The sequence below is a fragment of the Salvia splendens genome, chromosome 14 (genome assembly GCF_004379255.2).
Source record: "Salvia splendens isolate huo1 chromosome 14, SspV2, whole genome shotgun sequence".
Taxonomy (NCBI): domain Eukaryota; kingdom Viridiplantae; phylum Streptophyta; class Magnoliopsida; order Lamiales; family Lamiaceae; genus Salvia; species Salvia splendens.
This window is the reverse complement of record NC_056045.1, coordinates 26,825,166-26,885,606: the sequence shown is the minus strand read 5'-3', so window position 1 is coordinate 26,885,606 and position 60,441 is coordinate 26,825,166. Positions and strand designations below refer to the sequence as shown.

The window sequence follows — 60,441 nt, the reverse complement described above, 5'->3', positions numbered from 1 at the left end:
AGACTTCAGAGACGGTAAAAGTTTGTGAAATTGTGTAACTATGAGAAAAAAAGATGAAAATAAGATTGAAATAATATTAGTGGTTAGAGAGGTCCACATTATTAGTAGTGTAGTAATGAGTAATGAAAAAGTTTTCAAAAATAAAAGTAGGCTAACTTTGATGGACAAACCAAAATAGCGAAAGAATAATAGTATTCTCTCGGTCTCTGAAAAGTATGAACATTTGGTTCGGCAATGATGTTAATGTATAATTGGGGAAATAAAGGGTAGTGGAAGTGGAGAGTGGGCTCTACATGATTAGTAGTGTATGCAATGATATAAGTTGTAAATGAAGTGATGTGTAAGGGTAATGAGTTGTTTAACTATTCTCATATTAATAATTTAATATACTACTATGTTTCTAGAATAGGCTAATAAGGAAATACAATTCATAATTTTCAGGGACGAATGGAGTAAAAATTTGAGACAAAAAATATGAAAAGGCAATGATATGTGGATGTGGGCATGAGAATATGGAGAAAAAAGAGTAGCATGAAAGAGAAGAGGCGGTGATGTAACCAAGAAGATTGCCCGGAGCCCGAAAATATAAGGGTTCCAGGCAAACCATTCTTGGCTACTAAACCATCAAAACCCTCTTCTCTTCATGCAACCCCTTTCCTCTCTTCTCCACCTCAATCTTCATATGTGCATTCCTATGTCCAATTTTCACCTCTATTTATACACCAAAATTTGCTCGAATTTATTCTCTATTGCATCAGGATGGATTGTCAACCTTCAATTTAATTTCATAATTACAACTTTTTCCACCAATCGTTGAGCTGGAACAAATAGGATCCAGTCCAGTAGGGAGAGGGAATACCACATTCCTTTTTTAGTTTTTTCTTTTCGAGATTTTATATCGTTATATTAATGTGCACAATCCGATTTATAAACATAGAAAATATGTATTATTAAAATACTTTAGTTTATGAATTGACAAATTGTTTAAAGGCACTCATTTGTTTATTCCTTTAAATTTCTGTAGGCTGATAGATTGACCCCATTTAAGATTTTAAGAAAATTTACTTAAATTGGACTATAATTGAATAAAACTCTAGATTAATATTGTGTCATATTTAAAGAAAATTAAAAATATAGAGTGATACTACTAATATTTAGGTTGGTTCCCTTTATTCATAAGATTATATAGTCAATGGCAATAACTTTTCTCATCCTCTTCTTTTTTGTGTCAACTAATTGATTCTAGAGGGATATATTCCTGCAAAATATGCTACTTGGATTTTGGAATGTCAACAACTCAGCATTGAATTGAAACAAATTAAAATCAGAACAATTAATTTCCATCTATCTACAAGAATCGGGACTCATCTAATCATAAATCGAAGATTGATAAAATAAGAAAATCGTGAATATTGAATGATTTGTGGTGAGCCACATGCTAGCAACTGAATTTGCTTTTTATAATGTTAAATCATAAACATACAAATTGTCGACGACAGAAAAGAACCTAATAAGAAGCATGCTCGCTCCTAAAAGAGACGATGACGAAGGGCTTCTTCAAATCAAAATGAAAGCTTAGACTAAATCTCACTGCTGAAGACGCTTCATGATTATGAGACTCATATCCATGTAACGTTGAGCACAGTTGGTGAGGCAATTAGCTTCGCTGGAACTGAACTTGCTTCCGGGAGAGCCTGTGATGCATTTGTCCCAGCAAGCAGATGTAAGCTTTGAGATCATTTCACTAATCATGGCCTTTTGTTTTTCTTGCTGAAAATATTCAATAACAGAGGTTAGATATCTGAAAGAAACAAAATTGTTCAAAATCAAAGCAGGATTGCCCTTATGCTAAGTCTGGGATGCTTACTAAATAAATCAATTGCATAAATATTCGACATAACTGTGAAAATAATTACAGAAATGGGTGTTTTGCAATAGTTCGTATAAATGCTAATGCAGACAAGTGTTGCCACAATAAGGCTAATTGACGAAGTGGGTTTGTTCACCCAAATCGGATGAAGTTTCAAAGAGAAGTCACAGGTAATGTTAATTAGCATTGAAAACCTGTTGCTATCGCTCAAAATTCATAAAACAAATGAATAAGCAGCAAAGCATCTTCAATTATTGTTAAGCCTGCAGTTCGAATTTTAATTACAAACCATATGCATGATCAGGATTGAGGCATTGAGTGGTGATTGAGAAACTATCAAAGAAACAAAAACAGGGGAAACAAAAAGGCAGGGTTGATACCAGATTTTATATAAAGTCTATAATGTTATTGTTTCCATGAGATAGTCTTGAATGAATAACAGAGCAAGGCCTAGCTTGTATGTACAAGCAATAAAATTTACACACTGCTTTAAGGATGTTGCAACCTTCCCACCAGCATCAAGAAACTTGCAAACAGCCTATCTAGAATCGAAGAATCATAAGGCTGAATTGATTTTCAGGCTGCAAAGGCTAGAACAATATTGGTAGTGAAATAGGTTGAATTTTGATCAAAGGAGAGGAAAAAACTTTTAACACCTTTGCATTCAACATTAAAACACAGGTAATAATTCAACTAAAAACTAACACATAGACTGTAAACTCAAACATTCAAAATCATTAAAATCTAATCAAGCCTTCCAAAATTAAATTCTTCTCGTATCAAGCCGGCAGCCAATTATTCCCTAAAATTCATTACTGATGAAGTGGAACAGCCTCACCGAATTCAAAATTTAACCAAAGTAATGTCGTTTACGAATAAGATATTCCAAAAAACAAACGATCCTGATATTACTCCTAAGAACGGCCAAATCTATAACATTGAATTTTACCATTTGCGATACAAAAAGCGCACAAAAATTATTCGATAAATTTAAGGACTTACGGCTAGAAGGTTCTGCAGCTCTGGGGAGTTCATTGACGAAGGATCCATCGAAGAATGGCTGGAGATTTGCTGTGGTAGAAGATGTTATCGTTGAAAATCTAAACCCTAGCAGAGGTTCTTCAACAACAAGAAAAGTAGAAAACTAAAAATTGGGAATAAGTAATGTATGGGCTTGGGCCCATATGTTGAAGGGTTAGACTCGGCCCTTAGGGAGGAACTCAAGTGTTGGACATAACCTGGTCATGAATCAATTGAGCTCCGAAAACATGATCAAAGACAAGTGCAAAGGTGGTATGAAGATGGAACGACGGATCGAGTCGAGGAGGGGCGTCCGTCAAGCATAAAGATAATCCACTCAACAGGGTGGTTCGAGCAGCCCAAGGCATCTGACCGGGTGCTTTCTGCTAGATAACCGAGAGAAAAACTCAATGATTCCACCCACCCTGATGATGGCCAAGAGCATCAACCGACAAGGTGCTATTGTACACTTTGGCCTACCCATCCGGGTGAAACACGAGTGAAGTCTGAAACTTTGATCCTACCAGGTGGATTAAGGATAATAATCATTCGACCAGGTAGTATTCTACAAAATGTATTTCGTCTATTTTTAGCATTTTTTTTGTCTCAAGTATAAATAGTCACTTAGAGACTCATTTGTCATAAGTTTTAAATTAAATTTACATATATTTTACTATAACATTTTACGGTTGTTTATTTAATTTTCAGTTTATTAGATATGTTATCTACAATGTACGTGGCCTACCACCCTTTGAAATATATACTACTACTATAGTAAATACTATGTAGTAACTATATATGTAATTTCAATCTTTCACCATGGTAGCATTCATTTCAAATCATTGGATGAAAATTATATAGTATACATAAAACAGAGATTGCCCTTAAAAATAGCTCAATCAGTTAATTGGCTTCCATTTTGTGGGCGTTTTCCGTGAGAGTTGATTTGACACCCCATCATTCGAAGATACGAAGCAAGCTCGTGACGTAGCAACGATGGTGGGGTGCAAAATTTCCAAGATTAGCACCGACAGAGCCATGTTCCGACGAATTAGGCTCCGTCCGCTCGTCCTCCAGCAGATAGCCGCAATGAGGACGTGGCGGTTGCCCGCCCGCTCCCCCAAGGACGCCTCTTCCAAAAAGAGACTCCTTTTGGAAGAAAAGCATTTGGAAAACAATAGCGTTGTCGTGGCCACCGTCATCGGCAACACCTACGGCCTTAAAGTCTCCACCAAACCCAAACTCCATCCGCAACTTGAAGATGGACATGACGACGACCAACACAGAATGATCGCTCGGGGATCACCTAGTTTTCGAATTTTTTTCGAGGATGCCGCACGAGATGTCCATCTACATCAATTTGGTACATACTCTTTTTTTGTCCCAAGTTACTTAAATCATATTCATTTCGAATTGTTGACTGATCGTTGCAATCGAAAATGTAGGTCAAGATGAGGGTTCGAAAGAGACATATTCCAAGGTAAACAATTTTATTGTGCATAATTAATGTATGTTGGTAATGGATGAAAAGTCGAAAAGTACATAATAAAAATGTCCATGAAAGTATAAATTATAAAATGAATCTTTTATGTGATTTGTACAGGAGGAGGAGGGAAGTGTGCAGAAGAAAGTGAGGAGGGAGAGAAATATGAAGAGACACATTAAAAATGTGATATTGAGAAAGAGATTTGTGAAGAATCTAAACGTGAAAGGCCGTACATATAATCACCCATCTCAATGATCATTTTAATTACATCATGCCCTGAAATTTTCCTATTCGACCTTTTTCTCTCTCTATTACTATGTATATACACTGTACAATTTAATTAAACTCTTTACTATGCAAGTGTACTATGTTGGATAAGGGAGAATCTCTTCAAAAATTAATATTGACACCATTTTTTTGCCACATACGTATATAATCCATAGATTTATATGACTAGCGAATAGAAGTCACCAATTAGTTTTCTTATAGTTAGTTTTCAATAATAAACAATTGACTTTACAAATTTTGATTTGCCAATAAGTCAATGACCATACACAAGAAATAAAACTCGTCAGGAAATATGCGAATATAACAAATGTTTTTATTCGTGTTAAACAATGTTAAACTCGTTAAGCCATAATAAATGTTATGAGGATTGGGGCAAAACTGCACAATCAGTTCAGTTCGGCGATTAGGGACCGATATGCTGTTCGGCGATTAGGGACCGATATGCTGTTCGGTGATCTGACGAACTGCAATCATGCTCGGTGATTGGTCGAGTTTGTAGTCGTGCTCAGGGATTAACCGAGCTCAATGTTCGGTGTTGAGCTCGGTGCTCAGTGCTCGGTGCTCAGTGCTCGGTGTTGGTGCTCGGTGTTGGTGTTCGGTGTTGGCCGAACTTAAACGAGTTCGGAGTTGACAGTTGTTATTAACTGATGCACGTCGTCGGATGCGACTAGTTAGTTAGCTTTAAATGAAAGCCGTTAGGTTTGAACTAGTTGTTAGATAAGTGTTAGTTAAATAGAGCCGAGCTGTGGAAAAAGAAGAGAATTTTTCATCCATGAGTTTTGTAATCTTCCACACAAATAAAACACAAGATTTCCATTGACTCTCCAAGAATTGTTTTTTTTGCTTATTCATTTTCATATCAAGTATTCGTTCTTCTCGTTCCGGAATCGATCTCGTTGTGATAACAAGATTGAGTCGCGTATCTGGTAGCATTACAAATTGGCGCCGTCTGTGGGAATCGAAGAAGGACGACGAATTCAACAATGTCTACTGCAAAGTTCGACGTTGAGAAATTCACCGGCGAAAATGATTTCGGCCTGTGGAGATTGAAGATGAGAGCTGTTCTGATGCAGCAAGGCGTCTGGGATTATGTGAAATCCAAGACGGACAAGAAAGAGATTCAAGGGATGGATGCGGCGAAATGTCAAGAACTGGAATACAAGGCGTATAGCTCGATTGTCTTGTGCCTCAGCGATAGAGTCTTGAGGGAGGTTCAGAAAGAGGATGATGCCGCGGGAGTGTGGGAGAAATTGGAGAAAATATATATGGAGAAGTCAATCTCAAATAGGTTGCATCTCAAGCAAAGATTGTTCAACTTTAGATTTTCTGACTCCAAGAATCTGGCGGATCAGCTGGAAGATTTTCGAAAGTATATAGATGATCTTGAGGGTGTGGATGATCCCATGAAAGATGAGGATAAAGCTTTGATGTTATTGAATGCTCTGCCTCAGAGTTTTGAGCAATTCAAAGACTCAATACTTCTTGGAAGGGATTCGAAAGTGACTTTGGAGGAGGTATTTTCTGCATTAAAGCTGAAGGCAATGCAGAAATGTGTCAGCAAGCCAATCGATCAAGCTGCTGAAAGCCTCAATGTGAAGGCAACTTCAAAGAAACAATTCAAATTCAAGAAACCCCCATCTGACAAGTGGAAGCCAAGATCATCTAAGGAAGGAGATCAAAAGGAATCTAGAAGCTGCTTCTGGTGTAAGAAACCAGGACACATCAAGCAAAATTGTTTTGCTTGGAAGAAAAAGCAATCTGAAAATCACAAAGGAGATGGTACAGCAGCTATCACTGAGGAAATTGAAGAGGCAAGAGCTCTCAATGTGGTGGAGGATAGCCCATTATCAAGGCTATGGATCATGGACTCAGGCTGCAGTTTCCATATGTCCTCCAATCTCGACTGGTTCCAAGATTTAAAGGAATCTGAAGGCTCGGTGTTGATGGGAGATGACCATGTGTGTGATGTAAGGGGTGTTGGGAGCATATGTTTGAGGATGGACAATGGAATTTTCAGAACTCTCACTGATGTGAGATACATCCCATCCATTAAAAGGAATCTTATATCCTTGGGTCTTCTTGAGAAGAATGGCTACGAATTGACTCTCTTTGGTGGAGAGATGCTTGTCAAAAAGGATGGCCAAATGGTCATGAAGGCTGTCAGAAACAATGTGCTCTATTATCTGAAAGCTGAGGCAGTTGCTGGAACAGCTAACAACACACAAAAGACCATCAATTGGCATGCTAGGCTGGGCCATGTGGGGGACACTGGGCTGATGCAGCTGGTAAAGCAAGGCATTATTCAGATGGCTGATTCAGAGATACAAAGAGCCATTGGATCTTGTGAAGAATGCATTCTTGGCAAAAACAAGAAGCTGCCATATGGAGTGGGCAAACATAACTCAACACAACCTCTCCAATATGTTCACAGTGACATATGGGGCCCTGCACCAGTAAATAGCATTGGAGGAGGCAGGTATTTCTTATCATTTGTTGATGATTTTTCAAGAAAGGTTTGGATAATGATCATGAAAGAAAAGTCAGAGACCTTCAAGAAATTTCAGGAGTGGTGTACTGCAGTTGAGCTAGAAAAGGGGAAGCCTTTGAGATGCCTAAGAACTGACAATGGGCTGGAATTTTTGTCCCATGAGTTTGATGAGTTTTGCAAGAGAAAAGGAATTAAAAGGCATAGAACGGTGCCTCACAACCCACAACAAAATGGGGTCGCCGAGAGAATAAATAGAACCATTCTTGAAAGGGTAAGATGCATGTTGATAGCATCTGGAATGTCAAAACCATTTTGGGCAGAAGCAGCCTCCACAGCTGTTGTTTTAATCAACAAATGCCCCTCTGCTGCCATTGAAAATCAGACTCCGGATAGTAGATGGTATGGATCTTATGGAGACTATTCAAAATTAAGACCATTTGGGTGTAGAGCATATGCTCACATCAAACAAGGAAAGCTGGAACCAAGGGCTCTCAGATGTGTGATGATAGGCTATCAGGTTGGAGTTAAAGGTTACAGATTATGGTGCTGTGAGGAAGGGAATAAGAAGGTTGTCATCAGTAGGGATGTTATTTTCAGGGAATCTGAAATGCCTTTCTTCATGAAGCAAGTTCAGACTGTTGAGTTTGAGGTGGAGGGTCAGAGGGAATCCTCATCTGATGCTGTAAGAAGTCCACCAGATACTGTGAGAAATTCACAAGAAACCAGTGTTGGTGGATCCTCTGAACATGAAAGTAACATCAAGACTCCACAGAGACTGGTTGCAAGAGACAGAACCAGAAGAAGGATCAAGCTCCCTTCCAGATTTCAGGATTTTGATATGATGCACTATGCACTGGCCATAGCTGAGGAGATGGACTATCATGAACCTTCAAATTACAAGGAAGCAATAAGGAGTCCGGAGAAGGATCAGTGGCTATTAGCCATGCAGGAGGAGATTGATAGCTTGTACAAAAATCACACATGGATTTTGGTGTTGAGGCCAACTGATCAGAAAACAGTTGGTTGTAAATGGATTTTTAAGAAGAAAATTGAGGCCTTCAACAACAATCAAATCAGATTTAAAGCCAGGTTGGTGGCCAAAGGCTTTACACAAAAGGAGGGAGTAGATTATAATGAAATATTCTCCCCTGTGGTAAAGCATAGCTCCATCAGGATTCTACTTGCCATTGTTGCTCAGAGAAATTGGGAATTGCAGCAACTCGATGTCAAAACAGCCTTTCTTCATGGAGAGCTCGAAGAGAAAATTTACATGGAGCAACCTCCTGGTTTTGTCCAACCAGGAAATGAAGGAAAGGTGTGTTTGCTGAAAAGAAGCTTGTATGGTCTAAAACAAAGTTCAAGACAGTGGTATCTCAGGTTCAATGAGTTCATGCATAAGATCGGTTTTGAGAAGTCTTTGTATGATCATTGTGTCTTCATCAAGAGAAGAGGTGGAGTTGCTGTGGCATATCTACTATTGTATGTAGATGATATGCTGATCTCTGCAGAGCATAAGGAAGAGGTGGAGTTAGTGAAAAGTGATCTGAAATCTGAATTTGATATGAAGGATCTTGGAGATGCAAAGAAGATCCTTGGAATGGAGATCATAAGGGATAGAGACAAGAAAAGGATATGGCTAACTCAGAAAGATTACATCAGGAATGTGATCAAGAAATTTCAGATGGATAAAAGCAAACCAGTGAGTGTGCCCCTGAGCCAGCAGTTTAAGCTCAGTGTAAATCAGTGCCCTAAAGATGATAGTCAGAGAAGAGAGATGGATAAAATCCCATATGCAAACATAGTGGGAAGCATCATGTACACCATGGTATGTACAAGGCCAGACATCAGCCAAGCCATAAGTGTTGTGAGCAGATACATGGCAGATCCAGGTATGGAGCATTGGCATGCTTTAAAATGGATACTAAGGTATCTGAATGGTACTCAGGATTATGGCATACTGTTTGATGGAAGTAAGAATTTTGATGCACAGCCTCTATTGGGATATTGTGATTCTGATTTTGCTACTAACATTGACACAAGGAAGTCCCAATCCGGCTATGTTTTCTGCATGTATGGAGCTGCTGTAAGTTGGAAGTCGAGTTTGCAATCTGTGGTGGCACTCTCAACAACTGAGGCAGAATATATTTCCATGGCTGAGGCCGTAAAGGAGAGCATGTGGCTGAAAGGAATCTGCTCGGATTTTGGAGTTGATCAAGGAGCTGTGACTGTATTATGTGATTCAAATAGTGCCATATGTTTGTCAAAACATCAGACATTCCATGAGAGGAGCAAGCATGTGGATGTTAAGCTTCATTTTGTGAGGGATGAAGTTGAAATGGGCTCAGTGAAGATTGAAAAGGTAGCTACTGAGCACAATGCAGCTGATATGCTAACAAAAGTGTTGCCCGGACTTAAGTTGAAGTATTGCATGGATTTGGTGAATCTGATTCAGCTGGAGTGATTGTGGAAGATGGATGAAATCTATGGATTGTCCAGTTATGTCCCAAGGTGGAGATTTGTTATGAGGATTGGGGCAAAACTGCACAATCAGTTCAGTTCGGCGATTAGGGACCGATATGCTGTTCGGCGATTAGGGACCGATATGCTGTTCGGTGATCTGACGAACTGCAATCATGCTCGGTGATTGGTCGAGTTTGTAGTCGTGCTCAGGGATTAACCGAGCTCAATGTTCGGTGTTGAGCTCGGTGCTCAGTGCTCGGTGCTCAGTGCTCGGTGTTGGTGCTCGGTGTTGGTGTTCGGTGTTGGCCGAACTTAAACGAGTTCGGAGTTGACAGTTGTTATTAACTGATGCACGTCGTCGGATGCGACTAGTTAGTTAGCTTTAAATGAAAGCCGTTAGGTTTGAACTAGTTGTTAGATAAGTGTTAGTTAAATAGAGCCGAGCTGTGGAAAAAGAAGAGAATTTTTCATCCATGAGTTTTGTAATCTTCCACACAAATAAAACACAAGATTTCCATTGACTCTCCAAGAATTGTTTTTTTTGCTTATTCATTTTCATATCAAGTATTCGTTCTTCTCGTTCCGGAATCGATCTCGTTGTGATAACAAGATTGAGTCGCGTATCTGGTAGCATTACAATAAATGTTTAAACATTTTAAAACTCTTTTTGAGAGTACAAAAGTGGTTTTTTTTTATATGCCTATTCAAAAACTATTTTTGGGATATACAAACTTGGCTTTTTTTTGAGATATTGAAATATGCTTGTTATTTTGCTCAATGTTAAGAAAAAAATGATACTCCACTTAAAACGTCCATATAAGATTTACTAGAATAGCTATATTTAAATTATTTTTACATCAATTGTGATTTAACATCATCTCCCTCCCTCATTTTAACCAACTCGCAACAACTAAACATATACGCAACAAAATTCATATATTCAAAATTTGAAACTATAATATTTTGACGTGAAATGTTAAAATCTCTAAATCCATCTCACACCGATTTGGTATAATTCTCTCATCTAATAATATCATTATTTCAAAAATCAAGCACGGAGTAATATTCAACAAAGTATTATGCTTTTTTAAATTAAAATCCTAAAAATAAAAAAATTAATAAAAAAATCAACTTGATTTAATATTTGGTAAATTCTCCACCACTAAATCCACCCCTTTCAAAACCGATAGGGTCATATAAAAATTATGCCAATTTAATTTTATTAAAAAAATGGTCCCACTGGCCCACCAAACCAAAGCAGCCAATTTAGATATTTATTAATGGATTAATATTTTCCCACTAGCAAGATTCCTCTACAGTTCCAACCAATATTTTAAAAACCGGACCGGCAAGCGAACCGGCGACGTTACTGGTTCACGGTTCAACCGGTCCAATCGGTCGAACCACCGGTCTAACCGTTTTACGGTTGCAAATATATATAAAAATATATTAAATTTAGTAAATGATTTACAATTAATAATATATCACAAAACATTAAACCTTATAGATAATTAGTGAGGTATAAATATAAATAATATTAAAATTTAGTAAATATATTTAGATATATATATATATATATATATATATTTAATATTAGTTAGTCTAGATAAAAAATTTAATATTTCATGTATTAAAATAGATAATGTTTATATTAATTTAAGAAAATTTATTTCTTAAAATAATATATAATTAAATACGAATTAAGTACTTATTAGTTAGTTTAGATAAGATTATTCATTAATGTCAATAGCTAGGGTATATAAATTAAGTATGTAATATAAAAAATTTATTTATAGTAATAATGAATCTTATATGGTACTAATAATAATATAGGTGGTAAGTAGAGCATCATTAAAATATAAAGGATGATAATTATATATATTATAATTAACAATTATATTAAAGAATAATAAAATTAAAATGAATTATTAGTTTTTGTAGATAAAATTACTGGTTAATGTATAAAAATATTTAATGTTCAAATTGTTCAATGAGTCCATGTGGTGGAGTGGTGGGGGTCTTCTTAAATAGAAGAGAGGTCATGAGTTCAACCTCTACCAACAATAAATTTTAAAAAATTTTGAAAAAAAAATAAAAAACCGGTTTCCGGTTCACGGTCCGACCGGCCGGTTCCACCGGTTCACGGCGGTTCAATGCAGTGGTGGTTTAAAGGGGTGAACCGGACCGGACTGCCTACCGGTTCGCGGTCCAACTGGTCGAACCGGCCGGTCCGGTCCGGTTTTTAAAACATTGGTTCCAACGCATACATTTCATACAGTATTTCATCTCCTCACACTGTTCCAAGTTCGAAAGAGGTAAGAGCATGAATAACCTCGTCCCCATTTCCGGCTCAAGTCCCATCCACGTCATCATTCTTCTACAGTTGCGGCCCAGGCACCAACTGTGCTAACCCTGCAGGCCGCAACTCGGGTCGCAACTAATAAATGACACTATTCACAACTTCAACATATGTAACTCGTAAACGCAATTCGTTGAAAAATTGAAACCGGGAATGCATTGTTCATTAAAAATTAACATTACATTACTAGACGAAGCAAATTTAAAATACTAGAAACCCGGGCCACGACTACTATTTCTTCATTTGGGCACGAAGGTAGGCGATCATCTCACGGTGCAACTCGAGATCGAACTCCGACATCGTCGAAGTATCCCTCGATGTCAACTCCGTCAGTTGGCTCATCCGCCATGTAACACTCATCCCCGACAAAGATTCGGACATCTTATCTAGAGACGGATTGATCGGCGGTGGCACCATAGCGGAGTTGCTCGCAGTTGCCTTCCCCTTTGCTTTCCTCTTGGCCGCCTTTGTTCCCATCGGGCGGCTCTGAATGCTAGGAGAGGAGCCGAAGACGTCGTCGTCCGTCACGTTGAGGTCGATCGCCGGACCTCCTTCGCTCGAAGAGTAGTTTCCGGAGGCGGAAACTTTGGTTCTCTTCGCCGCCCCAGTTGCCGTCGGCTCGGCACCGCTGGTGTACTTCGGGCTCTTCTCGACGAGCTTCCAAATCTCGGAGTACTTGAAGGCCTTCTTCCCGTCAGTGAAGAACGCATCCTTCGCCTTCTCGACGAGGTCCGCCTCGTTGTGCCCGCTCGGCCACATCCGGACTACGTTGGCCCACTTTCCATTCCACTTGCTCATAACCGCCTGGACCCGGCCCCAATGCTTGCGCAACTTCACGTAGCTATGCTCGATCGACCATTTAGGACGGCCAGCGTTATACTTCACGGCAATCCGCTCCCAGAAAGCCTTGTCGGTCTGCTGGTTGCCGATGATAAGATCCTTGGTGACGTCGACGTAGTTCCTCGCAAGCCACATTGTCTCTTCCGGACTGTACTTCTTCGGCCCATCCTCCTCGTCGACCTTGCCCTTGCCCCCCCGCTCTTGGGCGGCCTCCATCTCACTGAGCTCGAACTCTTCGATGTTGACCGACGATGTTACGTCGACGTTGCTACCGACTCTCGGACTAGGCGTCGGCTGCGATGGTGGCGACCCCGGTATGTACCAATTCTGCGAGTTAACGAACTCGTCCATCTGACGTTCATCGCTGTTGAACCAATCCATTGACGCCGAAACAAATGGTATAATAGAGGATTGAAATGGAATGCACGTAAGAGTGATGCACAAAAGGCTCGTATTTATAGACACAAAATTTCGAATTAAAAAAAAAGGTTGCGGCCCGGCCCGGACACAAATAACCCTGGGCCTGGCCGCAACGCGTCACGTCCCACGTCGTGTAACGTGCGCCCAGGCCGGGCCACGGGACGGTCACCAGGCCGGGAACGCGGCCCCGGGACCGGCCCAGGCCGTGCCGCTTATCCGTGTAACGCGTGGGACTGGCCGGGACTCGCGATTTGTGGCCCGGCCCGTAGCGTTATTCATGCTCTAAGGACAGCATCGTCATTAGGGTACAACCTACTAGAGCACCACCAACTTCTAGCCTACAGAACCTATGTTGCAAGGAGTTGTACTCTGACGTTTGACCTAGGACTGCCAAAACGGAATTAACAAAAAAAGTGTAATAGATAATTCTTCCGCCGCGGCCATCCACAATAGGAATAGCCCAGCCATAGCCTAGCCACTGCCACATCATCAGCACTAAAAATCCTCCTGCCACATCATAAATAGCCCAGCCATAGCCTAGCCATATCATAAATAGCCCAGCCACATCAATAACCACATCACTAATAACAATTATATAAAATGACATAATTAACAATCACACAATATACGGAATTTAATTTACGAGACATATACGGGAAACATTAATAATACGATTAAAAATTTAAAAAGTACAATAATTTAAAAATATGACAATAATTAAAAAAAAGTACAATAATTAAAAAAAGTACAATAATTCACTCCTCGTCACCGTCGTCGTCTCCTCCGTCGCTGTCGCCACCATCGCCTCTGCCTCCGTCGCCGTCGCATTTACTCCCGGCAGCTTCCCTCCTTGCCGCCTCCAAATCCTCCTGCATGCTCAGGAGCAATGTTTGAAGCAAACTCTTCTCCACGGGGTCCACCGCCGCCCGCCATTCGGCCATCGTCTTGACCATCTGAGCGCGCGTTTGTTGACGCGCGAAGAATTTGAGATCCGCTGTGGATTGGCCAAGGGGGGATGCCGACTGGACCTCCTGTGAACCCCCGGCGACCCCCATCGCCTCCCGTTGAGCCCGCCTGTGCCCAACCGGGCGAGTACGGCGAGCAAACGAACGAGAGGTCGGGACCTCCTGGGCCGTCTCAGGGAAGTCGTGGGAACCACCGCTACTGCCGCTGAAATCACAGGAATAGTTCAGCCGTTGCTTCTTCGGCCAGCCAGAGTCGACACCTACTCGGAACTTCTCGGAGTCGTTCAGCACAAGATAGCAGTTCCAGTAGGTGAAGTCCTTGTACACCCCCTTCAGGGGGAAGGCTTTCTCCGCTATCCTCCTGCAGTCGTCCTCAGTTTGCCCACTGCTCATCATGCGGAGGGCGTTGGTGTACAAGCCCGAAAATTGGGAGACCGCAACCCTGATTCGGTCCCACGCCTTCCGGCAATCCTCCCCATTGCCTGGCCTCCCCTCCGGGCAAAACCTCTGGTAGGCTGCTGCTATCTTGCCCCACAAGTTGACGATCCTCTGGTTGTTCGAAACGAGAGGATCGTCGCAAACACTCACCCACGCCTTGGACAGCGCGACGTTCTCCGCGTTCGTCCACCTCCTCCGTACCGCGTTGTCGTCCTCACCCGGCTGCGAGGACTCGCCGACCCTTTTCCCCCTGCCTTTCTTCTTTGGGGCGCCCCGACCCCGCCCTGCGCCCCCCGTTTGAACGGGAGCATCCGGAATATCGGAAAGATCTATCCCCAAGTCATCGAAGGAGAAAGTGTCAAACTGGGCCGGAGGCGCAGCCTCCGTTCTCGTCGATGTGTGCGACGAACCAGTCGAAAAATCAACACTGGGGCGATAGACGTCCCCCGGCGTCCCCTGTGTCGCCGGTACCCCCCGAGCATCATCTGCATTCCGGGTGCCCACCCCGACATCGCCGGAAACGCCCCCGGCGGACTCCCCCCCGCTGGTATCCCGGGCATCATCTGCTGCCACAGGTACATGTTGTAGTATGGGTGCATCTGACTCGGGTGCATCTGACTCCATCCACCTCCCACGGGGATCGGGGGAGTTTGAGATCCGCTACTTCCTGAAGTAGGCTCGTTGTTGAGATCCATTTACCGTTGTTGATATTGTACAGAAATTTAGATAGAGAGAGTACTCGTTAATACAAGTGGTGCGAATGAAAATGACAGGCAAGTCGCGTATATATAGTGTTTCGGAATAAAAAAAAATTAAAAATTCGCGCTAGGCGATCCGGACGCTGCAATAGCGCATAGCGGATCGCCTAGCGCCGCGGAACCGCCGAGCGCTAGGCGGTTTTTTTCCGCGAAATCGGCTAGGCGGCTGCAATAGTTCGCCTAGCGCACCGCCTAGCGCCGACGCTCGGCTAGGCGGTGCGCTAGGTGCTATTGTGGAGGCTCTAAAGGCAGCTCACCAATCGGGATTTTCTCTCCTACTCTCTCTCTCTCGTTGTATTTATTTAGGTAAGTATTGTTTTCATTTCGGCTAGCACAGATTTTTCAACATATTCGTTCGATTTTCTTATTTGCACTTGTTTTTGTGCGTTCAGATACTGAACTTGGGTAGGTGCTGGTATATCTGTGTTAGCTTGTTGGATTTAAGTTATTGTCAACGATTTCTGTGTTGCCAGATTTGATCTGAGTAATGAGATTGTGGATTTGAATGTGTTGTTTGATGTTGATCAGGGAGCTGTAGAGAGAAGGCGATATGTTGGGACTTTTGAGGAGCAAAGTTGCCTGCCGAGCCAATCATGCTTGGGTAATTAATTTCACCTTAATTTACTTACGTTTATTGGTGGTTCATCCAATTGATTGTTCACTGCTCTTGACCTGATTCCGGATTTGATTTTGGGTTGGAAGGGTTTGGAGCAAGGACTTCGAGCGATTGCATCTAGGGCTTTTTCGTCTTCAGCAAAGGAGGTAATAACGGATGAAATGACTAATAACTAATTGAAAAACCTTTTTTGTAAAGATTCTATGAAGTTATAGTAGATTTTTAAGGCTTCTCATGTTGGGTTGCTATAGGAAATTATGTTTCCAATGTTATCCCACTCTAATTTTCTTATGTTTTTTTTGTTACACTTTAGTTGCTGTGCCATTTCATGTGGCCTGTGAATATGGTTTATCTGATTCTGTTTTGACTCTTGCCCAGCATATTCACTTGGTGATTAGTCAGTTGTTGAGATATTTGACGTTTATAAGATGTATTACTCATGTCTAATGATGTTATTGCTTTTTTTAGACGATGACAGTTCGTGATGCTTTAAACTCGGCCCTTGATGAAGAGATGTCAGCTGATCCGAAAGTCTATGTTATGGGTGAAGAGGTATCACTGTCCACGGAACATTAAATCACTTCATATGTGGATGGTGATCTACTTTAAAATTTGACATTTGCTGGTTTTGCCACATTGTTAACTAAGCTATTGTTGTGTAGGTTGGCGAGTATCAGGGTGCATATAAGGTGAGGTTTGGTTCATTGGTGAAGCCTAGAAATGAAATTTACTGAGTATCACTAATTTGCTATCCATTTATTACTAGATTACAAAAGGGCTTCTTGACAAGTATGGTCCTGAGAGGGTGCTGGATACACCCATCACTGAGGTTGGCTCTTTTCCTGCGCACATGAGTTTTTTTAAATTTGATCAAGTTGAAAATAATTCTCAATTAAATACTTTGTGTAGGCTGGGTTCGCTGGAATTGGAGTTGGTTCAGCATATTACGGTCTAAAGCCCGTAATTGAGTTCATGACATTCAACTTCTCAATGCAGGTTAGGTTTCTCCCATCACAATGCTTTAGCTTCAGAAAATTTGTATATTTAGAATCTGTGTCAGTTTTTCCAAGTCCATTTTCAAAATTGCAACTGCTCGTAGTTGCAGTTTCTTCTACCACCATTCGCATGTATTGTAAGATTTCATAGTTGCAGTTTCTTCTACCTTTCTTTCTCTTTCTCTTTCTCTTTCTCTTGTTTGGTGGTGAGAGTATATGTAAAGTATTGATATGTTCTAAGCTACACCTCAGCATGAATCTCCCTAAAAAAGCATATGTAAAATCTTAAGCCTACTTCTTGCAACAAAATGTGCTAGGCTGAGCGGTGGAGGTAACTGACAAGTTCTTGCTGCAGGCCATTGATCACATTATTAATTCTGCTGCAAAATCAAATTACATGTCCGCTGGTCAAATATCAGTGCCCATAGTTTTCAGAGGCCCAAATGGTGCTGCTGCTGGTGTAGGGGCTCAACATTCTCAGGTATTGGAATAAGAAAAAAAATTAAACCTTATACTGTCACTTCAAACAATACCATTTTGTCTATTGCAACTGCAGTTATATTGAAGTTTAATTATTTTGAATTCTACATGCTACATCATTTCAACGATATGAATTATTCATACTATAGTCATATGGTTACCTCCCTAATATGAAGACCAATTTATCTGGAGTTTGAGCTTCAATTGTGCTTCCAAATTAACAAATTCAAATACAAATAATTAAACTTGAGCTTCTGAGGTGTTCATTTAAATATTTTTGAATGGTGTTTTTGTCTCTTGATTTCACATTTGTGAGCATATTAAATGTAGAACCACGCCCATGTATTTAACAGATGTGGATGTATAGTAGCTGGTCTCATCTGTGATTTGGTTTTACTAAAACATAACAGATGTTGCTCACTATTCCCATATATCAAATCTCTGACATGTTGAATAAATGATCATGATCTGTGTCATCCAGAATGTCACAGAAGGTGTTCCCGTAACCAATTAGTCATGGAGTGGCTAATTAGCTTTTTGTCTTTCGCAATGGAAGGGTATTTGATGCAAGATAGATCATTTTGGCATCAGAATTTTACATGATTAATAATTAGTTGCTGAATAGATTTCTTGTAATATCTGGTGAAGGAAATTGTTACACTTAGTCACTTACACCACATATGCATTTAGAATTAGATATGAATATGTCTATCAGCGCAAAACTAAGTTGTATCCTTTGTAGTGCTATGCAGCATGGTTCGGTGCAATCCCAGGGCTAAAGGTACTAACTCCTTATTCATCAGAAGATGCTCGTGGTCTGCTTAAGGCTGCAATAAGGGATCCAGATCCCGTTGTCTTCCTGGAAAATGAGTTGCTGTGAGTACTACTACTTTGGTACTAATGCTTTTAGTGTGCTCCTGAATTAATGCTTATTTTCTGGGGGATTAACCATATATGTACAGGTATGGTGAATCATTTCCTGTTTCAGCTGAAGTCCTCGACTCCAGTTTCTGCCTTCCTATTGGGAAAGCCAAGGTACAGCACGCCTCTCTAAAACATCATGTGCTTACTGTTTGCAGCTTAGTGATTATTCATTCAAAGTTTGTTAACTTTTTGGCAGATAGAACGAGAAGGAAAGGATGTAACTATTACTGCTTTCTCGAAGATAGTTGGCTCTGCTCTTCAGGTCTGTCATTATTTGTTAAATGCATCTTGGATGTTTAATTCCTAGGAGTGTGAAGTCCGGTCCAACTAAATAGTTCTGTGTATAAATTCTTAACCCATTTGTATTCCTCTTAATCAATATGCACAGGCTGCTGACATTCTTGCAAAAGATGGAATCAGTGCTGAGGTAACTAAAATGTTTCAATAGATCCCATTTATACATTCTTACGGAGAGTGAAGTTGGAATTACAACTATATTGGGGCTCCTTTTGCATGTGCAGGTGATAAATCTTCGCTCAATCCGCCCTCTTGATAGAGCTGCGATAAATGCTTCGGTTAGGAAAACAAACAGGCTGGTGACTGTTGAGGAAGGATTCCCTCAACATGGTGTTGGTGCTGAGATCTGGTATTTAATTGGCTCTCTCTCCCTCTCTTTTAACTCAGTCCTATCCTTTCAAGCCTTAATACTTATTTTATGATTCTTTTTGGCTCTTCAGCGCATCTGTTCTTGAAGATAGTTTTGAGTATCTCGATGCAGCTGTCGAGAGGATTTCAGGGGCTGATGTTCCTATGCCATATGCTGCAAATCTTGAGAGGATGGCTGTCCCACAGGTATACCTATCTGCTCTCTTCTTGGACTTTAGATTTTTTTCTTAGCTTTATTTGAGTAAAGTTAATTGCTGTCACAGAGACAAAGAACTGACCAAATATTTTCTTGTGTGTAATTGATCAACATCCCTAGTCCCGTCAACTAGTACGTGCACTAAAGTTGCCACAGAAAATGTGCTTGTTTTTACTCAAGATTATTTGGGCTGTAGGTGTAAAAAAGTCTCAATGCCCTACTAGATTTTTAGACAATGGCTAGTTAAACTATGGAAATATCCGTACTTTGTTTTTGTTGTCGATCCTTGTTGCTACTAAAATAGCTGTGGAGTATCTGATGGTGTTGGCCGTGCTTGTCAGGTTGAGGATATTGTCCGTGCAGCAAAGAGGGCTTGTTACAGATCAACTGCTTTGGCCGCAACTGCTTAGAGTTAACAAGGATGGGATCACGGCAACGCTTCACTCTACATTTTCTTTTGTCAACATTACATTTTTTACATACGTCTTCCCTCTCGTACCTGGAATAAGTTCATGTAATTCACATTACCATAGAGGCTTAGCTAATCTGCGTTGAAAGCCTCGCTGTTGAGGAGCTTCGTATGCCTTATTTTGTGACAATTTCTTGATACTCGCCAAACAGGGAAAGTAAATGAGCAAATTCAGTCTTCTGCTAAATTATCCCCAAGAAGCATTGTTGTCCACATATGAACCTTCTACTTTGATAGCATGAATTCAGTCAGGAGTGTCAAAATCTAGGTTATAAAAACATTGCAACCAACAGAAGGCATAACTAAAAGGCATAGCTGAATCAAGATTTTGCTCCCAAACAATTGAAAAATGGGAAAGAATAGATGTTGAATAAAGACATAACAATGACAAGAAGACTAACCATATGATGGCATCAACAGAAGCTTACAAATTTATGTTTTCTTTCCTACCAGAAACAGCATATCAAGTACAATTGATTTAGCTCACAATGAAAAACACAAACTCAAAACAAGAATGCTTTCGGAAACTTCAGCTTCACGTCGTTTATGTTCTGATTTCTTTGCATCGATTTGCTTGGGTAGCTTGCAGTTCTGGAAGTGAGTGGAAACTGTCGTAGACCTTTTTGCACAACATTATCTTGCTGCTTCCAATTCCAACAGATTGAGTGATGATGATGCTTCGACTCCTAACAGAAAACTTTTAATAACTCAACGAAGTTAGGAAACTCTTAACAAAAACAACTCAAAAACAATCTTAAACTGTTTTGCCATTATCCTTGGACCTTCCTTCTTCAGTATAAACAACTACTATTTAGAGTTGAAATATCCCACATCGACAGCTAGAGACAGGAATACCAAACTGCCACTATAAAATAAGGAGGCGAATATCCTAACACAATCACGCAGCCGCGCGTTGAGCACATAGCGAACTATTCTTTCGCCTTTTACTAAAGAATACCGTGTGTTCGTCGCTTATAAGCGGCATACGCCATTTTTTGGAGGGGTGTTTCAGAAAAGGAACCCCCCAGCAATACTAGTTTTAATTCGTTCAAAAACTAGTTCCAGAGTGAGCCTAATGAAAAGTGGCAAAAACTAATAATGTGAAAATCTCATATGGAGTAATAAAACTTTTGAGATCTTTGCATGAAAGCAACATCAAAACAGTAAGCTCTTACCAAATGCATATGTTCTTTTCTTCAAGAAACAACATTTTAAGAACTGATTTAGCTCAAAATGAAAAATGTGAGACCTTTTGCAATCAAGTTGCACCAAAAAAATACAAACTCAAAACAAGAATACTTTCGGAAGCTTCAGCTTCACATCGTTCTCGTTCATGATCTGATTTCTATGCATCGATTTTCCTGGCTGGTATAGCAATCAATAGCATCTGACTAAAATGTTTCTTACATACACATTTCCCCTTTCCTGAAACAACACCAAAACAAAATACACTGTTTTGCTTTTGATCAGTGATGGTTTCTTAAATCCCCAAACATCATCACATCAACAATTTACCATCTCCTCTTCTTGTTCGACTGATATGTCCCACATCGACCCTGAGAGAAAAAGGTGTAACCAAGTTCCCCTACAAAATAATGAGGCGAATCATCTAACGAATTAATGCAGCCACTCGTTGAGCACATAGCGAACTATTCTTTCGCCTTTTACTAAAGAATACCGTGTGCTCGTTGCATTTAAGTGGCATACACCATTTTTTGGAGGGATCTTCCTTTCTAGGGAGGCCGCAAACAATATTAGTTTGAATTTTTTGTGAAATGTGAATTTGTGTCAATGTTGATATAACACCAATCTCAGCTTGCAAAACTCTTCTTGAAATGATTCTATTTCTGAAAACTCCCTGCAATATATTGAAGTTTTTTCACATTTTGTATCTCAAAATCTGATTCTGAAAAATGTAGCATCAAGAATTCTGCTATCTCAGCAATCTTATTCTGCTATCTCAGCAATCTTATTCTGCTGCCTGTTGAGACCACCGCCACAAAGAATCTCGGAGATCTTGGCCGACGATAACCGTAGAGACAGAGGAAGAAGATGAGAGGGAGAGAATGGCGAAACTGAATATTAAGGTTCAAGAAAAATGATGGATTCAATGATGTTAGTTAAATGGAATTTGAACGATGAAGATGGGGAAATCAGAGTTGGTTGAAAGAGAGTCGAGAGGTGATTTGGTTTGAAGAAATCTTGCAGAAATCCACATTGGTTAAATATGAAACGGAATTTGATGCACACCCACACATCCGGTGATGCTTCAGCCTGTCCTCACCCACACATCCTTAGATAGATGCCACACCAATGTAACTATGTAAGTCCCTTCAATCTTCTTCTTGCAATCTGATTCCATTACTTGTTGAACACGAGAGGCGAATCTGAGCACGCTGAACGCTACCTAAAACCGGAGCCTCTGGAGATTAATGTACTACCAGAAAACCATCTTCATTCAGCTGCATTCAATCAGTAAAGATAAAGCCTAAAGATGTTATTCCAAGTTTATTAATAGTACTCGGTGAAGAAATCTTGATGGAATCCACTTGGTGAAATATGAAATGGAATTTGATTTTCAATCCATTGCTTGGAAACAAGATGAGTTGAAGGGAGTGATGATAAAACATCAACATCAGCTTGCAAACTTTTCTAAAATGTTCCAAGTCTGGAAACTCACTGCAAAAAATCAATCTTCAACACAAGAAATGCATCGAAATCCCACTAAGAAGAAGATGTTGAATGCTGATGGATTGAAGGCGAATCATGAGGTGTTGAAGCTGATATCGCCATGGGAAGTCTGTGATTCATGAATGGGGCGATGAACTTTGAAGGGAGTGATTTGGTTTGAACTTTGAAGAGTGAAATATCCCACATCGGAAGCGACACACAAAAGCGTAGCCAAGCGCTACTATAAAATAAGGAGGCAAATACTTCTATAAAATCACGCAGCCGCGTGTTGAGCACATAGCGAACTATTCTTTCGCCTTTTACTAAAGAATACCGTGTGCTCGTCGCCTATAAGCGGCATACGCCATTTTTTGGAGGGGTGTTTCTGAAAAGGAATTCCCCAGCTATACTAGTATATATTTTATTCTTATAGTTATTTTTGTTATTTTGTTTACATATGAAACTGCTTAATGTTGTCAATTAAAATTTGCAAATTAAAATTTTAGTAATTTGTGCTGTAGTTATGGTTTTTATAAATTAATAATACAAAAAATTATATTTATGGCAGTGTATAAAAAATTATACTTTACCTAAGAAGGGCAAAGTATTATTAGGGTTCAACTTATAATTTGGGTTTATGGCAGTGTTGGTTTTGAGCAGAAATTATCAATGGTGGAGTAATTTTGGGCTGGGCTTATTGGGCCCATGTGTTTTGAAGAATTAAAAAGCCCAATTCCAGCTTCACATAATGCCCAACCAGTTCTTAGGGGAAAATAATTTTGTGAACCTAATTTATTACAACTAGAATTAGATTATACACGTGCCTCTTACGAAGTCTTTCACATTAATAATATAATAATAATAATAATAATTGAATGAATATAATTATTAGAAGCGAAATATAAGCCTAGGAAGTGACGAACTTCGAAAAAATATAATATAATTATAAATGATTCACATAATATTAGTTGATGTTGCAATGTGAATATTGAAGTGAAAAGTATATAACCAAATAGTACTAAAGAAAAATACGAATCATATTGTTATGCTATTCAAATACTCCACTTTAATGGGGGAATCGTAGTAGGAATCTTAACTGTGAAGTCTGATATGAATCTATTATGGGAGGAATACTATTTTAATGGGGGAAAAATATTAGAATCTTTCCAATCCTACAAGTTATAAAAGAAATTTTCACCGCCTCTTCCATTTTATAAAGTATTAAGAAATCTTTAATTTAATCTATTTAAATAAATTATCGTAACACGTCTTTGATAGCTTCTGTAGTTGTACCCAGTTTATTTGAAAGAGTTAAAATCCCAATCATCTTTATTAATTACTACTCTCACCTTGTCTTCAATTTATTGTCCAATTTGAAATTAACATGATTTTTAAGAAAAGTGAATATATAAGTAAAATTAATAAAATGTGAATCTCATTTTTATATATCAATTTAATATAGAAATATGACTGAAATGAATTATTAGAAGATGAGATTCACTTATTATTTATAATTAAAATTGTATACGTATAATACTATGTTACATGTTGGTCATCATTAAAAAAAGCAGTCAAATCTAAATTTTAAAAAAATCACCCATATTGCACCAAATTTATTGCGTTTACCAAAGTTATTGCGTTTATTAATTGATGAAGAAAAGATTTAATGACCAGTCAAACCTACAAACTATCTATACACTATTTTTGGACACCTTCACGCATTCTTGATTTGTAGTTTAGGTGGTACGTACGATAATTTAATAAAAATTATTTCAAATTAATTTATTATTTACTTTAATAAAAAAAAATTGAGCATGTTTGGTCGTTTTATTTTCAAAATTTTATATTTTCTCAATTAATTATATAATTTAAAAGGGATTAATGGTGTACCCATCATCAATATTACAATATATATAGAACGTAATAAGTGAGCAAAAATCGAATTGAAATTGACAAGCCTATTGTCTAAATATAGATACAACGTGGAGGCTCAGCCTGTAGTAATTTAGAATAGTAAATTGACGAATAACACTAATACATCATTCCCTGCGCCACATATCATTCATCCCATCTTACACCAAAAATTATCCTTCTTTATTTTATTTTAGTACGAGACTTCCAAACTTGTCCATTATTGATCAAATAATATGGAGATTGATTCATATTTTTGCTACCAACCTTAAATTTTTGGATCAATTATCTTATTTTTCAAGATACTAATAAGTTAGCTCGAGAAATAATTATCTTATTTTTCAAGATGCTAATAAGTTAGCTCGAGAAATAATTATTTGGTCTGTCAATGAATATCCTAGGTTTAATAACTAAAAAAATAAGATAATGATAAATGTACATAATTGTACGTACATAATCAAACTTTTTTTTTTAACATTTTACATTAAAAATCGTTTTATAAACATTAATTAATTTAAAATAAATTTCATACTAATCATTTTGCAACACTTTGAAAAAAATTGAAATTTTAACTTAATATTTATAGATTTAAGCAAAAAAAAATATTTTCTTACTAACAATTGAATATTTAATTCGAATCAAGCTCGAAATTATGTTACGATTCGACATAAAATTCCTATATCACTTCTTTCTTGTTGCTACATATAATACAATAAATAATAAAACTAATTTTTAATTAAATTTACTTAAATTTGAAAATTTTAAAATATTATGGACATGTACAATTTATGTATATTTACCTTTTCTCAAAAAATAAAACTAGTGTGTTTGCTAGATTCCACAATCAGCGCAAACATACAAAATACGGGCAAATCGGGAAAGAGATTTTGCAAAATCGGATAGCACCAATTTTTATCTATTCAAACATCTCTATGGTCAAAGATCGAATCTATGAATCTATCTAAGCTTTAAAAATTTTATTTCAATTTCGAAATATATAAATTATTTCTAATTTTAGTGATTGTATCAATTATATTCCATATTTTGAACTTACTAATTTATTTATATTAATTTAATCAATCATTTAAGATATCATTTTTTAAAAATAAAAACAAAATAGTATTAGTAATGATTTTTGTTTGTGGGAAGAAATCTTCATGTCACGCTTCCATTGTTTGAAGTTAAATTTCGCTAATATATTGATACAAGTCGAAAAAGTGAAATAGAAATAGCACGTAAAAAAATTGAGACACAACTGATATAAATTATTAAAACTAGAGATGAATTTGATATACTTTAAATATTGGAATCTAATTTATAAAACCATGAAAAATCAGGATAAATTTGATTAATTAACGCATCAATATTGGCATCTTTACAAGTAAATTAAAAAACGAAAAGAAAAACATAGATGCGAGTCGTTCAATAAAAACATTTAAAAACAAATACATATAAGAGTATTTAATAGAAGATGGTAGAAATAAAATAACTGGCTATTATATTGTCTTTACAAAAATAACATTTGTAGGCACAAATTATAAATTTTATAGTCGTGAAGGCATGATTGAGGTATTATTAGATTATTATGCAATGTTGCAGATGCAGTACTATAAATTGTTGCAATTAAGATATTATACAGCACACACAAGGGAAGCTACCAACCAACAAACTACAAAATTCGCCGCAAAAGAGAATACATCAAATTAATATTATATCAGCTCAAGAAAATAAGACAGATTACAAATTTAATCTGTCAAAAACAAAATTTATAAATTTGAGATCCAAATTCCAAAACCAAAGGAAAATTTGAGATCCATAATTTAGTCACATTTCTAAACACAAAACACATATGATCCATAATAACCTTCGAAAAGTTTAGCTATTCTCGAAATTAAATCATCGATCCGAAATTAGAGCTCATTTAATTGTGAAAGTTTAAGTAATAATGAAACAAACCAGTCCTAGATAAGCTATATCCTCCTCTCTTTTCTTTTTTCTTTAAAAAAATGATTTTTCCCTAATTTTGGAGCATTTCTAACAACACTAGTTGATCATTCAAGAGCAAAACGACATCTCCCTTTTGAGAGTATTTTATATTTTTTTCATAGAGATTGGATATATTTACTGAGACAGATGATACATAATTTTAATTCACTTTTTTCTATTTGTATCAGAAAATAAATTCTAGATATTAATGCAAAGGTCAAGTAATTGCAGCCCTTAAATGACTAATAAACCCCTAACACACAGAAAATTGTAGTACTAATATCTCATGGAAAGTTGGTTATCATTATCACTTAATCACTTCACTTTACCAATTATATACTACTATAAAATAATCCCATTTGGCTAAGCTTCAAGAATTTGGGAACTTGTGTCCTATGTATAATTTCTAGGCTTATAAATAGGTGTTGTAATAATTCACTACTGTCCATATGTATAATAAGATAGCTACAAAAAATTTCTTTTTAGGCTTGATGGCAGGTTTCTCTTGGCAATGGGCTTTAGCATTTGGACTCCTTGGTATATACATGTCTTCTCTCTCTTTGATTAGATTTAGATTAATTAACCAAGAATAAGAATGAAAAGCCAAGAAATTCATTGCAAGGTTCATTAAGTGCATATTACTTTGATTTCTCACTTGTTTAGACTTTTATGTGCTTATATTAACCATGTAATATATCAATTGCAGGTAATATTGTGTCGTTCATGGTGTTTCTTTCTCCAATGTAAGTTTATTATACTAAGTTGATGTATTATTTTGTAGAAATTGTTAAGTTGATATATATTTGTTGAATTAATATTAATCAATGGTGAATTGCAGACCAACATTCTATTCAATTTACAAGAAGAAAACAAGTGAAGGATATCAATCACTTCCTTATGTGGTGGCATTGTTTAGCTCAATGCTTTGGATTTTGTATGCACTTCTCAAGTCATCCAATGCCACTCTTATCCTTACCATAAATGCCTTTGGCTGTTTCATTGAGACCATTTATGTTTGCTTCTATCTCTTCTACGCTCCCAACAAGGCCAGGGTAATTTATTTGTCTATTTCGATGATATATAGATTGTCAAATCGTTAAAACGAAATTTAATCAAATTTTGGTTCGTCCCGCAATTTTAAAATCGATTTGAAAAAACTAAGAAGTTTAACATTGTTCTGAATTATCCCATAGTGAAATACTCAGGTTGTCGAAATGTAAGATATTGCCGATGTTGCTCATGTGGACATGCATGTAATTGATGACGTTATTGAATATATGTTTAAGTATGTTGTCAAATTGATAAAGATTTTGAATATGAAGATTCAGTTGGAGACAGTTACGAACAATGTTAAACTTCATAGTTTTTTTAGTTGATTTTTAAAATTACTAGTGGTTGATCAAATTTCATGATTTTTTCGACAATATATTCAGTCTAGATTTATGTTTATAATTGAAATGCAGGTACAAACCCTAAAGATGCTTGTGCTCCTTATAATTTGTGGATTCGGATTAATCGTCGCGTCGACTATTTACCTGGTGAAGCCGCCGCAGCGTGCGACGGTGGTTGGGTGGATTTGCCTGGTCTTCTCCCTGTGTGTGTTCGTTGCCCCATTGTGTATTCTGGTCAGCATATTTACATAAATAGTCTAAAATTTAGTATTTTATTAATTAATTCGATGTATAAATAATTAATGTTTGCAAATGCAGAAAAAGGTGATACAAAGCAAGAGTGTTGAATACATGCCATTTCTTCTCTCACTATTCCTTACACTTAGCGCCGTCATGTGGTTTTTTTATGGGCTTCTAATCAATGATTACAACGTTGCAGTAAGCTCATATACATACCTATTTATAGTAATATTTATATTTTGCAAATATATTAATGTTGTTATTTATTTGTGTTATATATGTATAGGTTCCAAATGTGGTAGGGTTCAGTTTTGGAGTGGTTCAAATGGGAGTGTATGTAAAGTATAAATATGCGGAGAAAATGAGCAGTAAGCAGAAGCTTCCAGAAGCTGCAGTTGTAGTAACTCAAGTTGTAATATTAGATCATGAGCCAATAATTAGAGTGGTTCAAATGGAAGTCTAAATTAGGGTTTTCATTAATCTACCTATATATATATATTGGTGATCTGTATGTATATATGTTGTATGTAAATTATAGTTTAATTTGCTAATGTTAACGTTACTGCTTCAATAATCTAATCTAGAACTGTTTATTTACTATACTATATAGTATTAATTCGACCATTGGTTAATTAGGGGTACTGATTTTTTTTATTATTGTTAAAACTATTTTTATTATAATTATGAGAATTCACAATTAAATAGGTAAATCTACATCAAAATCAAATGATTTTGGTATATTAATATCTATAGTTTTTTTTTGAATTATAAATGTACACTGCAAAATGGAACTAAGTATAGTAGAACAAAACCAAAAACACTTACCAAAATTTGCTAATTTCTCTTAATAAAATTAAATATAAATTTCTCCAAAAACCTCATCGTCTATAACTGTACACAAAAATATGACCTTTACATTTGATAAGCAGCATTGATTCTTGAAGATATGGTTACAGTTATAGCTATGTCGAAAGCGTTCATCTGCGACCGAACCTGAAGTCCACGGAGCAAACAACAGAGGGCTGATATAAGGCGTTGATGAAGCAACGAGGAGGAGGTGCGCTGTGAGGCTCTTTCACACCATTCCTCCTTCTCGAAGCTGCACTCCTTGTCACTGACCTGGGATCAGAGATCGAGGAAGCGAACGAAGCATCATCAGCAAACGACATTGTGTGGCCAACTGCGCTATCTTGGTGTGGTGGTGGGAACTTCTCGCTCCTCCCTCTCCCGACTCTCAGCCTCTGCACCATATAAACAAGCATCGTTTGATCATCTTATCATTCATATACTCAATCACGTGTAAGGAGATGGTTCAATTTCAAAACTTTTCTTAAAGTCAGAACACATAACTATATCAGTTCAAGGAACTGATATGTTATTATGATATGAGAGGAAACTGCGATTTTCAATCCTCAAAGTTCTCATTTTAAAAATGTTCTTAGTAGAATCGCCCCCTCAAGCGTAATGTCTATTTACTGGTAAAATTGAAAGAAGAAATTGGCGACATACGCTTAAATTCGTTTGGAGTTCTGCGTTGGCTTCTAGAGCCGGATTTGCACGGATGGCCTTATTGTGTGCACGAGTTCTCCTAAGGCCACCCGTGATGTTCGATTTTCTGCCTACACCGCGTTTCCTTCTGGCTGCTTCATCTCGCAGTTTCAAATCCATTTCTTTGGTAGGAGGAAATGTAGGTAAACTTGATGGCTCACAAGCAAATGGTTCAGTTGTAAAAAACTGGCCAAAAACAGCAAATCAAGATCAGGTAAAAACACTCAAAATCATCACCAGAAGCAACGGGTATTAATTGGACCACGCACGGCTACTTACCTTACTCTCCAACGCTGCAGCTGCAGTGCCTCGTGCACGAGGATTGACTGCTAGAAGAGTTTCTATCAGAGCAAGAGACGACAGCGGGAAATCCTTAAACGTCTCCCTTATGCAACATTTATACGGATGCTGCGGTTTATAGAGAGTCGTATCAGGCAGACTCGATTTCTTCCAGAATTCCTCAGGAGGAGAGCCACATAACTTGAATATCTTGTGCAGCTGCTCAACCTAATGCGCGAAAGCATCCATAAATCGACGTTATAAAGCTATCCTTTTCGTTAAACAAGTAGGACTAGTCACCAATTACCTCTGTTCGCCCGCGCAGTATTGGCTTTCCAGCGAGAAGCTCTGCCAGAACACAGCCGGCACTCCATAAATCGACACCAACACCATAGTGAGTGGCGCCTAGCAGCAGTTCGGGAGGGCGATACCAGAGGGTGACCACACGGCTCGTCATAGGATTCTTGCTCTCGGGATTGAAAAAAGAAGCAAGACCAAAATCGGCTATTTTAAGCATTCCTTGGTTGTCAATCAGCAGATTCGAGCACTTAATGTCACGATGCAAGACACCATTGCTGTGGCAATGCTCCAAACCCGAGATCAGCTGTTTCATATAGCACTTGACCTGCATATCGAGATGCAAACGACGACTGGCTACTATAAGAACACGGAGCAGTACACGAATCCATTCAACGCAACAGAACAGAGCATCACGAAATCAGATGATCAACAAGTGTAAGCTTCGGATTTTAGAAATGTACCATCAGTTGCCTACAAACAACAACATCCAAAAAAATTGCATAATTCGAAGAAAGATAACGCGATAGAGCCACATGTACCACATCGAAAGCCTTTAACACTCTAAGCCATGATCAAACACACATGATCAAGTAGATAAAACTGCTCGACTACACAAGTGAAAACCGATATGATTTCGTTCTATATGACATACTTACTTACCCGGTCCTCGGTGAAGTTAGCAGATTGAGCAGCAGAAAGGCCAGCAAGATCATGCTCCATGTACTCAAACACGAGGTAAAGGCTGCTTGACATCCGCGAAATAACAAGACCTTCGAGCTTGATAACGTTCGGATGGTGTAGCCGTCTCAACACAAGTATCTCCCTCGCCATGAACCTCAGAGCCTCCGGCTCATAGTTATCGAACCTCACTTTCTTCAGCGCCACCTCCTTCCCCGTCACCAAATCCCTAGCTTTATACACATTGCTATACGCTCCTTGCCCAATCTGTGCAACATTATCCCCCAATCCCACCATTTTCAAAATTCAACTCTAGTTAAAAACACAATGACTATTGACTAGCACGGCCTACATCCACAAAAAACAGTCATGTTTTTTTTTTAACATTTCGAATCATCCGCCAAAATTAGTTTCTATTTATTTATAATAAATTTTCTCATTTTCCACTAACAACACAAAGCTTCAACAACTTGAAATGCCTAGAATCTTTGTATTGGTTGTACTTAACGTATAGAAAGTGGTACATTTACAATCAGCAAAAGGTGACTTTACAAACAGAGGATAAGAAGTAGTAACTGATCAAAACTAACAAATTAACGCCGTGAATTCACGGGGTTGTTTTAATACCTTAGCAATTTTCTGGAAGGTGTTAGCCCGCCGCGGTTTCCAACCCTTGATCTCGTCGCCGGCGACGGCGACGAGCCATGGCGGCCACGCTTCCGTCACGGCGGCGTCCGCGCCTATTCTCAGCCTGAATTCCGGCACCACCACCGGTCTGTCAGCGGCAGCGGGAGCCTCTTCGATCGTCAGCTCCTCCCGCCGTTTATCGCTTTTCCGATTCCGGCGAGTATTACTACTATGGCTGGCGGCTCCTTTTCCGTGAACACACCCCATAATCGAGCTCTCTCAACCTCCCATTGCGTATGAAAAAAATTCAAAATTGTGAAAAAGAAGTGATCGTTTTTCGGATGGGACGAATTAATTAGCACTGCATTTATATGGTTCGGACCGAAAAACTCTATTAAATTCGGATTCCGTTGACCCCAAAATTATATTGAATCTGGGCGGCACCCAAAGAATTGAGCTAAGATTGCTAAAATAGGTAAATGAATTATGAAATTTTGATGTATAAATGTTGTCTATTTGAATTGTGATTTTGTGATTGCTTGAAAAGTGGTAATGCATTTAATGACTATTAAACTGTTTAGGGAATGCTAGTTAATGAGTTTTGATAACTAATGTTTGTGTTTGTATATGTGACAATTTTTAAAATATTATATTTATTGTTAATTTATCGAACCACACGTTGATTATTTTCTGGATCCGTCACTTATATAAATATTAGAGTGAAGGTGATAATGTACTAATGAGTGTGTGTGGTCCTATTAAAGCATCCAAGTCATATAATATCATACATATATTATTGAGAAGGCTAATCATTTTAGCAACTAAAGTTTCAATTGCTTTCAACTTTCAAGTACTACTATAGTACTATTAATCATGTCACAAGGGTGGGTCATATATAGGTACATATACAATTATTGACAAATTGTAAATTTGGGATCAAATTTTTGATGATTTGTAAAAATTATAGTACTACTAAAGTATTCAAAGACAATCAAGAATATGGCTTTCTTTTTAGTAATGATGATACTGAAGTTTTTTATGCTCCTTTATCATCATGATTTCTATTGAAGAGAAAGTTTCTTATTGTAATTAAGTAATTATGCATAGACTTGGAAGTTCGACTTACTTTGACGATAGTGAGAAAAATCAAAACCCATTAATTATTCTAATTTATACTGTATTTCCCAAACTTAATTAGTTCAACATTCACATTGATATCAACATGTTTTTAAAATGAGATAAATACTACTGCTATCATGAATCTACGAAAAATAGTAGTGATCTACATTAAAAAATTAAACTGAATTCGAAAATATAGTAGTAGAAAATATCCGCCAATTATTGTTCTTATTTTTTTTAGTATTATAGCTACGCTTTTGAGTATGTCTTGATTAATAAATAAAAAAAAAGCTCACGATACTCAAATATTCATTGAAATAGTCAAAGATTTTTCTATGCGCAGAAAAACGGACTTGTCTGAATAATGTAATACTACCAATTTTGATTAGATTGAAATAATTATCTTCAGAAGCATAGTATTCTAGTCAGAATAGGCTTTTTAGTGTAATTTAATACTCATGTATGAGATTGAACTCAAAGACCATTAGTAGCAAAATTCAAGTCAATCATGTGAATTATTTGAGAGGACTAGGACTAGGACTAGGACTAGGAGTCTAGGACTGTATATTAATAGTTGTTGGCTCCTAGTACTATGTAATAGTCGACTCATTGGAATAAGAACCTATAAGAGATTAATTAAATATATAAATTGAATTAGTGAATTCATTAAAATATTTATTACATCACTCCTAAATTACCAATATGTAATAGTACTCCATAATTAACTTGTTAATGATTAGTTTTTTTTACATGTGAATAACGGCACTGAAATATGAAGTGATAGTTCTGTGTTACTCTAATTTTTATCCGATAATTGTGTAAAAATCATGGATTAAATATGCCCGGTCAATGGATTTTGACCAAATAATAAATGTGACGAGACATTTAATTTTGTGAAATTAAATGACATAGCGTCGATCTACACTTTACGTAGATAAATGTAGTATATTCACTTTCTCAAATCCGATTTCCGGTGAGTGAGAAATAGTGGATTAAAGTTGAGCATAATTAGCTTTTAATTAAAGCTTGGAGTTGGAGCTTAGGGAATAATTAACTAGTATTAATTATCCAACATTGGAGGATTAACACATCTTTTAATGTGTTTAAATTAAGTGACTTTATGTTACTTAATAATTATAGTGGACCAAGATGGGTGAAAGAGCCCACATGCGCGCACACGCGCGCGCCGCCGCCCGCCCGCCCGTGCACGTCGCGGTCGCGGGCCGCGGTCCCGATCTTGATCTTGGCAATTGGTCTTTGGGTGGTCTTTGGGCTTGGTGCTTGGGCTTGTCCCTAGCCCAAACTTAATCTTTTTATACCACCGCAGAGTCAGCAATCCAAGTGACTTGACACGTCATCAAGCGTGGCACAGTCAGAGCTGCCACGTGAGAAAAGCACACGCTCTACACGCGAAAGGCACACTCCTGCCACACGCTCGTAACCGTCGACGGTTACGAATCTGCCATGACGAGCCTTCATGGCTTGGTTGACCCTGCATGGTGGCTTGGCCTATAAATAGGCTAGCCATTCCACTGCATTAGACACTACTATTCACAAGCATTACAGCATAAGCTCTCTCTCTCTGCATTGTCTTTCTGTCGAAGCTCTGCTCTCTCCTCCATCCAGTTCACCGGAGCTCTGCTGATTGCGGTGCTGCATCAAAAGAGACGTAGCCGTTTTACCTTTGGGGACGACACGCCAAACCGAGAGCACTACCGGGGCGTATCTCGTCTTGCGGGAAGAGGCCTCCTCGACTCGGCTAACAACTGTTTCACGGTTAATCTGTTTCGAATTTCCGTTGTAATTTCATTTAGTTCAGTTTCCATTCTGTATTCCTTCTTTTGGGTTGTATTACACCCGCTTTTTATCTCTTGTAATCCCCAGAAACCAACAAATTGTTAAAAACATCAGGAAAAATACCCAATTTTCTTTTGAAAATTTGCGTACATATCTTGATTATTAGTGACTCGTCGAAATATGTTTTGCTTTTGTCAATGCTTACAACTGCAAGAGACCCAGGGGGCCCTACTATATAAAGAATGCTGTTTGGTATTCAACACACATCATTTTCCTATACTCAATGAAAAATAAAAATAAAAATACCTAATATATCTACCCCATATCTTACATAATTGGTTAACAAAAATATAATAGCTATGTTGATGTGAGAGTATAATGACTATTAGTATAGTCTATAGATTAAAATTATATTCAACGCTGGTTACATATTCTTGGCAAAATACTTCTTCGAAATTGGGCTATTTGTTTAATCGGATTTTTGATTACTTTCTCTAAACAGTATTACGATTGGATAGTATTTGGGCCATAATTTGGGCCTCCGAAATTCTTGATTCACCAGAGTGAGAAAGCCAAGAAAAAGCCCAGTTTTTATACAATTGCAACTGTTTGATACCCAAGCAGATAATGATGGGCCCGCATAAAAGGCCTACTATCTATGTGATCTGGATTCCTACTTTTGTAGTGGGATTTATATTTTATTTTGTTTTACTAATTCACGAAAAATGGATAAATTGTGCAAAATCAACGTAATTTATGAAATAAATATGCTTATTCATGATGCCCACTTCGATGTAGAAGATTCAGAACCCCTCAATCCTAGCTAGCTAGGTCATCAATTGTTGGTTGAAGCTGACCTTGTTTATGTACCCCAAAAAATATTAAAAATAAAATCTCTTTATTTTTCGATTACCAAATCTAGTTTTCTCAATTGAAAGGCAACACAATGAGGTTCCTAGCTCTAAATTTGCATTTAGAACTTATCTCAAGTGTCTTAATTGAATACTAGCACTTCAGACCCTACATAATTGCTCATTTTAATTGAAACATATGGGTATTAAATTGATTAATTCTATTGAGTTGACCTCCACATGATATTTAGGCTTAATTTATCCATGAAATTAATCAATAATGTAGAATGCACCATTTGTTCTTTAAGGCATTAATTATGGTATCCTGAAATAAGAAAATGAGATGATCGATCAAGAAGTGTAAAAAGTTGACTATGACAAAGAACACTAAAATGTTATGATTGTGGTTTCCAAAATAAGACACACATAAAAATAACTCAGATTATTACTAATAGTGCGAACACCAAGCAAAGCCGCAATCCTTGAAATTTTGAAAATATACTAATCTATTGATTAATTACGTACATGGCATGCACAAACCGGCCCGTCCCGCCGGTTAACCGGCGGTTCGGAACCGCCGGTTCATGAACCGGAACCGGGCCCGGAACCGGCGGGTTGAACCGGCAGAAGGGTCGGCGGGTCGAAAGGGCCGGTTCAGGTTCGGCAATATCTTGAACCGTGAACCGGCGGTTCGGCGGTTCGAACCGCCGGTTCAAAGGGTCGCACAGTGTAAAGTAGGCTAGGGGTTCAGGTAGGGTTTAGGTAAACCGGCGGTTTTCGGTGGGAACCGGCGGTTTTCCGGGAAACCGGCGGTTTTCGTCAGAAACCACCGGTTTTCGGTCAGAAACCGCCGGTTTGGCAGCCGGTTCTGGTGACTTTTCAGAGGCTAGGTCGTAGGTGCAGTGTTTAGGCCTGCAAAACCGGTCATAAACTGCCGGTTTTCTGACGCAAACCGTGGACGAACCGCCGGTTTATGCTTGAACCGGCGGTTCCGGCGGTAAACCGGCGGTTCGGCCGATTTCAAATTTCAAATTTTTTTTAATCCAATTTTACTCCTATAAATACCTCACTTCTCCTTCATATTTCCTTACCCCATTCTTATGTTAACAAGGATTTCATTCTCAATCTTCATTTCTCTATTCTCTTCTCATTCTCTCTAATTGCGCAAGTTTACGTTTCAATTCTACACTTTCTACTCACTACTATATTTGTTGTTGTGCTCATAATTTACCACTTCTTTTATACTTCATACATATTTCATTACAAGTCCATACTACTTTCATTTATCAATATGTCTTCTTCTCGTGGTGGATCGGTACGTGGTGATCGGGGCAAGGGAATAGCCCAAGATCAAAGTACTACGCGTCCCTCAAAATCTCGACGACCTAGTCGTCGAGATGTTATGGAAGAGGTTTCCCGATTGGCAGCCGAACTCATGCAAGTAAGTAATGAAAAATTTGTTTTCCAATTCATATTTTAAAATTTCATTAAATTTTTTTTTTGCGTTCATACTTTTAAATTCTACGAACATAATATTTGTAGATGGAAGAAGATCATAGGACCGCCATGCTACTTGCATGTACATATCCCTTGGTTTTAAAACTGCAATGAAAAATGCTTCCTCTTCTCCCGAGTTAATGTGCGTTTTGAATTCCCACGGATGTGCCGGAATTCCGTGGCGGACGTCCGCCATTAGGCACGAATGGCACGGATACGGAATTGAGTTGAGGACGTCGCAGGTCCGCGGCCTTCCGCGGAATTCCGCAGGGACGTCCGCCATTGCGTCGACTCGCGCGGAATTCCGCACGGAATTCCAATTTATTTATTTATTTATTTATTTTGTAATGTCTATATATACGGCTCGTTGAATTTCACTTCATTCGCACCACTTGTTTTAACAAGTTTCTCTCTCTCTAAATTTCTTTTATATAATAGTAGTGGCTGGTAGTGGTAGTGGCCATCACGAAGACCCTATGGCTCGGATTTGGGCACATGTGCGGGAGGTCGCGGCGAGAGAGGAACAAGCGGCCTTGGCGCCGGCGGTGCCTCGACCCATCCATCGTCGCACTATAGTATCCCGCGACCATCTCGCGGCCCACCGTCGGTTGTACGATGACTACTTTGCGCCGGAGCCACGGTTTGGAGAGAACCTATTCCGGCGACGGTTTAGGATGCATCGGCCGCTGTTTATGCGTATCGTTGGTGCTTTGGAGCGTCGATACGGGTATTTTAGGGTGTGGGAGGATGCAGCGGGTAAACCCGGCCACACGTCGATCCAGAAGTGCACTGCCGCAATCAGGCAGTTGGCGTACGGAGGTGCGGCGAACATGTTCGACGAGTACCTCCACATCGGCGAGTCGACAACCCGCGATTGCCTGAAGTATTTTCGTCAGGGAGTGAGGGAGATATTCAGGGATAGGTATCTTCGGAAGCCTACCCCCGAAGATTGTCAGGCTCTGCTGGATATGCACGGGTCTCAGCACGGCTTCCCGGGGATGCTGGGCAGCATAGATTGTATGCATTGGGAATGGAAGAACTGCCCCGCTGCCTAGAAAGGGATGTACACTACCGGTTTCAAGGCCAAGAATCCTACGATGATCCTTGAAGCGGTAGCTGACTACCAGTTGTGGATTTGGCACGCCTATTTTGGAGTAGCCGGGGCGAACAACGACATCAACGTCCTCCAGTCGTCGCCCCTTTTCAACGACCAGTGCATGGGCGTCGGTCCGGCCGTCAACTTCGTCGCCAACGGCAACTAGCACTACATGGGCTATTATTTGGCGAATGGAATATACCCGATGTGGCCCGTCTTTGTAAAGACAATCAGATGCCCAACGAATGAGAAGAAGGTATACTTTGCACAGCGTCAGGAGACAGCGCGCAAGGATGTGGAGCGAGCATTTGGTGTGCTCCAAGCTCGATGGGCAGCAGTGAAGGGTCCGTCACGGCTGTGGTATGTTGACAGCATCGCCGACATCATGTACGCATGTATTATCATGCACAACATGATCGTCGAAGATGAAGGCCCAGCACTGATCGATTGGGCCAATGATGATACTGACGCTGCGGGTCTAAGCTACGGCGTGGCCACGAGCAATGTACGCATGGGGATACCCCATGACGACGTCGATCGAGTCCGTGCATTTGCCGACATGCGCCAAAAATAAGCCCACGTACGACTCCAAAACGATATTATTGAAGAAGTGTGGCAGCGTAGGGGTCGTCGTTGATGTAGTTTGTAATTATTGAAATGTATTTTTTTATTTGGTGAAATGTATTTTTCTTTTTTTAATAGATTTTTTCCCTATTCGCGTCGAAATTTTAATTCCGTAAATTCTTTACTTCCGGAAAGTGGTTAATAGATTAGGGATGAATCGTGTAAACAAGGGAACTAAATGTCTTTGTGTTTAACCAATCTTGATTAAAGATGAATGGTATTAATAGGTAAATTAAGTCTGAAGTAAGTGTAGTCATCTCTTCATAATATCTCATCTCCACTTGATGTATTCAATTCCGTGGCAGTTAATGAATAGTACTGTATTAAATTCCAAACCAACCTTATTCCAAAGGAATTCAAGTACTCTTACCACGTTTGCATTTCAATCTTAACTCCTCTATAAACTACCCACCACCACCATCATCACTCCTTTGTCCCAACGGTTTGCTTCATCTCATCTATAATGGAGACAGCAGCAGAGAAATCCCTCCACCTCCCCGCCCGCAACACTCACCAACTCTTCTTCGTATCACAGTTTTCCCTTCGAATTTTCGCCGCCGCCGCCACTCTCGCCGCCGCATGGATCATGCTCACCGCCAAACAAACCTCCGTCGTCTTCGGCATCCAAGTCGACGCCCGCTACAGCTACTCCCCCGCTTTCAAGTAAGATATTATACATTATTCCTTCAATTTCTCTTTTTATTTTCTCAATTTTCAAAATTGATTTTAGGTTCTTCGCATACACCAACCTAATCGTCTTCGCATTCACGATCCTGTCGCTGTTCTTCGCCTACGTCGGCAAAAAGGCGGTGGATCCGGTCTACTTCTTCTACATCTTCCTGCATGATCTGGTAAAATTAGTCTCGTGCGTTTAATAATGGTCGAAATTGAGTTTAATTTGGAGGAAAAATTGGGGCAGATGGTGACAGTGCTGCTGATGGCGGCGTGCGCGGCGGCGACGGCGGTGGGGTACGTAGGGAAATACGGCAACAGCCACGCCGGATGGGTGGAGATTTGCGGATACTTGGGCGAATTCTGCAGAAAGGCGACTGCTGCTTCGTCGATTTCGTATTTTGCTCTGGTTGTTTACCTCATTCTCACTGTCATCTCCGCAAACAAGTCGCGCCAAACCTTCGTTTGATATATTTTTGTATGCTCCTACACTCCCCTACTATAATTATAATTGTGTGTGTTTTTGCTAATTTCAGTTTGTTTAGGTGATAATTTAGATATATATATATATGTGGTTAATTTGTCATGTTATTGTTAATTGAGTTTAGACCCCACGTGTTGTGCGAAGAAACATGAGGTCTGATTATTTTGGTGATTTAGCAGTATATGATCATCAGAGATTGATTATTGAAAATATGATGAAAATTATGTATCCGTATATGAAGAAGAAAGTTAGCCAGAAAAAAATATACTAAATCCATTGTTGAAAAATAAAAACTTTTGAAACATCATGACTTTTAATTAAAATTGATAAAGTTAGAGAGAAGAATTAGTAAAGTAAGAAAGATTGAAGAGAAAAAAAAATAAAACTAGTGTTAATGAATTATGATGTCTACGTCCTAAATAATTTTTTTTTTTAAATTTCTATTTTTAATGGACAACCTAAAATTAAAATAGTTTCTATTTTAAAGAAACAATCCGAAAAATAATTAATTTCTATATTTAAGATACAGAATTAGTTTTAGGAGTTTACTTTGTAGACATTAAATAATGAATTCATTTACTCTGTAGTCACGTGGTTTAACCGATATCTATAGACATATATGTAATGTTTTAAAAATCGGACCGGTAAGCGAACCGGTGAAGCTACTGGTTCACGGTTCAACCGGTCGGACAGGTTCAACTACTGGTCGAACCGTTTTACTGTACCAAATATATATAATTAAATATATAATACATAATATATTTTATGAATTTAGTAAATGATAAAATAATTAATTATATGTCTCCAAAAATGTTAAATGTTAGAGATAATTTAGTATATATAAATATCAAAATTTAGTGAATATAATAAAATATACAAATTATTAGTTAAGTTAGATAAAAATTATAATATTTTATGTATATAAATAAAGTTTATATTAAGTCAAAAAAATGTATGGGTAGAGTAATACTATACTAACAAATGGAGTATATATAATTAAATACAAACTAGTATTATTTAGTTTAAATGAAAATATACTTTAATATCAATAGATAGGGTACATAAATTAAATATATACTATACAAAATTTTAATATTTAGTAAATAGTATTAAACTATAACTAAATACATAAAAAAATATTACAAAAGTAATAAAATTAGTGACTAGTAAAGTAGAATTAAAATTTAGAGGAAGATAATTATATATCTCATGATTAACAATTACATAAACAAAATATAAAATGAAACGAACTAATTTGTGTGAATAAAAAATTTAATAATTTAGGTATAAGAATATTTAGTGTTTATATTTTCCCATGAGGGCCTTGTGGTGGAGTGGTAGAGCATTCATTAATTTGATGGGAGGTCATGAGTTCAAACCCTTTCAACAATAATTTTTAAAAATTTTGAAACAAAAAATAAAAAATTGATTTCCTGTTTGCGGTTGGACCGGTCAGACCAGCCAGTTCAGCTTGTTCTTGACGGTTCAACATCTCACTGGTTTAAATAGGTAAATCGGACTGGACTGTTTTTCGGTTCGCGGTCGAACCGTCGGTCCGGTTGGTTTTTAAAACATTGCATATGTGTAATATATTATAGACATTTATATCATGAATTATTTTTCTTGTAAATATACAAAGTTTTTTTTATACATAAGAAATGCCAGTTACATTCCACTGTTCCAGTGTGGCATATCATCGCAGTGCCGAAATGTTTTTGTTGGGATACAAACGTAATTTTTTTAACAGGACTGTTAATTTAATATAATAAAAAGATAACGTAACAAACTAAATAAGGTAGTACTATGATTTTGGGCCATGCAACATCCCATTCCCATAATTCCAAAAGTAATGTGGGCTTTAAAAAACAAATAGCAAAAATGTAAAAAGAATTCTATTCATTCACTTTATATATGACCTCCTATTTGAAAAATATTACGCCTAGTAATAGTTTAAGTTACCCTAATAAATCCCAATTTAGTAGATTTTAAAGAATTTTCCTATTTTGAAAATAAACCAATTTCTAAATCTAACTTTATATATAGCCTCGATATAGCAAAGGTGCCAGTTATTTGGGAGCACTGAACTGCTCTTCCATCAACAAACAGTTCATCTCTTTCTTAATTAACATACAATATCCTAATTTGATTTCACTCAATTTATAAGTGTTTAATACTAGCTTAACTAATAAGATGTAGTTGTACAACTTAACAAACTAAGAGAAGAAACCTATATATACTCCATCACGGTAAAATAAACACTTTCATGTTTCATCAGACATCAATAATACCATCGTAAACCAATAACTTTATCATATTTTTTTTATCTCTTCTGTCCTCTCTCTCTCCCTCCCACTTCACATCAAAGTTGCATCTTTTAGCAGCAATTATCCCATAAATTATTTGAACTAATATAATACCACCATATCTCCTTTAATAAATCTACGTAGATGAGCAATACTCACAGAATTATTGCAAGCCAACATATAAAATCCACAGCCGCTTTCCCTACTCCACATGACCAGCACACAAACTAACCTCAATTCAACAACACCTCATGACTGAAATCAACTTGAGGTAACATCTTTTTTGTCTTGTTTATTTTAATTAGTGTGAGAGTTTGATGTATAAGCTGCAAAGTCAACAAGAAAGAGCTGATCATAGCTGATGTCTCGTTCAGCACTCAGCAGCCGTCAGATGGATTTTAAGTTGGATCTTTTAATCTGGGCCGTTGGATAAAAAATATCCGTTAGTTAGTTTGAGTTTAAACAGTTTGTTAAGCTCTTAGTTTGTAACTTCTTCATTCTGTTTTTCATGCTTCCGATTTCAGTGAATAAGATTTCTCTTTCGAATTCAAGTCTTGATAATCTCTTCCAACACTCGACAAACTATAGGTAGTGTTTACAATTGGCACCGTCTGTGGGAAGGAGATAAAGAGGGGAGGTTGATTTGCGGACGATTCAAACGATCTCGATGGCGACAAGGCTTGAGGCTGAGAAATTCACGAGCAAGAACGATTACGGCTTGTGGAAGATGAAAATGAAGGCGATTCTGATCGATCGTGGATTAGCGGCGGCTTTGGCTCCGATAGATAAGGAGAAAGCGCCAGTTCTTGATGAGAGGGCACAGGCGAAGTTCGATGAAATGACACAGAGAGCTCACAGTGCGGTTATCCTTTGTCTCAGTGATAAAGTTCTGAGGGAGGTTCAAGAAGCGAGCACCGCGATTGAGGTGCTAGCGAAGTTAGATGAGGTCTATTTGGCAAAATCCCTTGCCAATAGGCTCTATATGAAGAAGAGACTGTATTCATACAGTTTTGTAGCCGAAAAGTCAATCGTCGAACAATTGGAAGATTTTAACAAGATCATTGATGATCTTGGATCCAAGATCATCCACGGATCCAAGATCATCAATGATCTTTAATCCGTGGATGTTAAGATCACGGATGAAGACAAGGCTATACTGGTCTTGAATGCGTTGCCAAGTTGATATGATCAGCTAAGCGACGCTATAATCTACGGAAGAGATAAGCCAATCACATACGCCGAGGTTCATGCTGTGTTGATGGCGAAAGAGATGCTGCGACTGACAGGTGGGAAGGCATTGGATACACAGGCCGAGAGCCTCAATGTCAAGAAATTCAAGAACAAGAATTTCAAGAAAAAGCAGTATGATGAGTTTAAGCCTTCAAGCTCCGAGGTGAAAGAAACTCGATCTTGCCACTGGTGTAAGAAACCAGGGCACCTCAAAAAGGACTACTTCGCGTGGAAAAAGAAGCAAGCGGCTGAAGGCGCAAAGGCTGTCAACACAGCAGAAGGCTGTGGAGAGGATGAAGTTTCTGTTGCTTTGAATGTGATAGATAAAAAGGGGAAGGAGTCTTGGATAATGGATTCGGGATGTAGCTTCCATATGAGTCCAACTGGTTCAATGACATTAAGGAGACAAATGGAACCGTTATTCTAGGCAACAACCAGGTATGTCTAATAAAGGGCATAGGTACCATCAGGCTGAAGGTGGAGAATGGATGCATTGTTACCCTAAGTGATGTTAGATACATTCCTGATGTTAAGAGGAACCTGATTCATTAGGTTCTCTTGAAAGAAAAAGGGTGTAGGTTTGTTTCTGAAAGTGGGCAGATGCATGTTAGTAAGGCTGGGAAGGTTATCTTGAGAGCAGATAGAAAAGGCAGCTTATACTACATGATAGCTACAGTTCAGAGATGGACTTTAGGGGAGGCACACAATGCTGTTGATGGCTCTTTGAGTCTATGGCATACCAGGTTGGGACATCCAGCAAATGGAAGTATAAAGGAGCTGATTAAGAAGGGTGTATTGCGATGCTCAGATGAGGATGATACAACTCAGTGTGAGGAGTGTGTATTAGGGAAGGCTAAGAAATTGCCATACCCCAAGGGCACACATTCCTCAACAATGCCTGATGTGAATCAAATTGTACATTTTTATTCCCCTAACTTTACATGATTTATATAGTTTGATGCTTGCAAAAGTATGTTTTGTGGTGTAGGAAGATGAATGAACGGTGAAACAAGGAATGAAGCTCGGATGGTGAAAAAGTTGTGCGAAAATTCCAGCAAGTTCAAGAAATTGGCCACCCGGCCGGGTGATTTTGTAGTTGTAAAATTCTACCCGGCCGGGTAGTTCATTCTAACTGCAATTTCAGCGGTTTCTCGGGCAGTTTCATGATGGAAAAAAAAAGAAAAGAAAAGGCTGCAGAAGAGGAGTTTTGGGCAGAGAAAAAGGAAAGAAAAAGAAAAAGAGGGTGACAGTGAAGGAAGGGGAGCATTAATTATTCAACAAAAATTGAGGAAAGAGAGTTGACTTGGTGGGCGACGAATTCAGAGAAGTTTCGGCCATCATTCCGACGCTCCATTTATGAATCCCAATTCCACTCAACGAGAGCATGCTTCATATGGTTTTAGTTGCAAATTTCACCATGTGTTTAGGCTAAACTCTCTATGTTGCTCCAAATTGTAATCTAGGCTTTGTATGAATGTTTTTACACCATTGATCTCATATGTTTGTGTCCAACAATGTGCTCAATATTTATTCACTATGTTTTTGGCTAATAATGTAGTGATGTTATTTCTTATGCTATTGTCTCTTTAACATAGTTTAGGAGTGTTTGATTGTTGGATTGCTATTGAATTAGAATTGTTCAAAGGATAATTTGATAGTGGATTAAGTAGGTGATCATAGTAGATGTTTCTTTCTCTAGCGCTTCCGTAGGAGTTTGTAAACATTGAAGATTAGTTCATGGAACAAGTGTTCAGCTGACTATGAACTATACGTCGCAAACATGTTTAGTGCAAGCGATTAGGTAGATTAATTAATCCCAAATATGTGCTTTTGATATATGTGTAGAACCATACAAGCTTAGTGAGCAACTTGGAGTGACATATTTTCCCATTCGAATAGTCTTTCGTTAATTAACTCGTAGCTTTATTTTATCATTAGCTTATAGAAGTCAAAAACCTTTCAATCAAAAATCCATTTTAGTATGTCGTTTACTTGTGTTGGAGTTAAATAAACTTTACCTTCCCTGTGGATCGACACTCGAAATACTACATTCGACTCTGTATTCTTACAGATTCTTTGTAATATTAGAGTTAATTTATTAAACTTGTGTGAGCTTTACACTTGATATTTAAACTCGAAAAATACACATCAATGCCTCTAGATTATGCCCATAGTGATCTTTGGGGGCCTGCACAAGAGAATTCAATTGGAGGTGGCAGATACTATATGAGCATCATAGATGATTTCACTAGAAAAATCTGGATCTACATACTGAAGCAGAAATCAGAAGCTTTTGGCTGCTTCAAAACTTGGTGCAGTGAGGTTGAGGCAGAGAAGAGGCTGAGTTTGAAGTGCTTGAGGACAGATAACGGGTTGGAGTTTCTGTCTAAAGAATTTGATGAGTTTTGTAAATCAAAGGGCATCAAAAGACATAGAACAGTCCCATTAAATCCGCAACAAAATGGAGTGGCAGAAAGGGCAAACCGAGCTATCCTTGAGAGAGTTAGGTGCATGCTCTTAGCTGCTGGGATGGAGAAGCAGTTCTGGGCTGAGGCTGCATCCACAGCTGTGAAACTGATCAACGAATGTCCTTCTTCTAGCATTGGAGGGGACATACCAGATTTCAGATGGTATGGGAAGCATAATGGCTATGATGGTTTGAGAACTTTTGGTTGCAAAGCTTTTGCTCATGTGAAGCAAGGAAAGTTGGAAGCCAGAGCTCTGAAATGTGTTATGATTGGATACCAATCAGGTGTGAAGGGCTATAGGCTATGGTGTGTGGAACCAGGGAATGCAATGGTTGTGATAAGTAGGGATGTAACTTTCTGGGAAGGTGAGCTGCCTTTCAAGAAGAATTCAGAGGCTGCAGTGAGTAGTTCTGAGTTTGAGGTGGAGATTGGGGGAGTTGAGCAGGAGCAGCAAGATGAAGATGAAAGGCAAGTTGAAATCCCTGATCCCCCTGATCTTGACAAGCCAATACAGACACCAGCTACACCAAGTGAGCCAGGAAGCTATAAGCTGGCTAGGGACCGAGGTAGAAGGATCATAAAGCCACCAGATAGATATTCTGATGCTGAGTTCCTGTTTTATGCACTGCTAGTAGCTGAGGAAATAGAGTTCTCAGAGCCAAACACTTATGAAGAGGCTATGGACAGTAAAGAGGCAGAAAGATGGATGCAAGCCATGGTTGAGGAGATTGAGTCACTACTCAGAAATGGGACTTGGGTGCTGGTGGAAAGGCCCAATGGTAGAAGGGTAGTGAGCTGTAGGTGGATCTTCAAACAGAAGTTAGAAGGAGCTGATGGTGAAAGTGTCAGATTTAAAGCAAGATTGGTTGCTAGGGGTTTCACACAAGAACATGGTATTGACTATGATGAAGTGTTTTCACCTGTTGTGAAACATACCTCTATCAGAATTTTGTTGGCTATTGTTGCAAGAAGGGATTGGGAGCTTGAACAACTTGATGTCAAGACAGCTTTCTTGCATGGAGACTTGAAAGAAACCATCTATATGGCACAGCCAAAGGGTTTTGTAAGACCGGGTGATGATGGAAAGGTGTGCTTGTTGAAAATAAGCATTTATGGTCTGAAACAAGCAAGTAGGCAGTGGTAGGTGGAGCTGCTGTGGAGCTATGATGAGTGTGTCTACATTAAGAGTGGATTTCTGAAGTCAAGCTATGATGAGTGTGTCTACATTAAGAGTGTAGGTGGAGCTGCTGTGGCATACTTACTCTTATATGTGGATGATATGCTCTTGGCTGGGGCATGTTTGAAAGAAATTCAAAAGGTTAAGGCTGATCTCAGTAGTGCTTTTGAGATGAAAGACTTAGGTCCTACAAAAAGAATTCTGGGAATGTCCATTCTCAGAGATAGGAAGAGGATAGAGATTATGTTGACTCAAGCTGATTATGTGCAGAGAGTACTCAAGAGGTTTCAGATGAGTAACATTAAGGAAGTCTCAGTTCCTATGAGCCAGCAATACACCCTTCTTAAATGTAAGGCTGAAGAAGAAGAAATGCGACATATCCCTTATGCTAGCATCATTGGTAGCATCATGTATGCTATGATTAGCACAAGGCCTGATGTGGCACAGGCTGTTTCAGTGACGAGTAGATACATGTCCAATCATGGTAAAGAACATTGGTCTGCACTGAAATGGTTAATGAGGTACTTAAAAGGAGCCTCTGATGTCATGGACACCAGGAGATCTCAATCTGGGTTTCTATTCACTTTGTATGGATCTATTATCAGTTGGAAAAGTAGCTTGCAGGGAGTAGTTGCAGCTTTTCAACTTCATGCAGCTTTTCATCGGACAAACTATAGCTAGTGTTTACAATTAGTTTCATCAGCTAATCAACTTCATGCAACTTTTCATCGCTTGCCACTTTAACTTCACCTCTCGAGCTTAATTGGTCTTCACATTGCTTTCTAACATTTGATTCATTAATTAGTTTATTGTGAATGAAGATGGGACTTGATATTGGAGAATTAATTTGTAATTTGTGCTGGATTATGAATGTAGAGTTTTGTAACTATTTCATCCGATATTGTTGGACATATCGATCTATTAGTTAAGCTCTTTTCAATGTGAATTTGGACTATAATTTAGAGGCCAAGTTGGGGTTGTTTGTCAAACAACTGCAATACCACCCCGACTTGACAGAGCAAGACGGGAACGATCCTCTATTAACATAGTGGCTCGTAAATGAGGCATCTAGTGCAGTTAATCACGCTCTAGTCAAACAGCTAGGATTCATCGTCCAAACATGGTTTTCTCTCACAAGCCATTAGAAGTATGTTCGTAAACTTAGAGGCCAAGTTAACCTGTTAATTACGCTCTAGTCAAACAGCTAGGATTCATCGTCCAAACATGGTTTTCTGTCACAAGCCATTAGAAGTATGTTCGTAAACTTAGAGGCCAAGTTAACCTTCCTAATTTGCTACTATGATTTTAAATGGTTAATATATTAACATTCTTAGTCTAGCTAGTTTATTTAAATTAAATGGTGCATATATCTACTCTCTGAAAAAATTAACATTTTTTACACAAATATGCCACCCAACTTATTAAATTTTTTAATACATACCTGCTCCCCACTTATATACATCCCTATATATATTATATATATAGGAGAGCATTAATCTCCTATTGCTCCCTTAGATTTAAGTTTCTTCTTAATTTGGAGCGTTAGATTAGGTTGATGGAGGGACCGGATGAAATCCCATTTTTTGATCCCGTGTTGCATTATAGGGGGGATTCTGTGCATTATAAGGGTAAACTAGTAAAACATCAAAATTGAAAACCGTCCAAAACGGAAGGAGCGAGATTTATGCAGGATTTTGATACAACCTTTCATCTACTCACTCTCTCTCTCACTCCAAACGTCTATCCCTCAATTCACGTCTCTGCAAATCGTCTCCCCAAATTCCACTCACTCTCCAATCCCTAACCGCCACTGGAAGCAACCGGGTATCTCCAGAAATTGATCGTTTTTCATCAGATTCACTGTTCAAATCGAACTCCCGTAGCGCGCGACCATATTGTTGAAGGCGTCGACAAGGTAGGGTTGAAAAAAAAAATTTTAGTAATGGCAACCGTTAAACGCCGATATTCACAGTCTACAAGTCGAATCCCGAATTTTCATCCAAAAATTCAATGTTTTTAACCTGGCCTTGGTCGCGATTTATGTAATCACAAATGGGTTTTCGTTTTGGTTAGGGTTTTGTCGTGTATGGAATGTGTAATTATTTACTGGTTTACAATTGTGTATTGTGCGATTATTTAGATGAAATGTTTTATGATTTGATTTGTGGTTCGTCTCACAGATTTAACATGACGAAAAGAGGCCGACCGTCAAGATCTCAACCTACCCAGGCTGCAGGTCACCAATCTATTTCATTTGCATGTAAAATTCATAGAGTAGTTGTACATCAATTAGTCTTCCTTTGTGCATTCTTCGACAGATCTTGTAAATGGGTGGATAGGTGAATGTAAAATTCTCCTGTGCATTATTTGATTGCTTGAGTACATTATTAAATAATTGTTACACATTATTTATCATGTAGTATCCATTATTTGACTGCTTGTGTACATGAGAGATTTAGTCAGTGCAGTATACATGTGCGCATTATTTGATTGAATCTGTACATTGTCTATCTAGTAGTATACATTATTTATCAATTATTAGGTATTATTTGACTGCTTTGTGAGGGACGTGGGTGATTGGGTGAATGCAATAGAATCTTGTCAAGTTTGCCGGGACCATCATATACCAATATTGTCTCCCTTCCCAAGCTGACCGACACGGTGATGGTGGCGGCGGTCCTAATATGGATATGGATAATATCAATATCGGTATCGTATCGAATACCTGTATATCGAAAATTATAATTTCAAAACTTAAAATTCACACAAAAATTAATAAAACTTCAACACAATAAAATTAATAGTGTTCTTATCTCCATAATCAAAATACAATACAAACAAGTACAATTAAATGGATTTATATATATTTATAATTTATAATTTTAATATGTATTGAATTTCAATATGTTTCGATATATACGATATATATCGTATATTCGATATAAAATGATATATCGAAAATATCGATATATATCGTATATTAGATATAAAACGATATATCGCGATATAAGGAAATTCATATCGTTATCGTATCGAAAACTTACGATACGGTATCGTATCGTATCGTATCGAAAATTACGATATATCGAAAATTTGATAATTTTTTAATATTTTTCAATACGATACGAGCGATATATCATTTTTTCAATATTTTCCCCAGCCCTAGGTTTACCAACAGAGACGATCTTCGTCTCATACGTCTCTAATTTAAGCCCTAGGTTTACGAACAGAGACGATCTTCGTCTCATACGTCTCTAATTTATTTCATAGTAGTATAATTTGGCGTTATCAATATACAAACCGCTACATATACATGACATTATTGTGGCAAGTACAAAGTACAAAATATATAACTGAAGATTATAAACAAAAAATAATAGAGAGAAATAAATATTTCATGTAAATTACACTATACAGCAATAAAAGGATGCATTTCGATTAAAATGACAGCATTTCAGTATCAGCTAACATTTTAAAATATATATATCCACATCATCACAAACTCGCCCGCTCTTCTCTCTCTCAGTTCAGATCAAAGTTGCTTCTCCCATAAATTATTTGAGCTAATATAGTACTACCATATCTCATCTCATATAAATAATATCTCAGTACATGAGCAATCATCATAGAATTATTGCAATGCAACACATAAAACTCACAGCCTGCCCTGGTCCACATCACACAACTAACCTCAATTAACATTGTCACAGCCAACAACACCCCATAACTGAAATTAACATCACATAACCAATTTATTTTATAAAATCCATTGACAAATTGAAGCATACATATCAATAAACATCCAAATTATTTCCATCACAGAATAACAGCACATGATGGAATTTCCAGACTGGGAATGTGAAAACTCACCTCTCAGCTCAAGAAATGCGCAGATGCAACTGCTTACTCTAGCAAGTTCCCGAGTAACGAAGGCAAAGCTATAGCTTCCAACGAAGCAAACGAACCCAAACGGCAAAAGGATTGCAGAAACACCATTGCCTCATGTCAATTTAGTTTATTGCATTTCATTGTGATGGAACACAAATAACTAATCATGTTAGTTATACACCACAAACTTTCATCAGCTAACCACATTTACTTTCCTACCACAAACTTTAACCACAGTTTATAAACAAAGTGTAAGAAAACTAACAAAACAGAACCAAAAAACAAATCACAGAGCAAAAAAGAAAGATAAATTATGTTACATAGAGAGACTGAGACACAATCACCTCAGGTGGGTGGTGGCATTGTCAAGAGCGGGCAAAGATGCCCCACAGCTTCCCCCGTCCAAGGCTGTCGAGGAGCTTCTTAGCACCCTCAACCTCGGCCTCCACGAGCTTCTGCAAGTGAGCAGAGGCGCCAGCTGCCACTATCTGTTTCTGGCATTTCTTGCTCTGCAGCAGCGATCCTAATATCGACATGGCATGCTTCTTATTATCCAAGGTGTCTAGTGAAGGATTCAGTAGCTGAACTGCACACACAATCCCCTTGTCTTCCTTGCTTAAAATCCTCCTATTTCCGGGATAATTCATGAGATTTGATAGCAATTCAGCCGCGGCTTCCTTCTCCTCGACTGCCTTACCATCCAACATGCTCACAAGGTGAGGAATGCACCCCATTTCCCCCAATTCCTTCCTTATTTTGGTGTTGTAAGCCAAATGAGACAGAGCTTTGGCAGCTGCGATCCTAACGCCTAAAACGCCACAGCTTAGTACACTAACTAAGCGGCTTAGGAAGCCGTTTGCAACTAGGAATTCAGCGATGTTCGGGCAGGAAGCCATTGCTCTCACCATCTCCACAACCACCTCCAGAGTCTGAGCAGTTGGAGAAGAGCTCCAGATATCATTGAGCGTTTGAATTCCACCTTCCCTTGCAACTAGCAGCTTCAAACCATCGTCTTCCGCCATCAAATTGCACAAGCATCCAATCGCATTCTCCTGCGCCAACGCTGTACCTGAATCGCACAATACTAGCAGTATCAATACTGTGTTTTCCTCGATGAAATTCTCCCTCACATCTTCGAAAACGGCGAGATTCCGCAAAACCCCAGCCGCCAGCGCCTGCGAATTGGGGGAGCCTTCTCGGCAAATGTCCAGCAGCGACGAGATTCCTCCTCTCGATCCAATCGCCCTCGCGTTTTCCTTCGAATTGCTCAAAACCCTAAGCGCGATGCACGACTTCTCCTTGGCGAATACGCTCCCGGATTCGAGCACACGCATCAAATTGTTCAGCAATACCAAACCCTCCGCCATCAAAACGTGCTTGCTCGAATCCTCGGTCGAGATTTTCGCGATCGCGCTGACCGATTTCTCCTTCAATTCGGGTGAATTGCTGCAGTCGAGAAGGTGCACCAACACCGGAACTATCCCCTGCGCTACCGCAATCAGCAGATTCTTCCCGTCCTCCTGCAATAAACCGTTGAGCGATTCTAGGGCGGAGCTCTTCGACTCGGTTGACCCGATCTGCAGCCGAGTAATCAAGTACCGGATTTCTCCACGGGCGGATTCTCTCCTGCTGATAACCGCATCGGCGTTCTCCGCGAGCACGCCGCTGCGGACGATGACCTCGAGATCGCTGGTGTGCGCGTCGAGCTTCGCCGACAAGGAGTCAACGTCGTTCTGCGTTTTGAGCTTTCCCGCGGGTGGAGTAGGGGAGTGGCAGAGCGCGGAGAGGGAGGCGGCGGATGAGCACGTGGAGGAGACGGAGCGGAGGAGGTCGGAGGAGAGGGGGTTATTGGCGGCGGCGGCGGTGGATAGATTGGAAAGGCGGTTGTTTAATGTAGTGAGCTTCGTGGCTATGAGCGACCATTTGCCCTTGAGTATTTGAACGCGGGAGACGGAGTCTAAGAGAGAGTGGAGCTGCTGCTGTACTTCGGCGACGGCGGAATTGATCGGCTCTTCCTTCATGGCGTCGGCGCGGCGGAGGAAGGGCTGTGTGTGAATACACGGGAAATGCAAACGCTCGATTTCCAATTACGGTAAATCATTATATAATCAATACATTATTTTAATTTAGTGATTTATTGCTTAATCATAGAAAGAGCTAATCCTAGTTTAATTAAATAAATGACGCAACACGGCAACTGTTTCTACTTTAATAAATACTAACATTACATTATGATCAAGTCAATAAATTATTACTCAAATGTTTTGCTCTTGATTAAGACGTACACTTAACGAGAGAAAAAGTCTCCCTTAACAGCAATAAAACAAGAGAAAAAGTCAGAATTGACAATAACATCTTGGGTATATTTATTTTGTTTTGGTATGCAATAGTATAGTTTATAGCATGCCATAAGTAGACAAGTAGTTACAAATGAAATCGTACTCGTATTTTAATTTATTTCAATTTCTAAACACTAAAAGCCAATACTAAATTGACAGTGAGGAAAAGAGGATTTGGAATAATCTTGAATCTTGATCTGAATAAGATTTGTACAAAAGGTATTAAAGGGTATACAAAAGATATTGGCATGTGAAATATGTAGTACTATAAAATTTGAAATTTTATTAATGGGGTCATTATTTTATTTAATCGGGGTTACTATCTTTGTACTCCTATAATTGGTAATTCAAAACTTAATTGAAGATTAAAAAAATAAAAGTGAAAAAGGGAGGGAAAATATGGAGGGAAAGGGATGATAAACCATAAAGGTGGGGAGAAAAGTGCAAAAAGGACAAAATATTATAGGGCGAAAAGCTGGAGGTGCGCATGAGAACAAAGATTTCAATACCCAATCCTCGTTCATTTCGGTGTATATTTTTTTATTAAAATACTATTTAATTTATATATCTTTTTAATTGATTTGTGGAGGTTGTTTATAAAATATTTTATGAGATTAATTAACTTCGATATAAAAAAATGTTAATAAAATATTATAATTGATATATAAACATAATAATGAAAGTAAAATTTACAAAAGTGTGTATTATTATACTATGGGGGTATGCGGAATGGTCCCGGGTCAGCTGGTATAAAATGTACAAATTAAAGTTTGTATATTTATGAGGAATGCACAAATGGCAGCGATTGATTATTTTAATTAGTTATGAGAGTTACACCTAACTACTATTTCTACGCAATTACTTATTTTGTTAATCACTAATCGGACAGTCTAGAGCAAGAACGGGAGTAATTTTCTATTGTATATTTACTATCATTTTTTGTATGGGTAAAGGTGCACTGCACCATTCTTAATTTCTTATATTATATTTATTCAATTCGGTATGTGATAAAAAATGTGCACAGAGATATAGAGAATGTGAGATGCTTCACATACAAAAAAGAGAGAAGTGAGGTGAGGTGGTGTGGTGGTAATCAATCGCCGCTCGTATATCAAATCTCTCTCTATATATATATAAATTTTATACGATTCAATGTAGTACTCCATCCCTCGTATTTGATCAACACGGATTTTAAAAAATTGTTTGACTTCATGCAATAAAGTGGGTAGAAAAGTTAGTGGAATGTGAAGGCTACTTTTATGTACTGTATTAGTTTTATAATAAAATGTGAGTTGAATGAGTTAGTGGAATATATGGTCTATTTACCAAATATAGTACTCCTTACGTCCCGTAGAAATAGGCCATTTAGGGTTGGCACGAGTTTTGATGTGTAATTGGTAAAGTAGAGAGACGGAGAAAAAGTAGTTGAAATTGTGTAGTAGGTGGTGGGACCATAAATGATAAAGTAAAAGAAAAGAAGGAAAAATGTTACCATAAATGAATATGGACTATTTCTATAGGACGGACGAAAAAAGAAATATGACCTATTTCTATGAGATGAAGGGAGTAAAAGTGAAATGGAACATTTATTGACTGACGGAGTGAGTAAATATGCAAAATTCTTCAGAAGATATGATAAGGTTTATTTTACTTTTTACATATATAATTTATGATTTCAATCCAATACCGTTATAATTTCGTGAAAAAAGCAACCAATATCATGCGTTTCTATCTAAGTAGACCATAAAACCATGCATAGGGTAGTGATATAATGAAAACTATATATTTAATACAAACTCAAAACTTTAATCCTATCCACTAAATATTATAGATCAATGCTTATTATGTTTCCAGAACAAAATTTTAATAACTTCTATGAATCTATCAACAGAGGATGTATTAGACACTTTCATAATACAATGAATAATTTAATTATAGAATAATTGTGTAATCTCAATTTCGTCGTTCTCTCTCCCTCCACTATTCATGTTAATTAAGCCGTTTCAATTACTCCCCCTCATTCCAACTTTTCGCCTTTTGTTGAAAAAATTGCTTGAATTTTGCAGTGAAATTGCGTTGATTCTTTGTTGATGTTGAATTTTGTGTTGAAATCGTGTTGATTCTAAAATCTGTGTTAATTTTATGAAGTTTTTTTGTTGAATTTGTGTTGAATCGCTCGTGTTGCTTTTTTGTTGAATTCTGAAATCTGTGTTGATTTTTTGCGCTGAAATTTCGTTGCTTCTTTTGTTCTGCTGTTGGTGATTTTTTGCGTTGAAATTGCTTTGATTCTTTTATTCTACTGATGTTGAATTTTTTGTTGAAATCGTATTGATTCTAAAATATGTGTTGATTTTTTGTAGATTTTTTGTTGAGTTTGTGTTGAATCGACCGTGTTGTTTTTTTGTTGAATTCTGAAATCTATGTTGATTTTTTGCACTGAAATTTCGTTGATTCTTTTGTTCTGATTTTGGTGATTTTTTGCATTGATTCTTTTGTTCTACTAATGTTGAATATTTTGTTGAAATCGTATTGATTCTATGTTGATTCTAAAATCTGTGTTGATTTTTTGTAGATTTTTTGTTGAATTTGTATCCATTGTTTTAATCATGTTGAATTGCTTCTGGAATGATTGAGACTGATACACAAAACAGCCAAATCTCAACAGAGAATTAAAAAAATGGACTCGCACAACAGCTATATATCAATATAGAATCAACAAAAATGTCAATCGAATAGCAACGTAGAATCAACCGTAGCTTACAAATGTCAACATAGGATCAGCCATGTGATACGACATATCAACATATGGAAATTATGAATCACGAATGTGTCAATCTTCGACATATAGAAAACACGAATCTGGAAATGAAAAATCAAAAATCTTATGCGGCATTAAGATTAACCTATAATTCTCATTTCCTTGAAATTACCTTTATCAGCGTTAGAACCCTCCATATAATAAAAAACTGTTGTGACACAGAATACGCCGTAATTGATTTTATGAAATATGAGATTTAGCCGGATAATATTACGTCGGTGACGGTACAATCATAAAATAAATTTTTGAATACACCGGCAAAGAAATCAATTTAAGTCTTCAGAATAAAGTTTTGACGTCAATTACAGTGGTGTTAAGATCCTTTCGAAGATGTGAATATTTTCAGTTTTGGAAGGTGGGAGAGAAATTAGGAACGCAAGAACCGTTCAGAAACTTAACTTACAAAAATACCATCTGTTGACAAAATACATGCTCTTGTTGAGATGGAAATTCTACGCAATATTAACCACAGATCTATTATAATTAATGGCTAAGATTATAGTTTTAAGTTTGTATTAGATATATGGTTTGCATTTCATCACATCCCACCATGCGCGCACACACACACACACACACACACACATATATAGGGGTGTGATAAACTGCAAACCCTCTATAATACAAACTATACAAACTTTAATCCTACTCACTTAATACAATTAATCAACGGTTAGTATAAGAGATTTTTCTAATGTCAACATTTCCTACAAATCTGTACACTCCGTTGACATCGAACAATCAGAATTTGTACACCCCGTTGACATAATTTGTACACCCTGTTGACATCAGCCCCGTTGATAGAATTTGTACACTCCGTTGACATCAGCCCCCCGTTGACAGAATTTGTACACTCTGTTGACATCAGCCCCCATTGACATAATTTGTACACTCCGTTGACATCAGTTTGTATAGTTTGTATTATAGAGAGTTTGTATTTGATCACACCTATATATATATATATATATATATATATATATATATATATATATATAGGAGAGCGTTATTTTCCTATTCATCCCTTAGATCATTTATTCTTCTTAATATGGGCCGTTGGATCTCATTCATCAACGGTCCAGATGATCTGCATTATTACACTATAATGGTGCATTATTAGTCGGTGTGCATTATTCAACTGAAAATTTGGATTATTAAATGACACGTGGCACTAATCTAACCGTCGAATGACAAAATCGTGGGGCTGAGATTAAAAAGAACAAAGAACAAAAGATACAAAAGGAAATGAATACATCCATATATATATATAATTTTCAATGGTCAACACATCACTTAATTAAGCGACCTAATAATAATTATTGGGTTAGTTATTGATTCGTTCACATTTCAATTGGCAAGTTAGAAATAGTTTCTTCTTGCTGGTCCATTTGCATTTTGCAGGGCCTAAACAAGATCCTCTCTCAAAGGCGAAATTTGTGCGACTGTTTGTGAGTCTTGGCGTGAATGTGATAGACCAATTATGCAGACTTGAATAATGTGGAAGTTAAGCCATTGACCTATTAATAATAATTAATACTACTACTTTTATTAAATAAAGTTCTATCTCTACTTAGTATGATAATTAGGGATGGATAATGAAATAATTAACAATAACTAATCATATTTCCTTGATCATGTAGACGAATACCATATGTTTTAATTTTTTTAACCGTGCTCCTTTAGATTATAAAATTGGAAAATTTATAGTAATTATTGTACTTGGATGAAAGGAAAAGAGTTTAGTTTATCAATACTAGATGTAAAAGTAAAGTAGTGGGTCTATTGAAGACCCTAACTTTTCATTGCAATATTCATAGTTAAAATAAAAATAAAAATGACTTAAAGTCTTTTTTTTATATTAAAAAAAATAGAAGTAGTATTATTCAAATGACTACTATGCTTGGGATCATAAACTGGGCTGAAAATTATGGGCTTAAAGTATTTGGGCTAAGAACTGAATGTCAAAACTTATAGTTTGTTCAGACTACTTACACTGAAATTAAATAAAACTGGGCTTGCATTTAAATATATGTATATATATGTGTCGCGAGTTGTGATTAAAAAGTAACCAAATTTCAGTGTATTATAATTAGAGATTAAAAGGTAACCAAATTAACTAACTCTGGGCTTGCATTATAATACACTGAAATATTAAATAAAAAATGAATGGATATGATGAAAATACAAAGGTTTCATTTTTATATGTCAATTAGGTCATTGTAAGGCGTTTTAGTTGATACGAGTGATATACACTCATATGAACTAAAATGATTTAGTAATGATCTCCATGTTATGAATTAAATCGATCTAAAATGACCTACATATTTGCTTATTTGATTATGCATTAAGACTGGAACAATATAAATGTAGTATTCCATGGAATATTTATCCTAAAAACAAATAAATATGTGTCGCACTGTAAGAGTTTATAACTTTAATATATGCGCAAATAATACGATTAACAAGTAATTGGTTTTAATTCAATTTCAAAAAAGAATAATTCTTGAAGTAAAGTGATAAAAGAATAAAATAAAATTGAGCATTCAGAGTTGACAATTGACATTGTTTCTAATAAGTGGAAATAAGGATTGATTTGGGTATATATACCGCAGGAATATATGGAATACGTAAATAGGTCAAATTAAAATGATTTAAATGGTTTGGGGAATTTATAAATGAGATTGGCTTGACTTTTGAATCAATTCCTTTGCATGCATTGACATTTACAATAATTCATGCACGACACCTGGTGATGTTGATGGAGAAAATCAATATAGTCAACATTCATACATGTCTACTTAATTTATATACATAAGTCAGTAATTAATAATTTAATAGTGAATTTGTGTGTCTTGTCTAAAAAAGACAGTAACTAGGTATAATTCAAATTCATAATGCCACTTCCCAAATCAAATGAGCCCATTTATGATTTTATGTTAAGTGAGTTTTGTTCTTGACTGAAAATATGCATCGGATTATATTATATAATTAGAGTGTCCAAATTAATAATTATTTTTCTTGAAATGAATGAAATTGATGTGGAAATGGTAGAGGTCCCCTCACAGTGGGAATATCTTTATCTATTCTTTGCAAGGATGATAATATTTGTGGTTTATGATTTAATCAAGATTGAGCTATGTAGTTTCATGCTATAATTATTAATTACTCTCAAATAATTAAAATAAGTCGAACAAATGTCACATTTTAACTCCGATATGCTATTAGTCCGGAGTAGACACGTAAAGTGACTAATACAAACACAAATTTCATTAAGAGCCTACAAAAATTTAATATTGGAGTAATATTGGGGTGTATTGACCTAATAATTCATTGCTATAAATATAATTCAATGCCTCAATGGCATGGATTGATCGAGACACACATACGCATATATATTAGGTGTCCTTAATATTTGTTTTATTTTATTTTTGTAAGGGACATATTGTCATTAACTATGAATCATTAATGACGTATTTGACGATTAAACTCGAGATTTTAAACTGTGAAAAAATTTCAAGATAAAACTAATATTGATTAATTCAAGACGGAAAGTTTAATTCAACTATTCAAGAACATGATTTCGAGTCTTCGACTTTCCCCTCAATTTTTTTCACACTAGTATTTCTTTATTATTTATGCATTTTTTCAAGAATTGAATGCAAATCAAAGTAGATGCAAAAAAGGGTATGGTCCATTGGTCCCTCTCTGATGCTGCAAGATTCTATTCCCTCGAAAAGATGAAAAACCGATTGAATCGTGTCCAAGGGTGGCTCAATTTTGCACCCATTACCTTCTATAAATACTTGTTGGTTTGCAATGAAATTCATCATCAGACCAAGATGAATAGAACAGGGAAGAGCGGTGTTGCATGAAATAGCAGAGTGAAGTTCGGTAGCCAAGGATGACTTGCCTATATTCTTTATAGGTTTCATAATTTATATGAAACTAATATGGTTTTTAGGCATCGTCCTGTGGCTATCCAAACTCCCTCTCTTTTATCATGCCAGTCCGTCTTCTTCCTTCTCCCATAAACAATGACAGATTTAGGAGACAAATGCTATGACGTTCAACAGAGCGAAGAAGGATTTTGAAGGGCGAGTGATGTAGCATCCATCTTAGGGATGAATGATGAAGTGACTCCAACCTCGATGTAGCTGGGGTAAATTGTTGCATTGTAGGACTTCATTACCAAATTTAATAGAGTTTTTCAACTCTTACATGGCAGGCAGTGGGAACAATCAACTGCAATTAATGATTAATGAATCACAAGTTATAGGTGATGTGAATATTTTATATGTTTACAGACCGGGGGATCGATCCAATTACCAACAAGTTCACAATTTCTTCCTGCCACCCCTCCGGACTGGCAATGTCAAATGCATTTGTGCTATTTGTGCTTGATATGTATTTTTGTGTGTAATTTGCTTGCAATTGGATCTATCCTCTCGATCTGTGTTGGAATAAGAGAAGATAAGGTAAGAGATAGTTTGGTCAATTTAATCCCTCCGTCGGCCAAATGTTATTCATATTCGATTCAGTATGTGTTTTAAAAAATGTGATGAAAAATGAGTGGAAGAAGGTAGTGGAATATGAGTTTCATATTTATAAATTAATTTTATAGCAATAAAATTTGAGTGTGTTGAGTTATAAAATGAGCTCCATTTACCAAAAATGAAAGAAAAAATAAAGTGGATAATATTTTGCCAATGAATTGAA

At 37.6% G+C, this 60,441-nt stretch overlaps 7 protein-coding genes and 4 non-coding genes across 12 annotated transcripts; 7 read left to right on the top strand and 4 right to left on the bottom strand.

The window, feature by feature from the left end:
- Positions 1 to 1,439: 1,439 nt before the first annotated feature.
- On the bottom strand, positions 1,440 to 3,382 carry LOC121763455 (mitochondrial import inner membrane translocase subunit TIM8-like). The gene is made up of 2 exons (XM_042159477.1): positions 2,873 to 3,382; positions 1,440 to 1,770 (listed from the first exon to the last, which is right to left on the bottom strand). Exons 1-2 carry the CDS (start codon positions 2,918 to 2,920, stop codon positions 1,588 to 1,590), a joined length of 231 nt encoding a protein of 76 aa, XP_042015411.1. The 5' UTR covers positions 2,921 to 3,382; the 3' UTR covers positions 1,440 to 1,587.
- A 442-nt stretch (positions 3,383 to 3,824) lies between these two features.
- Positions 3,825 to 4,799, top strand: LOC121763453. The gene is made up of 3 exons (XM_042159476.1): positions 3,825 to 4,253; positions 4,336 to 4,370; positions 4,494 to 4,799. The coding sequence occupies exons 1-3, from the start codon at positions 3,887 to 3,889 to the stop codon at positions 4,629 to 4,631; spliced, it is 540 nt and encodes a 179-aa protein (XP_042015410.1). The 5' UTR covers positions 3,825 to 3,886; the 3' UTR covers positions 4,632 to 4,799.
- A 10,855-nt stretch (positions 4,800 to 15,654) lies between these two features.
- LOC121765544 (pyruvate dehydrogenase E1 component subunit beta-1, mitochondrial-like) lies at positions 15,655 to 19,925 on the top strand. 2 transcript variants are annotated; one of them, XM_042161736.1, is made up of 15 exons: positions 15,655 to 15,698; positions 15,921 to 15,993; positions 16,095 to 16,154; positions 16,477 to 16,560; positions 16,671 to 16,697; positions 16,775 to 16,837; positions 16,918 to 17,004; positions 17,359 to 17,484; positions 18,226 to 18,359; positions 18,446 to 18,518; positions 18,604 to 18,669; positions 18,796 to 18,834; positions 18,929 to 19,053; positions 19,145 to 19,259; positions 19,611 to 19,925. In XM_042161736.1, exons 2-15 carry the CDS (start codon positions 15,943 to 15,945, stop codon positions 19,677 to 19,679), a joined length of 1,119 nt encoding a protein of 372 aa, XP_042017670.1. In that variant the 5' UTR covers positions 15,655 to 15,698; positions 15,921 to 15,942; the 3' UTR covers positions 19,680 to 19,925. The 2 variants fall into 2 exon arrangements, with proteins under 2 accessions (XP_042017670.1, XP_042017669.1); XM_042161735.1 differs by having other exon boundaries at positions 15,697 to 15,797.
- A 717-nt stretch (positions 19,926 to 20,642) lies between these two features.
- On the top strand, positions 20,643 to 20,760 carry LOC121766197. The gene has a single exon (XR_006042933.1). It is a non-coding gene; the product is annotated as a U5 spliceosomal RNA (small nuclear RNA).
- Positions 20,761 to 21,362: 602 nt separating this feature from the next.
- On the top strand, positions 21,363 to 21,481 carry LOC121766193. The gene has a single exon (XR_006042929.1). It is a non-coding gene; the product is annotated as a U5 spliceosomal RNA (small nuclear RNA).
- A 1,207-nt stretch (positions 21,482 to 22,688) lies between these two features.
- Positions 22,689 to 22,806, top strand: LOC121766195. Its single transcript, XR_006042931.1, has one exon. It is a non-coding gene; the product is annotated as a U5 spliceosomal RNA (small nuclear RNA).
- Positions 22,807 to 26,796: 3,990 nt separating this feature from the next.
- On the top strand, positions 26,797 to 28,399 carry LOC121764432 (bidirectional sugar transporter SWEET13-like). Its single transcript, XM_042160447.1, has 6 exons — positions 26,797 to 26,842; positions 27,012 to 27,048; positions 27,144 to 27,357; positions 27,769 to 27,930; positions 28,015 to 28,134; positions 28,223 to 28,399. The coding sequence occupies exons 1-6, from the start codon at positions 26,797 to 26,799 to the stop codon at positions 28,397 to 28,399; spliced, it is 756 nt and encodes a 251-aa protein (XP_042016381.1).
- A 358-nt stretch (positions 28,400 to 28,757) lies between these two features.
- On the bottom strand, positions 28,758 to 31,927 carry LOC121763259 (probable serine/threonine-protein kinase At1g54610). The gene is made up of 6 exons (XM_042159235.1): positions 31,369 to 31,927; positions 30,724 to 31,008; positions 30,071 to 30,388; positions 29,764 to 29,991; positions 29,446 to 29,670; positions 28,758 to 29,177 (listed from the first exon to the last, which is right to left on the bottom strand). Exons 1-6 carry the CDS (start codon positions 31,633 to 31,635, stop codon positions 28,914 to 28,916), a joined length of 1,587 nt encoding a protein of 528 aa, XP_042015169.1. The 5' UTR covers positions 31,636 to 31,927; the 3' UTR covers positions 28,758 to 28,913.
- A 6,799-nt stretch (positions 31,928 to 38,726) lies between these two features.
- LOC121764742 (CASP-like protein 1F2) lies at positions 38,727 to 39,615 on the top strand. Its single transcript, XM_042160761.1, has 3 exons — positions 38,727 to 39,015; positions 39,083 to 39,203; positions 39,272 to 39,615. The coding sequence occupies exons 1-3, from the start codon at positions 38,816 to 38,818 to the stop codon at positions 39,491 to 39,493; spliced, it is 543 nt and encodes a 180-aa protein (XP_042016695.1). The 5' UTR covers positions 38,727 to 38,815; the 3' UTR covers positions 39,494 to 39,615.
- Positions 39,616 to 47,665: 8,050 nt separating this feature from the next.
- Positions 47,666 to 47,876, bottom strand: LOC121766237. Its single transcript, XR_006042964.1, has one exon. It is a non-coding gene; the product is annotated as a small nucleolar RNA U3 (small nucleolar RNA).
- Positions 47,877 to 50,681: 2,805 nt separating this feature from the next.
- LOC121763572 lies at positions 50,682 to 52,703 on the bottom strand. The gene has a single exon (XM_042159616.1). The coding sequence runs from the start codon at positions 52,593 to 52,595 to the stop codon at positions 50,940 to 50,942; it is 1,656 nt and encodes a 551-aa protein (XP_042015550.1). The 5' UTR covers positions 52,596 to 52,703; the 3' UTR covers positions 50,682 to 50,939.
- Positions 52,704 to 60,441: the final 7,738 nt, after the last annotated feature.

Excerpts from the sequence above, each read along its gene's own strand:
- LOC121763259 (XM_042159235.1), bottom strand. The coding sequence starts at position 31,635 with ATGGGGTGTGTTCACGGAAAAGGAGCCGCCAGCCATAGTAGTAATACT. Across the intron at positions 31,009-31,368 it reads CCTTCCAGAAAATTGCTAAG|ATTGGGCAAGGAGCGTATAG; the intron begins GTATTAAAACAA and ends AATGTTGCACAG. Across the intron at positions 29,992-30,070 it reads TACTGCGCGGGCGAACAGAG|GTTGAGCAGCTGCACAAGAT; the intron begins GTAATTGGTGAC and ends TTCGCGCATTAG.
- LOC121763572 (XM_042159616.1), bottom strand. The coding sequence starts at position 52,595 with ATGAAGGAAGAGCCGATCAATTCCGCCGTCGCCGAAGTACAGCAGCAG.
- LOC121764432 (XM_042160447.1), top strand. The coding sequence starts at position 26,797 with ATGGCAGGTTTCTCTTGGCAATGGGCTTTAGCATTTGGACTCCTTG. Across the intron at positions 27,049-27,143 it reads ATGGTGTTTCTTTCTCCAAT|ACCAACATTCTATTCAATTT; the intron begins GTAAGTTTATTA and ends GGTGAATTGCAG. Across the intron at positions 28,135-28,222 it reads TCAATGATTACAACGTTGCA|GTTCCAAATGTGGTAGGGTT; the intron begins GTAAGCTCATAT and ends ATATATGTATAG.
- LOC121763455 (XM_042159477.1), bottom strand. The coding sequence starts at position 2,920 with ATGGATCCTTCGTCAATGAACTCCCCAGAGCTGCAGAACCTTCTAGCC. Across the intron at positions 1,771-2,872 it reads AGCTGCAGAACCTTCTAGCC|CAAGAAAAACAAAAGGCCAT; the intron begins GTAAGTCCTTAA and ends GAATATTTTCAG.
- LOC121764742 (XM_042160761.1), top strand. The coding sequence starts at position 38,816 with ATGGAGACAGCAGCAGAGAAATCCCTCCACCTCCCCGCCCGCAACACT. Across the intron at positions 39,016-39,082 it reads AGCTACTCCCCCGCTTTCAA|GTTCTTCGCATACACCAACC; the intron begins GTAAGATATTAT and ends AATTGATTTTAG. Across the intron at positions 39,204-39,271 it reads ACATCTTCCTGCATGATCTG|ATGGTGACAGTGCTGCTGAT; the intron begins GTAAAATTAGTC and ends AAATTGGGGCAG.
- LOC121763453 (XM_042159476.1), top strand. The coding sequence starts at position 3,887 with ATGGTGGGGTGCAAAATTTCCAAGATTAGCACCGACAGAGCCATGTTC. Across the intron at positions 4,254-4,335 it reads TGTCCATCTACATCAATTTG|GTCAAGATGAGGGTTCGAAA; the intron begins GTACATACTCTT and ends TCGAAAATGTAG. Across the intron at positions 4,371-4,493 it reads CGAAAGAGACATATTCCAAG|GAGGAGGAGGGAAGTGTGCA; the intron begins GTAAACAATTTT and ends TGATTTGTACAG.
- LOC121765544 (XM_042161736.1), top strand. The coding sequence starts at position 15,943 with ATGTTGGGACTTTTGAGGAGCAAAGTTGCCTGCCGAGCCAATCATGCT. Across the intron at positions 16,698-16,774 it reads AGTATCAGGGTGCATATAAG|ATTACAAAAGGGCTTCTTGA; the intron begins GTGAGGTTTGGT and ends ATTTATTACTAG. Across the intron at positions 19,260-19,610 it reads AGAGGATGGCTGTCCCACAG|GTTGAGGATATTGTCCGTGC; the intron begins GTATACCTATCT and ends CGTGCTTGTCAG.